Below are 72,089 nucleotides of genomic sequence, written 5' to 3'. Positions count from 1 at the left end.
TGCATATTATTGATAGAAAGGGAGCTGAGAACCCCATTGCAGACAACTTGTCTAGGTTAGAGAATGTTCTTGATGACCCACTACCTATTGATGATAGCTTACCCGATGAACAATTAGCTGTCATAAATGCTTCTCATACTGCTCCATGGTATGCAGATTATGCCAATGACATTGTTGCTAAATTTATACCACCTAGTTTCACATACCAACAGAAGAAAAAGTTTTTCTATGATTTAAGACATTACTTCTGGGATGACCCACACCTTTATAAAGAAGGAGTAGATGGTGTTATTAGGCATTCTGTACCTGAGCATGAACAGGAACAGATCCTACGCAAGTGTCACTCCGAGGCTTATGGAGGACACCATGCTGGAGATAGAACTGCGCATAAGGTATTGCAATCCGGTTTTATTAGCCTACTATTTTTAAGGATGCCCGTTAGTTTGTTTTGTCTTGTGATGAACGTCAAAGAATTGGTAATATTAGTAGACGTCAAGAAATGCATATGAACTATTCACTTCTTATTGAACCATTTGATGTTTGGGGCTTTAATTATATGGGACCGTTTCCTTCCTCTAATGGGTATACACATATTTTAGTTGCTGTTGATTACGTTACTAAGTGGTTAGAAGCTATTCCAACTAGTAGTCCTGATCATAACACCTCTATTAAGATGCTCAAAGAAGTTGTTTTTCCGAGGTTTGGAGTCCCAAGATACTTAATGACTGATGGTGGTTCACATTTTATTCATGGTGCCTTTTGTAAAATGCTTGCTAAGTATGATGTTAGTCATAGAATTGCATCTCCTTACCATCCACAATCTAGTGGTCAAGTAGAACTAAGTAATAGGGAGATTAAATTAATTTTGCAAAAGACTGTTAATAGATCTAGAAAGAATTGGTCCAAAAAACTTGATGATGCATTATGGGCCTATAGAACTGCATATAAAAATACTATGGGTATGTCTCCGTATAAAATGGTTTATGAAAAAGCATGTCACTTACCTCTCGAACTAGAACATAAGGCATATTGTGCCATTAAAGAGCTCAATTATGATTTCAAACTAGCTAGTGAGAAGAGACTATTTGACAGCTCATTTCATGAATGGAGAACCCAGGCCTATGAGAATGCCAAACTGTTTAAAGAAAAAGTTAAAAGATGGCATGACAAAAGGATACAAAAGCGTGAGTTTAATGTAGGTGATTATGCTCTGTTATAAAACTCTCGTTTAAGATTTTTTTGCAGGAAAACTTCTCTCTAAATGGGATGGCCCTTACGTTATCGAGGAGGTCTATCGTTCCGGTGCCATAAAAATCAACAACTTCGAAGGCACCAATCCAAAGATGGTGAACGGACAAAGAATCAAACATTAAATCTCAGGTAATCCCATAAATGTTGAAACTAATGTTATTGAAACGTAACCTCAGAGGAATACATAAGGGACGCTTTCCAGAACGTCTCAGACTCCGAAAAGGAATAGGTATGTGGTACGGTAAGTAAACCGACTCCAAAACAGTTCTAATAGCAATTTTTCTCTATTTTGGAATATTTAAGAAAATAGGAAAATAAGAAGTAGTCTGAAAGGGACACGAGGCATCCACGAGGGTGGAGGGCTCCCCCTACCCCCCTGGGCGCGCCCCCTACCTCATGGGCACCTCATGTGTCCTCCGGACTCCATTTTCTTGCACGATACTTTCTTTTGGTCGGTAAAAATTCATTATATAATCTCCCAAAGGTTTTGACCACCGTACCATGACACAATCCTCTGTTTTTGTTTTGAGCTGTTTCTGCAGCAGATCTAGAGCAAGATGTCTTCTCAAGACTCCGACGGAGAGAGCCATGTGTCACATCTCATTGCTGACCCAAAGACCTATGGGGACCTATCTCTTTATGGTCGAACTACGAATGATGAGGAGGATGCTCATTTGATGAGGATCGATGATTCAAGTTCGGAGGAGAAGGATGTTCCTCTACCTCAACTTGGGGATATGCACGTGAAGTTCAAGAAGTAGTCTCCCTAAGAGGGCTAACCTGTCTAATAACCGATCTATTCCTTCTTTTCTTCGGCAGAAAAGCAAAGGATATTTATGTGACAAAATCTTGAAGCTGGAGTTGGAGGTCGACCATTTTAAGGACGAAATTTCTCTTCTCCACTACAATATGAAAAAGCTGAAGGCACAATTGTCATCACCACCACCATCTTCTTCACCACCAAAGGAGAACTGAGTATCGGGTATGGGCACTCCCCTTGGCAATAGCCAAGCTTGGGGGAGGTGACTCGGTATCGTATCACCATCACACTTCTATCTTTACCATTTTTCGTAGTTCGATCCTTTTGGTAATATCTTGATCTAGTAGAATAAAGTTATAGTATGATCTAGTTTTGAGTTTTGCTTTATGATCCTTATCCATGTAATCGAGTCCGTGAGCTATATATAATAAAGATTAGTCTTGAGTCGAAGTCTTGGTTATATATCTTGCTATGATCTTGAGGGAATAATAAAGGAAAAAACAAAAAAGAAAAAGAAATAAAGAGATCTTATGGAGAGTAATGACTTCACAAATAAAGAGTATGATGAATAAAAGTTGTTGAGAGTTGACAAACATAGTTTTAGTCATTGGTGCAATTAATAGGAAGTAATAAAGAAAGTGAGGTTTTCGCATATAAATATACTATCTTGGACATCTTTTATGATTGTGAGCACTCATCAAAATATGACATGCTAAAAAGTTGATGTTGGACAAGGAAGACAACGTAATGGGTTATGTTTTCTTACATCCGAAATAAATTATATTGTCATGGATCATCCAACATGTTGAGCTTGTCTTTCCCCCTCATGCTAGCCAAATTCTTTGCACCAAGTAGAGATACTACTTGTGCTTCGAAATATCCTTAAACCCGGTTTTACCATGAGAGTCCACCATATCTACCTAGGGATTGGGTAAGATCCTTCAAGTAAGTTGTCATTGTTGCGAGCAATAAAAATTGTTCTCTAAATATGTATGATCTATTAATGTGGATAAAATAAGCTTTATACGAGCTTGTGATGTGGAAGAAATAAAAGCGATGGACTGCATAATAAAGGTGCCTATCACAAGTGGCAATATAAAGTGGCGTTCTTTTGCATTAAGATTTTGTGCATCCAACCATAAAAGCACATAACAACCTCTACTTCCCTCTGCGAAGGGCCTATCTTTTATTCTTGTCTTATACTTTATACAAGAGTCATGGTGATCTTCACCTTTACTTTTTACACTTTATCCTTTGGCAAGCACTATATATGAAGAGGGAGAATGCCGCCAGCTGGAATTCTAGGCTGGAAAAGGAGCAAATATTAGAGACCTATTCTGCACAACTCCAAAAGTACTGAAACTCCACGAAAGTCGGTTTTGGAATATATTAAAAATATCAGGCGAAGAAAGCACCAGAGGGGGCCACCCACCGTCCATGAGGGTGGATGGCGCGCCCCCCTGCCTTGTGGGCCACCCGGCAGCCCCCTGATGCCCATCTTCTGGTATAAGGTGTCTTTTGCCCTGGAAAAAATCATAAGGAAGCTTTCGGGATGAAGGGCCGCCGTCTCGAGGCGGAACCTGGCGAAACCAATCTAGGGCTCCGGCGGAGCTGTTCTGCCGGGGAAACATCCCTCTAGGAGGGGGAAATCGTCACCATCGTCATCACCATTGATCCTCTCATCGGGAGGGGGTAAATCTCCATCAACATCTTCACCAGCACCATCTCCTCTCAAACCCTAGTTCATCTCTTGTATCCGATCTTTGTCTCAAAACCTCAGATTGGTACCTGTGCGATGCTAGTAGTGTTGATTACTCCTTGTAGTTGATGCTAGTTGGTTTATTCGGTGGAAGATTATATGTTCAGATCCTTTATGCATACTAATACCCCTCTGATTTTGAACATGAATATGATTTGTGAGTAGTTACATTTGTTCCTGAGGACATGGGAGAAGTCTTGCTATTAGTAGTCATGTGAATTGGGTATTCGTTCGATATTTTGATGAGCTGTATGTTGTCTTTCCTCTAGTGGTGTTATGTGAACATCGACTACATGACACTTCACCATTTTTTGGGCCTAGAGGAAGGCATTCGGAAGTAATAAGTAGAGGATGGGTTGCTAGAGTGACAGAAGCTTAAACCCTAGTTTATGCATTGCTTCGTAAGGGGCTAATTTGGATCCATATGTTTCATGCTATGGTTAGGTTTACCTTAATTCTTCTTTCGTAGTTGTGGATGCTTGCGAGAGGGGTTAATCATAAGTGGGATGCTTGTCCAAGGAAGGGAAGTACCCCAAGCACCGGTCCACCCACATATCAAATTATCGAAGTAATGAACGCGAATCATATGAGCACGATGAAAACTAGCATGACGATAATTCCCATGTGTCCTTGGGAGCGCTTTCCTTTATATAAGAGTTTGTCCAGACTTGTCCTTTGCTACAAAAAGGATTGGGCCACTGTCGGTGTCAAAACCGGCGGATCTCGGGTAGGGGGGCCTGAACTGTGCGTCTAGGCCGAATGGTAACAGGAGGCAAGGAACACGATGTTTTACCCTGGTTCGGGCCCTCTTAATGGAGGTAAAACCCTACATCCTGCTTGATTAATATTGATGATATGGGTAGTACAAGAGTAGATCTACCACGAGATCAAGGAGGCTAAACCCTAGAAGCTAGCCTATGGTATGATTGTTGTATGATGAAGTTGTCCTACGGACTAAAACCCTCCGGTTTATATAGACACCGGAGAGGGTTAGGGTTACACAAAGTCGGTTACAATGGTAGGAGATCTTGAATATCCGCATCGCCAAGCTTGCCTTCCACGCCAAGGAAAGTCCCATCCGGACACGGGACGAAGTCTTCAATCTTGTATCTTCATAGTCCTGGAGTCCGGCTGAAGGTATAGTCCGGCTACCCGAACACCCCCTAATCCAGGACTCCCTCAGTAGCCCCTGAACCAGGCTTCAATGACGACGAGTCCGGCGCGTAGATTGTCTTCGGCATTGCAAGGCGGGTTCCTCCACCAAATCCTTCATAAAAGTTTGTAAACACCAAGAGTAGTGTCCGGCTCTGCAAAATAAGTTTCCACGTATTGCCACAGAGAGAATAATATTAACACAAATCTAATCTGCTGACGTATTCCGCAGCATGACATCACACTACGGCCAAGCCTTTATTCGAATCGTTTTCACTTTTCCACCTCAGCGTGTTTTGCGAGGCGGTTTCCTTGGCACGTATTGTCAAAGCAGAGATCGTGTCCCCTTTATTTACGGGATTCTCATCAATACGGACGTGGGTAACCCAATCGTGCCCGTTAGCATGTCTTCTCGATTAAAGGCGAGTCCCAAACGGTTACGGGGAGTGTCGTGGTTCTAAGTCTGACAGTAGAGTAGGGGGTGTGTATGGAGAGGCTAGATCTTAGCTATTGGGAAGTTGTAAGCACACAAGGTTTACGAGTTCAGGCCCTTCTCGGAGGAAGTAACAGCCCTACGTCTCGGTGCCCGGAGGCGGTTGATTGGATTATGCGTATGAAGATAACAGGGGTGCGAACCCTTCATACTGAGGAGGGGGGTGGCTTATATAGAGTTCGCCGGCCCCCTCCTGCCCTCAGTAATGCAGGGTTTTAGGTACATTTAAGGTTGGGCGTTACTGGTAACGCCCCTAATCAAGTGCTATAATGACCATAAAGACTACTTAATAGCCGACCGTTTGCCTGCGGAGTGACTTTAGATCTTCTGGCAGTCGAGTGGTTGGCTTCATGGTCGAGTGATAGCTTCTTGGTCGAGTGTCTTGAACCCGTCGAGTGGGATACCTTCAAGTCGATTGAAAGGTGACTTCTTCTAGGGATGTCCCCGGGTAGGGCTCTTTAGGACAGGTCCATGCCCCTACCTTAGGTTCATGGCTTCATCATTAGCCCCCGAATGGATCGAGGTTAGAGTGGGAAAGAGTTGGTGATCTTTCCGACTGGTTCTTTGGACTACATGAGTGCCTCGTTCTGGGTCGACCGTCACGGATGACGTCATCAACCTCTTCCAGTCGCCTTGATCCATTCCAGGCCTTTCGTCGAGTGGATTTCTTTACCTGTGACATACCAAGCGCCGGTGCGCGTGGGGTCTTCTGTTTTGACAAGTTGTTCTGCAGCCAGCGGATGTCACGGGATTCGGATTTTTGGGAAGCGCGCGGGACGGGGGCGGCCGCAGTAATCGGAAGTGACAAAGCAGAGGCTCCTCAATCTGCGCGTTGCCTTTTTCGCCACGTACTGCGCGCGCGCGCCTGCTGCGGGATTTGACTGGATAGCCTGGGCCTACCGGTCAGCCACTCAGGAGCGGCCCCTTATAAGTTGCCGGCTAGGAGTTTCCCATCAGTGCGCGTACTTCTCCTTCTTTCTTCTTCCTCTCTCCCTTCGCAACTTCTTCGGCCACCTCCGCTCTCGCCCTAGCGCCGCAAACCCGTTCGAGATTTCGCCGGCGACGATGGTGAAGGGCAAGACGACTGCTCTGGAGCGCGTGAAGAAGGCGGCGGCGGGGAAAGGGAAGAGGTCTGCACATGGCGGATCTTCCTCCAGGACCGCCCTGCCCAAAGGTTGGATCCAGGGCGACTGGATGCCGTCGGTGCTCCGGCAAGAGGATCTCGACGACATGGTTGAGGGGGGAGCCATTCCCCACGAAGCCGCGCGTCTTCCGGGGGAGAGATCGAACCTCAACCCCGTGACGGTGAGTGCGTGCTCCTAGCCACTCACATCGACCGAGGGTTTTCTCTGCCGCCCCATCCTTTCTTCCGGAATTTCTTGAACTTCTTTGGACCGCAGCTCCATCACTTTACTCCAAATTCCATTGTCTACCTCGCTGCTTTCATTTCCATGTGTGAGGCATTCTTGGGTTGCCGCCCACATTGGAGGCTTTTCAAGCACATTTTTACTTGTCGCTCTCAGTCGGTCAAGAAGGCCAGGTCGAGTGATGAGAGGACGCAAGTGATCCAGTTGTGCGGGGGCTTGGCAATCCAAACGAGGGGAAAGAGCTGTTTTCCATCCATCACTTTCCGGAGTCGGTCCGAGGTTGGCAGGCAACTTGGTTCTACTGCCAGGACCAGGCGACCCCAGGGTAGTCGACTGGTCTCCCGTCTTTCTCTCTCGACCGAGCCGAAAAACCTGCTTCTCTAAAGGTGACGCCGGAAGAAAAGGCCCAGGTCAAGGTGCTGGCGGGTCGAGTGGTTGAGCTTGTCCGTGAGGGTGTGACTGGAATGGATCTGCTGGAAGTCTTCCTCAAGAGGCGAATCCAACCGCTCCAGGCTCGTGACCACCCGATGTGGCTGTACTCAGGCCTCGAGGACACCACTCGGATCCACCCGGAGGAGGTCACCGACGAGATGCTGGAGGGGTGGCTGTCGAGCATCACGGGGAACAAAGACAACCCCCGAGGAGCCAGGAGGGTCATTCCACTCGACAATTCGTACGAAGTGGACCAGGTATGTCTTTATGCTCCCGACTGAAATCTTGTTTTCTGCGTTGGTCTTCTTTGAGTAGGTCGATTGACTTTCGTCTTGTCTGCTGTTTTCCAGGCGACCACCGAGATGTACTCGACGCCCAACGGGGCACAGGGGTCGACTGAGGAAGGGGAGGCGAGCGGAGGCGAGAGCGGGGATGACCAAGGAGAGTGGGAGTCTGTGTTGGAAATATGCCCTAGAGGCAATAATAAATTAGTTATTATTATATTTCCTTGTTCATGATAATCGTTTATTATCCATGCTATAATTGTATTGATAGGAAACTCAGATACTTGTGTGGATACATAGACAACACCATGTCCCTAGTAAGCCTCTAGTTGACTAGCTCGTTGATCAATAGATGGTTACGGTTTCCTGACCATGGACATTGGATGTCGTTGATAATGGGATCACATCATTAGGATAATGATGTGATGGACAAGACCCAATCCTAAGCTTAGCTCAAAGATCGTGTAGTTCGTATGCTAAAGCTTTTCTAATGTCAAGTATCATTTCCTTAGACCATGAGATTGTGCAACTCCCGGATACCGTAGGAATGCTTTGGGTGTACCAAACGTCACAACGTAACTGGGTGACTATAAAGGTGCACTACAGGTATCTCCGAAAGTGCCTGTTGGGTTGGCACGAATCGAGACTGGGATTTGTCACTTCGTGTGACGGAGAGGTATCTCTGGGCCCACTCGGTAGGACATCATCATAATGTGCACAGTGTGATCAAGGAGTTGATCACGGGATGATGTGTTACGGAACGAGTAAAAGAGACTTGCCGGTAACGAGATTGAACAAGGTATCGGGATACCGACGATCGAATCTCGGGCAAGTACAATACCGCTAGACAAAGGGAATTGTATACGGGATTGATTAAGTCCTTGACATCGTGGTTCATCCGATGAGATCATCGTGGAACATGTGGGAGCCAACATGGGTATCCAGATCTCGCTGTTGGTTATTGATCGGAGAGTCATCTCGGTCATGTCTGCATGTCTCCCGAACCCATAGGGTCTACACACTTAAGGTTCGGTGACGCTAGGGTTATAGAGATATTAGTATGCGGTAACCCGAATGTTGTTCGGAGTCCCGGATGAGATCCCGGACGTCACGAGGAGTTCCGGAATGGTCCAGATGTAAAGAATTATATATAGGAAGTCCTGTTTCGGCCATCGGGACAAGTTTCGGGGTCATCGGTATTGTACCGGGACCACCGGAAGGGTCCCGGGGGCCCACCGGGTGGGGCCACCTTCCCCGGGGGGGCACATGGGCTGTAGGGGGTGTGCCTTGGCCTATATGGGCCAAGGGCACCAGCCCCTAGAGGCCCATGCGCCAAAGGGACAAGAGGAGGGGAGAGTCCTAAAGGGGGAAGGCACCTCCGAGGTGCCTTGGGGAGGATGGACTCCTCCCCCCCTTGGCCGCACCCTTCCTTGGAGGAAGGGGCAAGGGCTGCGCCTCCCCCTCTCCCTTGGCCCTATATATAGTGGGGAAAAGGAGGAGCAAACATACCTAAGGCCTGGCGCCTCCCTCTCCCTCCCGTGACACATCTCCCTCCTCCCGCAGCGCTTAGCGAAGCCCTGTTGGAATCCCGCTACTTCCACCATGCCGTCGTGCTGTTGGATCTCCATCAACCTCTCCTTCCCCCTTGCTGGATCAAGAAGGAGGAGACGTCGCTGCTCTGTACGTGTGTTGAACGCGGAGGTGCCGTCCGTTCGGCGCTAGGATCATCGGTGATTTGGATCACGACGAGTACGACTCCATCAACCCCGTTCTCTTGAACGCTTCCGCGCGTGATCTACAAGGGTATGTAGATCCACTCCTCCCTCGTTGCTAGATGACTCCATAGATAGATCTTGGTGACACGTAGGAAAATTTTGAATTTCTGCTACGCTCCCCAACAGTGGCATCATGAGCTAGGTCTATTGCGTAGTTACTATGCACGAGTAGAACAAAAAGTAGTTGTGGGCGTTGATTTTGTTCAATATGCTTGCCGTTACTAGTCTTATCTTGATTCGGCGGCATCGTGGGATGAAGCGGCCCGGACCGACCTTACACGTACTCTTACGTGAGACTGGTTCCACCGACTGACATGCACTAGTTGCATAAGGTGGCTAGCGGGTGTCTGTCTCTCCTACTTTAGTCGGATCGGATTCGATGAAAAGGGTCCTTATGAAGGGTAAATAGCAATTGGCATATCACGTTGTGGTCTTTGCATAGGTAAGAAACGTTCTTGCTAGAAACCCATAGCAGCCACGTAAAACATGCAAACAACAATTAGAGGACGTCTAACTTGTTTTTGCAGGGTATGCTATGTGATGTGATATGGCCAAAAGGATGTGATGAATGATATATGTGATGTATGAGATTGATCATGTTCTTGTAATAGGAATCACGACTTGCATGTCGATGAGTATGACAACCGGCAGGAGCCATAGGAGTTGTCTTAATTTATTTATGACCTGCGTGTCAACATAAACGTCATGTAATTACTTTACTTTATTGCTAACCGTTAGCTGTAGTAGTAGAAGTAATAGATGACGTGACAACTTCAAGAAGACACAATGATGGAGATCATGATGATGGAGATCATGGTGTCATGCCGGTGACGATGATGATCATGGAGCCCCGAAGATGGAGATCAAAAGGAGCAAAGTGATGGTGGCCATATCATGTCACTATTTGATTGCATGTGATTTTTATCATGTTTATACATCTTATTTGCTTAGAACGACGGTAGTAAATAAGATGATCCCTCATTAAAATTTCAAGAAAGTGTTCCCCCTAACTGTGCACCGTTGCGACAGTTCGTGTTTCGAAGCACCACGTGATGATCGGGTGTTAGATTCTAACGTTCACATACAACGGGTGTAAGACAGATTTACACATGCAAACACTTAGGGTTAACTTGACGAGCCTAGCATGTACAGACATGGCCTCGGAACACAGAAGACCGAAAGGTCGAGCATGAGTCGTATGGTAGATACGATCAACATGAAGATGTTCATCGATGATGACTAGTCCGTCTCACGTGATGATCGGACACGGCCTAGTTGACTCGGATCATGTAATCACTTAGATGACTAGAGGGATGTCTATCTGAGTGGGAGTTCATAAGATGAACTTAATTATCCTGAACATAGTCAAAAGGTCTTCGCAAATTATGTCGTAGCTCGCGCTTCAGTTCTACTGTTTAGATATGTTCCTAGAGAAAATTTAGTTGAAAGTTGATAGTAGCAATTATGCGGACTAGGTCCGTAAACTGAGGATTGTCCTCATTGCTTCTTAGAAGGCTTATGTCCTTAATGCACCGCTCAGTGTGCTGAACCTTGAACGTTTGTCTGTGGATGTTGCGAACATCTACATACACGTTTTGATAACTACATGATAGTTCAGTTAAACGGTTGAGGCACCAAAGACGGTTTTGAAACGTCGCGAAACATATGAGATGTTTTGAGGGCTGAAATTGGGATTTCAGGCTCGTGCCCACGTCAAGAGGTATAAGACCTCCGACGATTTTCTTAGCCTACAAACTAAGGGAGAAAAGCTCAATTGTTGAGCTTGTGCTCAGATTGTCTGAGTACAACAATCATTTGAATCGAGTGGGAGTTGATCTTCCAGATGAGATAGTGATGTTTCTCCGAAGTCATTACCACCAAGCTGCTAGAGCTTCGTGATGAACTATAATATATCAGGGACATATATGATGATCCTTGAGATATTCGCGATGTTTGACACCACAAAAGTAGAAATCAAGAAGGAGCATCAATTGTTGATGGTTGGTGAAACCACTAGTTTCAAGAAGGGCAAGGGCAAGAAGGGATACTTCATGAAACTGCAAATCAGATGCTGCTCTAGTGAAGAAACCCAAGGTTGAACCCAAACCCGAGACTAAGTGCTTCTGTAATAAGGGGAACAGCCACTGGAGCAGAATTACCCTAGATACTTGGTAGATTAGAAGGCTGGCAAGGTCGATAGAAGTATATTGGATATACATTGTGTTGATGTGTAATTTACTAGTACTCCTAGTAGCACCAGGGTATTAGATACCGGTTCGGTTGCTAAGTGTTAGTAACTCGAAATAACGGCTACGGAATAAACGGAGACTAGCTAAAGGTGAGCTGACGATATATGTTGGAAGTGTTTCCAATGTTGATATGATCAAAAGATCGCACGCTCCCTCTACCATCGAGATTGGTGTTTGCGTTGAGCATAGACATGATTGGATTATGTCTATCGCAATACGGTTATTCATTTAAGGAGAATAATCGTTACTCTGTTTATTTGAATAATACCTTCAAATGGTCTTACACCTGAAATGAATGGTTTATTGAATCTCGATCGTAGTGATACACATGTTCATGCCAAACGATAGTAATGATAGTACCACCTACTTGTGGCACTGCTACTTAAGTCATATCGGTATAAAACGCATGAAGAAGCTCCATGTTGATGGATCTTTGGACTCACTCATTTTTGAAAGGATTGAGACATGCAAACCATGTTTGTTGGTAGATATGCATGAAGAAACTATATACAGATGGATCGTTTGGACTCACTTGATTTTGAATCACTTGAGACATGCAAATCATACCACATGGGCAAGATGACTGAAAGCCTCGTTTTCAGTAAAATGGAACTAGAAAGCAACTTGTTGGAAGTAATACATTTTGATGTGTGTAGTCCAATGAGTGCTGAGGTGTGTAGTGGATATCGTTATGTTCTTGCTTCACAGATGATTTGAGTAGATGTTGAGTATATTTACTTGATGAATCACGAGTCTGAATTATTGAAAGGTTCAAGTAATTTCAGTGTGAAGTTGAAAGATCGTCATGACAAGAGGATAAAAGATCTATGATATGATCATAGAGATGAATATCTGAGTTATGAGTTTGGCACAGAATTAAGACATTGTGGAAATTGTTTCAACTAATACAGCCTGGAACACCATAGTGTGATGGTGTGTCCGAACATCATAACTGCACCCTATTGGATATGATGCATACCATGATGTCTCTTATCGAATTACCACAATAGCTTATGGGTTAGGCATTAGAGACAACCACATTCACTTTAAATAGGGCACCACGTAATTCCGATGAGATGACACCATATGAACTATGGTTTAGAGAAACCTAAGCTGTCATTTCTTAAAAGTTTGGGGCTGCGACGCTTATGTGAAAAAGTTTCAGGTTGATAAGCTCGAACCCAAAGCGGATAAATGCATCTTCATAGGACACCCAAAACAGTTGGGTATACCTCCTGTCTCAGATCCGAAAGCAATAAGGGATTGTTTCTAGAATCGGGTCCTTTCTCGAGGAAAAGTTTCTCTCGAAAGAATTGAGTGGGAGGATGGTGGAGACTTGATGAGGTTATTGAACCATCTCTTCAACTAGTGTGTGACAGGGCACAGGGAGTTGTTCCTGTGGCACCTACACCAATTGAAGTGGAAGCTTATGATAGTGATCATGAAACTTCGGATCAAGTCACTACCAAACCTCGTGGGATGACAAGGATGCGTACTACTTCAGAGTGGTACGTAATCCTGTCTTGGAAGCCATGTTGCCAGACAACAATGAACCTACGAGCCATGGAGAAGCGATGGTGGGCCCAGATTCTGATAAATGGCTCGAGGCCATAAAATCCGAGAGAGGATCCATGTATGAAAACAAAGTGTAGACTTTGGCAGAACGGCTCGATGGTCGTAAGGCTATTGAGTGCAGATGGATTTTGAAAGGACGACGGACAATGATGGTAAGTATCACCATTAAGAAAGCTCGACTTGTCGTTAAGATGTTTTCCGACAAGTTCAAGGAGTTGACTACGATGAGACTTTCTCACTCGTAGCGATGCTAAGAGTCTGTTGGAATTATATTAGTGATTACTGCATTATTTATGAAATCTTGCAGATAGGATGTCAAAAACATTGTTTCCTCGACGATTTTCTTGAGGAAAGGTTGTATGTGATACAACCGGAAGGTTTTGTCAATCCTGAAAGATGCTAATAAGTATGCAAAGCTCCAGCAATCCTTCTAGGGACTGGAGTAAGCATCTCGGAGTTGGAATGTATGCTTTGATGAGATGATCAAAGATTTTGGTGTATACAAAGTTTATGAGAAACTTGTATTTCCAAAGAAGTGAGTGGGAGCACTATAGAATTTCTGATGAGTATATGTTGTTAACATATTGTTGATCGGAAATGACGTAGAATTTCTGGAAAGAATATAGGGTTATTTGGAAAGTATTTTTCAATGGAAAGCCTGGATTAAGCTACTTGAACATTGAGCATCAAGATCTATAAGGATAGATCAAAACGCTTAATGGTACTTTCAAATGAGCACATACCTTGACATGATCTTGAAGGTGCTCAAGATGGATCAGTCAAAGAAGGAGTTCTTGCCTGAGTTGTAAGGTATGAAGTTAAGACTTAAAGCTCGACCACGGCAGAATAGAGAGAAAGGATGAAGGTCGTCCCCTATGCTTAAGACATAGGCTCTACAGTATGCTATGGTGTGTACCGCACCTGAAGTGTGCCTTGCCATGAGTCAGTCAAGGGGTACAAGAGTGATCCAAGAATGGATCACAGGACAGCGGTCAAAGTTGTCCTTAGTAACTAGTGGACTAAGGAATTTTCTCGATTATGGAGGTGGTAAAAGAGTTCGTCGTAAAGGGTTACGTCGATGCAAGCTTAACACCTATTCGGATAGCTCTGAGTAGAGATACAGGATACGTATAATGGAGCAGCAATTTAGAAATAGCTCCAAGTAGAACAGTTATTTGGAATAGCTCCAAATAGAACGTGGTAGCTGCATCTACAAGATGACATAGAGATTTGCGAAGTACATACAGATCTGAAAGATTCAGACCCGTTGACTAAAACCTCTCTCACAAACAACATGATCAAACCTAGAACTCATTGAGTGTTAATCACATAGTGATGTGAGCTAGACTACTGACTCTAGTAAACTCTTGGGTGTTAGTCACATGGCGATATGACCTGTGAGTGTTAATCACATGGCGATGTGAACTAGATTATTGACTCTAGTGCAAGTGGGAGACTGTTGGAAATATGCCCTAGAGGCAATAATAAATTAGTTATTATTATATTTCCTTGTTCATGATAATCGTTTATTATCCATGCTATAATTGTATTGATAGGAAACTCAGATACTTGTGTGGATACATAGACAACACCATGTCCCTAGTAAGCCTCTAGTTGACTAGCTCATTGATCAATAGATGGTTACGGTTTCCTGACCATGGACATTGGATGTCGTTGATAACGGGATCACATCATTAGGAGAATGATGTGATGGACAAGACCCAATCCTAAGCTTAGCTCAAAGATCGTGTAGTTCGTATGCTAAAGCTTTTCTAATGTCAAGTATCATTTCCTTAGACCATGAGATTGTGCAACTCCCGGATACCGTAGGAATGCTTTGGGTGTACCAAACGTCACAACGTAACTCGGTGACTATAAAGGTGCACTACAGGTATCTCCGAAAGTGTCTGTTGGGTTGGCACGAATCGAGACTGGGATTTGTCACTCCGTGTGACGGAGAGGTATCTCTGGGCCCACTCGGTAGGACATCATCATAATGTGCACAGTGTGATCAAGGAGTTGATCATGGGATGATGTGTTACGGAACGAGTAAAAGAGACTTGCCGGTAACGAGATTGAACAAGGTATCGGGATACCGACGATCGAATCTCGGGCAAGTACAATACCGCTAGACAAAGGGAATTGTATACGGGATTGATTAAGTCCTTGACATCGTGGTTCATCCGATGAGATCATCGTGGAACATGTGGGAGCCAACATGGGTATCCAGATCCTGCTGTTGGTTATTGACCGGAGAGTCATCTCGGTCATGTCTGCATGTCTCCCGAACCCGTAGGGTCTACACACTTAAGGTTCGGTGACGCTAGGGTTATAGAGATATTAGTATGCGGTAACCCGAATGTTGTTCGGAGTCCCGGATGAGATCCCGGACGTCACGAGGAGTTCCGGAATGGTCCGGAGGTAAAGAATTATATATAGGAAGTCCTGTTTCGGCCATCGGGACAAGTTTCGGGGTCATCGGTATTGTACCGGGACCACCGGAAGGGTCCCGGGGGCCCACCGGGTGGGGCCACCTGCCCCGGGGGGCCACATGGGCTGTAGGGGGTGCTCCTTGGCCTATATGGGCCAAGGGCACCAGCCCCTAGAGGCCCATGCGCCAAAGGGACAAGAGGAGGGGAGAGTCCTAAAGGGGGAAGGCACCTCCGAGGTGCCTTGGGGAGGATGGACTCCTCCCCCCCTTGGCCGCACCCTTCCTTGGAGGAAGGGGCAAGGGCTGCGCCTCCCCCTCTCCCTTGGCCCTATATATAGTGGGGAAAAGGAGGAGCAAACATACCTAAGGCCTGGCGCCTCCCTCTCCCTCCCGTGACACATCTCCCTCCTCCCGCAGCGCTTAGCGAAGCCCTGTTGGAATCCCGCTACTTCCACCACGCCGTCGTGCTGTTGGATATCCATCAACCTCTGCTTCCCCCTTGCTGGATCAAGAAGGAGGAGACGTCGCTGCTCCGTACGTGTGTTGAACGCGGAGGTGCCATCCGTTCGGCGCTAGGATCATCGGTGATTTGGATCACGACGAGTACGACTCCATCAACCCCGTTCTCTTGAACGCTTCCGCGCGCGATCTACAAGGGTATGTAGATCCACTCCTCCCTCGTTGCTAGATGACTCCATAGATAGATCTTGGTGACACGTAGGAAAATTTTGAATTTCTGCTACGTTCCCCAACAGTCTGATGGTGAAGGAGAGGGAGGCAACGACGTCTCCTCCAGCGAGGAGGAGGAGGAGGAGGTTGAACCTCCCCGCCCGGAGGGGCGATCCAAACTCACGCATGATCCAGCGCGGGGACGTGGCAAGGCGACTGCTCCTGTTGGGCAGTCGTCGAAACGCCCTCGGACCTCTCCTCCTCCACCGAGTGGGAAGGCTCCCAAGCACCCACAAGCGACGCCATCCAAGCCGCCCAAGGCTCTGCCCAAGATGAAGATGGCTGTTCCTACCATTTCCGGGTAATGATAAAACTTGCTTTCCTTTGTCGACCGTGGACGGATCCTTGGTCGATTCACTGAGCCAGCTGACTGACTTTCGAGATTTGCAGCGGTGCTACTTCTGAGGTTTCCGCCAAGGGCGACGACCAAGAGATGGGGGACGCTGTTACCTCCAACCCTGGTATGATCGCTGACGTCCCACTTTTGAGTCGACTGAACCTTTATTGCAACTCTGATCGATTGAATGTTTTCCTTGTAGCTCCTCCTCATGTTATCGACCTCCCGGATGACGATGACAACGAACCGCTGAGAGTGAAGAGGAAGAAGAAAACATTGGCTGGCAAGACCCCACAATCCACTCCGGCGCCTGAGGCCGTAGCTCGGGACGATGGCGAACCCACTCGGGCTTTTGTGACTTTCGCCAACCCTCTGTCGAGTGTGTGGCCTTCGGCGTCGACTGCGGATCCATCTTCGCTTTTTGCTGCGTACCCCGTCCCTGAGGACCAAGCGGTTGCTGCAAAGGAGGCTATACGCCAGGCGGGGGTCATGATGGAGCAAGTGAAGATGGCTCGGGAGGCCAGCCAAGCAGCCTATGACGCGAGTTCGGCTCTTCAGAGCAACGTCCAGGTCAGTCGACTCGTCACTTGATCTGTTTTGGTATGCCGTTTGAAGAGTCTCTCTTTTTTTGAAGATCTTTTGTGTCTGTATCTGTACACCCACTGGGTGTGTTTGCCAATTCTTGGACGAGTGGGGGCACGCTAAGTGCACCCACTGGGTGTAGTCCCCGAGACTACGGTGGACTGCTGGCAGTCGACTGTAGTCTTTACATTGTGTTGCCGTATCTGTATTTCTTCACTCGGTTTGGTCAGGCCAGGTCGAGTGGGACTGTATCCGGTCGACTGCGGGCAGTTGATTTTTTTTGGTCGAACCAGTGGGGGCATGCTGAGTGCACCCACTGGGTGTAGTCCCCGAGACTACTGTCGAATGTTTTTGATTCGGCTGTGGTCTTAGAAACGTCACCATTGTCTTGGACGTCTGTCGACTGATTTTTCTTTTTACAGAAATCCTGCGAACTTGCATCTCGCTATACTGAGTTGGAGAAGCAGCGGATTCAACTGAACCTTGATCTGGAGCTGGCCAGAACAGAGCTGCAGAAGGTCAGAGACGGCGCCGCTGGTAAGATGACTTTGTCGACTGGTTTTGTTTTTAGGCTTGAGTACCCTTCTGCTGTTTCCGAACCAATCATCATTTCTTTTGCAGGAGAACTAAGCGAGGCTCTGGCGAAGAAGGATCAGGACTTGGCTGCTGCTCGCAAGGAGGCTGACGACAAGATCGCTCTGGCTGAACAGAAGTTGGCTTCGGCCGGCCAATTAGAAGAAGAGAATACCAAGCTGAAGACCGCTCTGAATGAAGCCAACAGGGAGTGCACACGTTGGAAGAAGGAGAACCTCGCCCTGAACGAGAAGATGGAAGGCGTCGCCCGCAGGAGGGACGACCTGGAGAGCTACTTGAGGAGCCTCGACAAGAAGTTGTGCATCAAGCTTGAAGGTGCACATTTAATTCCGACTGGTTTTCTTTTTGTGTCGACTCAGTCTATGAAAATTGACTTATCCTTGGATCGTGTATGCAGAGCTTTGCCAGAACTTTGAGGAGGAGACTGGGCGGATTGAAACAGGTTTGGATCCAATCAACTCTCCGGTGAATGATGAAGCTGCCATGAATCTGCTCCGACTGGAATCTCGCATTGACGGCGTCGTGGATTACTTGGCTCGGCTGAAGGTTGCCATGTCGCGGATCGACCCGACACTTTGGCCAGAGTCTACGCTCCAGAACGATCTCGAGTCTCTGATGGCTCGACTTAACGGAATCCCTGACCGAGTGCAGGAGTGGAAGAAGTCTTCTACTCGGTGCGGCGCTGATGTGGCTCTGTCTCTAGTCCGCGTCCATTGCAAGGAGGCGCGAGAAGAGAAGCTGGCCGCCATCCAAGTCGCCAATACCAAGAGGCATAGCTTTCAAGACTTCATGGAGACCTTTATTGCTGCTTCCACCCGTATTGCAGACGGGATCGACTTGGATGAGTTCGTCGCCCCTGCCAGTCCTCCGCCTGAGGAATGAAAAACTTTTATGCTTCTCCTTAAATTTGCCTCGGAATGCCGAGTGGATTTGTAACCGTTAAACTCTGCCGAGCCGAGGGCTCGAGTACTTTGATCTGAGGTCTGGGACCTTTTAGGCTTTATCCGAACTTGATTTTTTGTTGAATATCTTCGCGGTTTGATCTGTCGAGTGGAACTTGATCTTCACTCGGAATACCCTTTGTATTTGTGGCATAACTTCTTGCGGATTGGGTCGAGTCCTGTACTTAGGCGAGCACTGGGCTGCTGCTAAGCCTCTGAGCGGGAGGTTTGCTCTTCACTCGGTAGGATTTTTCAAACTTAGGCGAGTGTCTGACTGCAGCTAAGTCTCTTAGCGGGAGAGCTTAGGCGAGTACGGGACTGCAGCTAAGCCCCCGAGTGGGAGGGCTGCTCTCCACTCGGTAGGATTTTTTAAACTTAGGCGAGTGTCTGACTGCAGCTAAGTCTCTTCGTTGGAGAACTTAGGCGAGTGCTGGACTGCAGCTAAGCCCCCGAGTGGGAGGTTTGCTCTCCACTCGGTAGGATTTCTTAAACACTTAGGCGAGTGCTGACTGCAGCTAAGTCTCTTTGTGGGAGAACTTAGGCGAGTGCTGGACTGCAGCTAAGCCCCCGAGTGGGAGGTTTGCTCTCCACTCGGTAGGATTTTTCAGACTTAGGCGAGTGCTGGACTGCAGCTAAGTCTCGAAGTGGGAGAACTTAGGCGAGTACTGGACTGCAGCTAAGCCCCCGAGTGGGAGGTTTACTCTCCACTCGGTAGGATTTTTCAGACTTAGGCGAGTGCCTGACTGCAGCTAAGTCTCAGAGTGGGAGAACTTAGGCGAGTACTGGACTGCAGCTAAGCCCCCGAGTCGGAGGATTGCTCTCCACTCGGTAGGATTTTTCAAACTTAGGCGAGTGCCTGACTGCAGCTAAGTCTCAGAGTGGGAGAACTTAGGCGAGTACAGGACTGCAGCTAAGCCCCCGAGTGGGAGGATTGCTCTCCACTCGGTAGGATTTTTTCAAACTTAGGCGAGTGCCTGACTGCAGCTAAGTCTCGGAGTGGGAGAACTTAGGCGAGTACTGGACTGCAACTAAGCCCCCGAGTGGGAGGATTGCTCCCCACTCGGTAGGATTTTTTCAAACTTAGGCGAGTGCTGGACTGCAGCTAAGCCTCCGAGTGGGAGAACTTAGGCGAGTACTAGACTGCAGCTAAGCCCCCGAGTGGGAGGATTGCTCTCCACTCGGTAGGATTTTTTCAAACTTAGGCGAAACGGATTCGCAGCCAAGTCACCCACTGGGGATTTTGTATGCAAACAAAAGTGACAGAAATTATTGGAACACTCTTGTCTTTGATAAAAATGAACTACAGAAAATTTTTTCTTATTACATCTCGTCTAAGGGAGAACTCAAGTGTAAAAGGGGCGGAGCAGTTCCGCGTTCCAAGCTCGTGGCTCGTCGATCTGGCGATCAACATTGTAGAGGTGATATGCTCCGTTGTGGAGGACTTTGGTGACGATGAAGGGGCTTTCCCAGGTAGGAGCAAGCTTGTGTGGTTTCTGCTGATCCACTCGAAGGACCAAATCTCCTTCTTGGAAGGCTCGACTCTTCACATTCCGGGCGTGGAACCGATGCAAGTCTTGCTGATAAATGGTCGATCTGATCATGGCCATCTCCCTCTCTTCTTCTAGGAGGTCGACTGCGTCTTGCCAGGCCTGTTCTGCTTCCTCTTCGGTGTAAAGCTCGACTCGGGGCGCGTTGTGAAGAAGATCACTTGGCAGAACTGCTTCGGCTCCATAAACCAGAAAGAATGGAGCTCTTCTAGTCGACCGGTTAGGGGTGGTCCTTAATCCCCACAGAACTGACGGAAGCTCGTCGACCCAAGCACCTGCCGCGTGCTTGAGATCATGCATCAGTCGAGGCTTTAGTCCTTTGAGGATCAGACCATTTGCTCTTTCAGCTTGTCCATTCGACTGGTGATGGGCGACCGATGCGTAGTCGACTCGAGTGCCTTGAGAGGCGCAAAAAGCTCTGAACTTGTCCGAATCGAAGTTTGACCCATTGTCAGTGATGATGCTATGCGGGACTCCATATCTGAATGTTAACCCTCTGACGAAACTGATAGCAGTGCAGGCATCAAGGTTCTTGATAGGCTTAGCTTCAATCCATTTGGTAAACTTGTCGACTGCCACAAGCACATGCGTGAAGCCGCTCCTGCCTGTCCTCAGTGGACCAACCATGTCCAGACCCCAGACAGCAAAGGGCCAGATGAGTGTAATGGTCTTCAGGGCTGATGCAGGCTTGTGTGACATGTTGGAGTAGAACTGGCACCCTCCACACTTGTCGACTATCTCTTTTGCCATCTCATTTGCTCTTGGCCAGTAAAAACCCGCTCGGTATGCTTTAGCCACAATGGTCCTTGAGGACGCATGGTGACCACAGGTCCCCGAGTGGATATCATTAAGGATTATCTGACCCTCCTCTGGTGTTATGCATTTCTGACCGATTCCAGTCGCGCTCTCTCTATACAGCTGTCCCTTTATGACTGTGAAGGCCTTGGATCGACGGACGATCTGTCGAGCCTCTTCCTCGTCCTCCGGGAGTTCTTTCCTTAGGATATACATGATGTACGGTATCGTCCAGTCGGGAGTGATTGCCAGGACCTCCATGATTAGGTCGACCACAGCAGGAACTTCGACTTCAGTCGGATCTGTGGCACTTTTTGGCTGCTGGGCTTCTTCTGTAAAAGGATCCTCTTGGACTGACGGCGAGTGAATGTGTTCCAGGAACACGTTGCTGGGAATGGCCTCTCTCTTGGAGCCTATCTTTGCCAAATCATCAGCTGCCTGATTTTTCAGTCGGGGGACATGATGAAGCTCTAACCCCTCTAATTTCTTTTCTAGCTTTCGCACTGCATTGCAATAACCAGTCATTGCCGGACTTCTGATGTCCCACTCCTTCATCACTTGATTAACCACCAAATCTGAGTCGCCATAGACCATGAGGCGACGGACGCCAAGTGAAATGGCCATGCGCAACCCATACAAAAGTGCTTCATATTCTGCTTCATTATTGGAGGAATCGAAGTGAATCTGGAGAACATATCTCAGCTTATCTCCTCGGGGGGAGACTAGGACTACCCCAGCACCGGAACCATTTAGCATCTTAGACCCATCGAAGAACATGGTCCAGTGCTCCGAGTGAACTTGAGTCGGAAGTTGCTGTTCAATCCACTCAGCGATGAAATCTGCGATTGCTTGGGACTTGATAGCCTTCTTTGCTTCAAACTTGATATCTAAGGGAAGGAGTTCAATCACCCACTTGGCCACTCGACCAGTTGCGTCTCTGTTATGCAGAATCTCTGATAGTGGGGCATCGCTGACGACTGTAATGGAGTGGTCAGAGAAGTAATGTGCAACTTTCTTTGTGGTCATATAAATCCCTTATACAAGCTTCTGGTAGTGAGGGTATCTTTGTTTTGAAGGGGTCAAAACTTCAGACACATAATATACTGGGCGTTGAACTTTGAAGGCCTTTCCTTCCTCTTCCCGCTCGACCGTAAGCATTGTGCTGACAACTTGTCCTGTGGCTGCAATGTAAAGCAGCAGAGGCTCTTTGCTGAATGGGGCAGCAAGCACCGGCTGGGTGGAGAGCAGAGCTTTGAGGTCTGCGAACGCTGCATCAGCTTCTGGAGTCCACTCGAATTTGTCAGACTTCTTCATCAGTCGGTAAAGAGGCAACGCCTTTTCACCGAGACGAGAAATGAATCGACTTAAAGCGGCCAAGCAGCCTGTAAGCTTTTGGACATCGTGCACGCATACAGGACGCTTCATCCGGAGTATGGTGCCAATTTTTTCAGGATTGGTGTCGATCCCCCGTTTGGAAACGAGAAAACCGAGTAACTTTCCACCTGGAACTCCGAATGTGCACTTTGATGGATTGAGCTTGATATCATACCTCCTGAGGTTGGCAAAGGTTTCAGCAAGGTCAGCCCGCAGGTCGGAACCTTTTCGGGACTTGACCACAATATCATCCATGTATGCCTCCACATTCCGACTGATTTGAGTGAGTAAACACTTCTGAATCATTCTCATGAACGTGGCTCCGGCGTTCTTGAGGCCGAACGGCATGGTGACGTAACAGAAGCATCCGAATGGAGTGATGAAAGCTGTTTTGATCTCGTCGGGCCCATACAGACGGATCTTATGGTACCCGGAATAGGCATCTAGAAAAGACAATCTCTCGCACCCCGCAGTCGAGTCGACTATTTGATTGATGCGAGGGAGAGGAAAATGATCTTTCGGGCAGGCCCGATTGATGTGTTTGAAATCGATGCACATGCGAAGTGACTTGTCCTTCTTGGGGATCATGACGACATTGGCGAGCCACTCGGAGTGGTAAATCTCTCGGATGAACTCCGCTGCTAAGAGCCGAGCCACCTCCTCGCCAATGGCTTGCTTCTTCTGGACGGCGGACCGTCGAAGATGTTCCTTCACAGGCTTGAATTTTGGTTCGACTCGTAGACGGTGCTCAGCCAGCCCTCTGGGAACTCCAGGCATGTCAGAGGGTTTCCATGCGAAGATGTCCCAGTTCTCACGGAGGAGCTGGATGAGCGCTTCTTCCTATTTGGAGTCGAGCGTCGTCGAGATGTGAGTCGGAGCAGCGTCGGAGTCGGTCGGGTGAATGTGGACTGTCTTTGTTTCACCAGACGACTGAAAACCTGATTCTGAAGCAGGCTTCTTAGCTCGCAGCAATTCACTCGGATCGGCAGTCTTTTGGTACTCTTTCAGCTCGACCACTGCCATCTGAGCATCAGCGATCTTTGATCCCTTCTGAAAACACTCTTCTGCTTTCTTTCGGTTGCCTGTAACAGTGATCACACCTTTGGGGCCAGGCATCTTCAGTTTGAGATACACGTAACATGGTCGAGCCATGAAGCGTGCGTAAGCTGGCCTGCCCAAAATGGCATGATAAGCACTCTGGAAGTCCACGACCTCAAATGTCAACTTTTCCTTGCGGTAATTCTTTGAATCACCAAAACCACATCAAGAGCAATCTGGCCGAGTGACTCGGCTTTCTTCCCAGGAATGACTCCGTGGAAGCTCATGTTACTGGTACTGAGTCTGGACATCGGAATGCCCATTCCTTTCAAAGTTTCAGCGTACAGTATGTTCAAGCCGCTGCCACCATCCATCAGGACTTTGGTCAGTCAAGTGCCCTCGACAACTGCGTCGACCACCAAAGCTTGCCTCCCAGGGGTGGCAATGTGCGTAGGGTGGTCGGACTGGTCGAATGTTATGGCCGTCTGGGACCACTTCAGATAACTGGGTGTTGCCGGAGCGACCATGTTCACCTCACGGTTAATGACTTTCAGTCGGCTTTTGCTTTCGACATCAGCAAAAATCATCAGGGTGGAATTGACTTGGGGGTATCCATCGTCACTGTCTTCCTTGTCCTCGACTCTTTCTGACTCTTTTTCCTTGTCGTTGGACTGCTTGCCTTGAAACTACTGGATTAGGAGCCGGCACTGTCGAGTGGTGTGTTTTGGGTAAATAAAATTACCCTCTTCGTCTTTCTTGGTGTGGATGTGACATGGCAGGTCCAAAACATCATTTCCATCCTGGTCCTTGACTTTCTTGGGCTTCCAGGGCCCCTTGGGTTTTCCCTTGAATTTTCCTTGGGTTACGGTCAGGGCTTCCCCAGGGGCGGCTGGCTCGGCCTTCCGCTTCTGTTTCCGACTGGAGTTTCCTCCGGTTTCTTGGGCGACTGCCTTGTGCTTGCCACTCCGGAGTCGATCTTCGTCTTCACCATTAGCGTACTTGGTGGCGATCTCCATCATCCGATTCAGAGACATCTCCCCAGTTCGACCGAACTTCAGATTTAATTCCCTGTACTTGACGCCTTCCTTGAAGGCACAAACTGCTAGGTGGTCTGGCACATTCTCAACTGTGTGATGCAATGTGATCCACCTTTGGATGTAATCCCTCAGGGTTTCATTCGGTTTCTGCACGCAAGATCGCAACTCTGTAAGGCCTGCAGGTCGCTTGCATGTTCCCTCAAAGGTTGTGACGAACACTCGGGAGAGGTCCTCCCAAGTGTAAATGCTGCTGGGTGCCAACTGATTTAACCACGCTCTGGCTGAGCCCTCTAACATGAGAGGCAAATGCTTCATGGCCACCTCATCATCGCCGCCGCCAATCTATACAGCCACTCGGTAATCTTCGAGCCAAGTGTCAGGCTTGGATTCACCGGTGAACTTGCTGACTCCAGTCGCCAGCCTGAAGTTGGGAGGAATCACTGTGGCCCTGATGGCTCGACTGAAACATTCTGGCCCCGAAGCATGTACCCTGCTGCCGGCGGGCGCATCTCTGTTGTGGCCCTCTCGATGAGCCCTGTTCCTGTCAACCAAGCCTTGAACGAGGATGGATCTCGCGTCAAAGCCTGGGTCCCTGGGGTCGACTGGAATCCTATGCCCAACATTATGGGGGCGCCTGTCATCTCGATGTCGAGGCGCATACGACCCACTCCTCGGGGGAGGGGTTAGCACTCGACGTCGATCATCACGGTCGGGTCGGTGATCATACTGCTCATTTCTTCTGTACTGATCGTGCCAGTCTCCACGCCCCTCACGCCTCGGGGGCGATCTCAGGCTATGAGCCGACTGGACTGTTTCCGTTGCGACGGATCGACTGTGGATCTTGTTCCGCGACTGAGAAACGGCGGAATTCTGGTTTCCAGCCGCTCGGAGCAACGCTCTAATCTGCAACAAGCTCCTGCCAGCCTCCGACTGGGAGGGCTGAATTGACTCCGCTATACGGGCTGCGGCGGCCAAATTCTGAACTGGGGTTCGGTATACCTGTGGCTGTGGGAAGAGCTGACGTCGACTGGACTCGGGAGCTTGCTGTCGTCGACTGGACTCGGGAGCTCGCTGACGCGCTTGCTCGTCGAGTATTCGCTGTAGATTCTCCAGTCGAGTGCGCTCGGCCATGTTAGCCAAGCGCGCGTCCTCCAAGGCCCGGGCCTCAGGGGTTTCCCCAACAATAGGAGTGTGGAGCGCATCCATGTTCCGGCGGCGGAGCTCCTCTCGCTGCAACGACGTGAGAGGCTCGGGGAGGTACTCGGCGTGGGGACGCGACGGGTCGCCCCCACCCGCGCCTCCATCAGCGCGAGGAATCCGGGAGGACTGTGTGTCCCCTCGACCGCCAGAACCTCAGCCAAAGGGTCGCTGCTGTCGCACTCGGATGCGGTCTCCGTGGAGCCAGTCGAACAGGCCGCAGAGGGATTCGTCGGGCTCGATTGCCGCGACTTGTGGGGCCGCCGACTGGCGGGCCACGGCGTGCCTCACCCACCGCTGGGGTCTCGACCGACCTGAGCGCTTGCGCTGGTGGGAGACGGGGCGGGGAGACGACACGGGGGCCGACCAATATTGGGTCGACGGCTGCTGCAGGAGGACGCCACGAATGCACGCGCGAAAGTGCATCGCACCGCGGACGGGGAGCGCGTCGATGTCGAGCGGCGCCTCCTGAAGCCAGGCGGAGTCGTCGGTGATGAAGGTGAGCGCGCCGAGACGGATCTCGCGACCCTCTACCAAAACTCTGCAGGAAACCATGATCAAATGGATCGAAAAAATAGCAACTTCTCCAATTAGGCGCTAAGACTCCTGCCCCACGGTGGGCGCCAACTGTCGTGGTTCTAAGTCTGACAGTAGAGTAGGGGGGTGTGTATGGAGAGTCTAGATCTTAACTGTTGGGAAGTTGTAAGCACACAAGGTTTACGAGTTCAGGCCCTTCTCGGAGGAAGTAACAGCCCTACGTCTCGGTGCCCGGAGGCGGTCGATTGGATTATGCGTATGAAGATAACAGGGGTGCGAACCCTTCATACTGAGGAGGGGGGTGGCTTATATAGAGTTCGCCGGCCCCCTCCTGCCCTCAGTAATGCAGGGTTTTAGGTACATTTAAGGTTGGGCATTACTGGTAACGCCCCTAATCAAGTGCTATAATGACCATAAAGACTACTTAATAGCCGACCGTTTGCCTGCGGAGTGACTTTAGGTCTTCTGGCAGTCGAGCGGTTGGCTTCATGGTCGAGTGATAGCTTCTTGGTCGAGTGTCTTGAACCCGCCGAGTGGGATACCTTCAAGTAAATTGAAAGGTGACTTCTTCTAGGGATGTCCTCGGGTAGGGCTCTTTAGGACAGGTCCGTGCCCCTACCTTAGGTTCATGGCTTCATCAGGGAGGGCTCCTGGTATTCAACCTCTTATAAAGAGACCAGGGCCTTACTCCTTTTCTCCAATCTCAAAACAAGTTTGCCCGTCGCCTCGAGTCCCAACACCCTAGGCTCCAGATTCCAGGCGCCTCGGACCTTCGACAATGTCCGGTTCCGACCTTCAAGGCCGATGGATGCCCTCCTCCGTCACGAAGGAGGACGTGCTAAAGTTGAGAGAGGCTAAGTTCTTGACCGCCGAAATTTCGCATAGGTTGCCTGCTCAAAGGCAGGCTATTCCCAGTCCCCAGCCCGGTGAGAGCATAGTGTTCATGTCTCACTTCCTTCAGGGGTTAGGCTTCCCGATGGATCCCTTCGTGAGGGGGCTGATGTTTTATTATGGGCTGGAATTTCATGACTTAGCTCCGGAGTCCATCCTCCACATTTCCTCATTCATCGTTGTGTGCGAAGCCTTCCTCCGTGTTACTCCTCACTTAGGATTATGGCTCAAGACTTTTGGAGTGGAGCCGAAGATGATCGAGGGACGGCACGCAGAGTGCGGAGGCGCTGTCATAAGTAAGAATGCTGATGCTCCATGGCCCGAGGGCTCCTTTCAAGAGGAGCTCGGCTTGTGGCAACGAGAGTGGTTCTATATCACCGCTCCCAGGAGCACCAAGTGGGTGGCGCCTCCTGCCTTTCGCTCGGGTCCCCCACCACGGCTAGCGTCATGGGTCAACAAAGGATTAGATTGGGGGTTATTCAAAGACGTGCCCTTGTTGCAGGGCCGCATTAGGGATCTCTTAGAAAGAGACCTCAACCTGGTCAAGGTGACGCAGGTCATGCTGATTCGCCGAACACTGCCCGGCAAACGTCGCTCCCTTCGTCTGTGGGAGTTTAATCCGGAGGGACCACGAGCTCTCCAGCATTTTATGGGCGCAACGCCCGTGGGGATGTATAAAATGTTCTTCGGATCACAAGCAATGTGTCCGGATTTGACCGAGGACGCAGGTTTAAGCCGCAATCGCCCGGATACTCAAGTAAGTAACCTTGTGCCCGGACTCGCTATCCGTAAAATTGTCATAAATTCTCCCCTAAAAGAGCTGTCCTTTTAAACAGGAGTGGATAGCGAAGGCAAAGCTGATCAGGTGTCCGGCTCCCCTTCCTGAGACCAGGCCGGATCCCGTGCTAGTCAGGATGTTGAAGATCGTGCCTTTGGAGGGAAGTGAGGGGGAGGACAAGGAAACTATGGCCTCCTCAAAGGAGGCTGCTCTGAAGGAAGGAACCGACAATTCCTCTCCTAAGGGGAAGAAGAGGGCCACCTCTGACGACCCGGAGACCATGGCCTCAAAGCGGGGGGGAAAGTCCTTGTTAGAGGGTCCGACACCGGGGAGATCCTCGGCCGAACTACGCCCTCAAAGGGATCAGCCCTCCAGCGAGCCGTAAGTAGAGAAAGATTTTCCTTTAGAGGGATGAGAGAAATCCTTGCTTTTTATCTGAGAAGATTAACCGAAATCTTACTTTGTAGCTTGGACCTCAGCCCTTCTCAGCAGAGCTCGTCTTCGGGGGATCTTCTTCCGGAGATGATGGAGAGTGGAACGCCTCCCCCTGCCGTACCACCTGGCGAGGCGGGCGACCCTGAGGTGTCGTCGCGTAGGGTTTCTCCGAATCCGGCAGGGGTGGAAGGTAGCCATATGCCCCCCGAACGTTCTCCGCGTCCAGCCTTCGATGGAGGTCATAGGACGAGTCCGGCACCGTCCGATGCACGGTCGGAGGAGCTGATGATTCTGCTGGGCGAGCTTCTATCTCAGAGGAGCACCGTGCATTGATGGGTACAGTGATTGGAAGGATTTCGTCCGCGGAAAGAAAATTGCATGAGGCCGTCAGAAGTTTGCTGACGGGTTTTGAGGTACGTTTGATAATGTACTTCTTTGTCAGTTGCGCATAAACAAGATGCGCCCTGTGTAGATAGTAGCCCCTGAGACTCTGTGCGTTGTCAAAATTGACGGCGCGCAGAGGATCATAATCCCAGGTCTAAAATGTCGCCTTTGTATACAGGTGGCGAAGTGTCCGAAATCGAGCCGAACTGATGATTTTGCCGAACTAAAGTGGCAACTTGACATGGCAGATGCCGACATCACGCTCGTCAACGAGCGGCTTGATGAGGCTCAAGGTATGCAATTCCTCGGGCGGCATCTGGTAAGAGGAGCTTTATGCCAGTATCTTACAATGTGTGTGCTTGACGCAGATGGTGCGGCCGCTGTGGAGAGTCTTCGGGTGGAACTTGCCCGAGCTAAGGAACAAGCCAGGAAAAGTGATGCGGCTGCTGAGAAGGCCCTTGAAGAGCTGAGAGCCGAACAGGCTGCTCACTGCCGAAGCAAGAAGGAGACGGCCGAGATGGTCGTGAAGTTAAAAAGTGTTGCTGACCATTGCAAGTTTCTTGAGAAAGAAGACCGGGCGAGACAGACGGACTTAGAGAAGGCCGTTGCTGATGCCAAGGACGCTCGCTCTGCGATGAGAGCTGCGTCAGGCCGGATAGATTGCGGCTGGAAAGCCCTTTATGCTGCGGAGGAAGTTTTGCGAACCGAAGTTTTCTCCGTTGGACTGGAGGTGGAGTGCGGAGGACACCTATCTGGATTTGGCAGCGAGTGCTCCTGATGCAACCGAATACTTTCCAGATCAAGAAGATCGCGAAGTGGAAAGGCTTTTCTGGTCGCAGTTCCAGAATCCAGAGCGTCCACTGGCAGTGGACGATCGTCTAGCTCAATGGGCCGAACTGAATAGATTGTCCGGACTCGCCATGAAGTACGTCATGGGTCATCTGTGGCCGGGGAGATCGGAGCCGAAAAGTTATTTCAGCTTGGTGCAGCAATTCCTTGACGCGGTGCCATGTATCAATGTGATGAAGAGGTCAGCATGCATAGAGGGCGCACGGATGGCTCTTGCCCATGTCAAGACATACTGGGCAGAGATGGAGACCACCGTTGTTGCATCCCGAGATTCGGACAAAAGCTGAGTACCCTCCGAGCACTATTTTCAGGAAGTCCTTGAAGGTGCTCGTGTAATAGAGACGCAGTGCTCGAAGGATGCTATGTTCTGATAGCATATGTAATTATAAAGCAATATTTTGATGAATTGTAGTAGCCTTTTATACTTGTGCCTTCAAGTATTTGGAACACCTCCTGTGCGGCCGTTTTAAGATATATATAAAAAATCTGAAAGATTGCAGTCATTGGCTTCAGCCCCCACGCACATAGTGCGGGGGTGCTCGCAGAAGGCGCATTTTCACACTTAATCCAACGTCTTGGTCTTACAAAGGAGGTGATAGCGCAGCGAGCTAGGCAACCGGACTATAATGCTTTAACACTTTTACTTAGCCATAGGAGCTTGACAATGGGACTATTTAGGTAGCCCCTGGTGGCGACTGCGCTCGCCCGAATTCGGGGCGCGTATGTGCCTGGCCGGGAAACGGCCCTTCGTTAATGCGGAGGAATCCTACAGATTCTGGAGAGTCATCGAGTGGCTGACCAGTCTCACGCCATATCATGACAGTCAGTTTTCGGCTTTCTCTACTGAGGTGCTCGCCTGGCCGAACCAAGGCACAATCGCAGTAGTTCTCCTGGTGCCGCCTTAGCCGATAGAGCGGAACGTAAGGCGGCCGAACACAGGAGCCGGGCAACCCAACATTTGACCAAAATCATGACTCGGAGCTGATGCATATAAGGCCAAACTCGCGACGCCGAACACTCCCTAAGGTATTCAGTCTTTATGAGAGCGGGCGAGGTAACGCTCTGAGGTATAAGCCCCTAGTGTCCAGGTACGTGCAAGAATTCTGACGTGGCCACATGCCAAGACGCCAGCCTCCTCCTTGGTCATAGAACCAGGGGATGTGTATCAACAAGAGATAGTTAAAAAGGTTTACGCGGGGTCTTAATCTGAAAAGAATCCTTGGAACGGGTCCCTACTGCACATCTGCGCCTGTGTCTCCGTTGTGCCGTATCCTGGACGGGCGCAGCACGACGTTCATCTGTAAAAAGAGAGCAACTAAGTTGAAAAAGGGGCGTGCCGAACAAAAGTTATATGAAATAAACAAAGTGTAAAGTAAAATATGAAAAATTGAGCTTTATTGTCTCTTATTTTATACGTGTGAAGCCCCTAGTGTAGGGGTATATGGCCACTAAGCCTTTATCAATGATACTTTTGTGCCGGACTTGTCTATCCGTGTCCGTGGTCTTAATGACCTGTTCCGATGTTCTGGCTGGTGAAGCCATTGTATTGTGGGGCTGTTAAAGCGGCCACACAATCCTCCACTTGGGGGAGGTGTTCTCACTGCTTCCCCTTTAAGGAGATGATGACGCGTGGACCGGGCATCTTAAGCGTAAGAGATGCATAATGCGGTATTGCGTTAAGGCGGGCGAAAGCTTCGCGTCCCAGTAGTGCTTGGTAGCGACTTGAGAATGGGACGATGTGGAAAGTCAACTTTTCGCGACGGAAGTTATCGGCAGAGCCGAAAATAACCTCGAGCCGGAGAAAACCCATGCAATGGGTGTCCAGACCTGGCGTTACTCCTTGAAAGGAGGTTTTGCTGTGGCGAATTCTTTTTGGGTCGATCCCCATGTGGCGGATTGAGTCCTGATATATCAGGTTGAGTCCGCTGCCACCGTCCATTATTGGATCTTCCACGCCAAGGAAAGTCCCATCCGTACACGGGATGAAGTCTTCAATCTTGTATCTTCATAGTCCTGGAGTCCGGCTGAAGGTATAGTCCGGCTACCCGAACACCCCCTAATCCAGGACTCCCTCAGCCACCTTGTTGCACCTTGTTTACTTTTGTTACTTGTTACCCGTTACAAATTACCTTATCACAAATCTATCGGTTACTGATAATTTCAGTGCTTGCAGAGAATACCTTACTAAAAACTGCTTATCATTTCCTTCTGCTCCTCGTTGGGTTCGACACTCTTACTTATCGAAAGGACTAGGTAGATCCCCTATACTTGTGGGTCATCATTGCCTGGTATGCTTGGAATAACTAATGGTAGATGGGTGAGAACTAGATCTTCGCAGACTGTCGCGGCGGTGCGTTGCCGCCTGGGTTATATATGTAGCAAGTCGTTAGCTGGTGGAGGGAAACCGGTGAGGGAATAGGCGTGGATTTTACAATTCACCCATGTGGAGCGCGGGAAGACTAAGTGGAGCACACACACAACCCGAATACCCTATCCGGTGCCACGTGTTATTTATCACACAAGTGTTAACATAAGGAAATGCATGTGTAACTTACTAATCATCGCACACGAGTACTCGCAGACGCATCGTGTGCGGTAATCCTAGCCGCCGCAAGCAACTAGTTTGCATTTTTCAAAGTTTTTTGTACACACGGAATCACATACGAACTAACTGTATTAACCGTCTGTGTTGTAAATTCTCATCGCAAACAGTTCATCCGAGTCGGCTGTTTGCCACGTATCACACACATCTTGTTAAGTTGAACCATTTCTGTTGCGTTTGCTAATCGAAAGCAGTTCGTCCGAGTGAACCATATGCACTATATCTCACACACCTTGATCTGGCTAGCCGTTTATGTTGCACTCCCTAATAGCAAATGGTTCATCGGAGCGAACTGTATGCCGTATATCGCACACACATTGATATGGCTACTCGTTTCTGTTGTTCTGCCTCATCGCAAACAGTTTGAACAGGTTAACCGTGTGCCCTGAATCGCACACACAACTAAAATCTGAACCATGTTTGATGGCTCCGCCATCGCAAATGGTTTGCACCTTTTTTGATGGTTTTTTACATCCCCGTTTGTGATTAATGCATCACACACAGTTTCGTCAAAGGGTCTTTGATCATAGTGTCTTGTTAGCAGCATCCTGGAGTAGTGTTTGGTCCCGGTTGGTGGCACCAACCGAGACCAAAGGGGGGCACTGGTCCCGGTTGGTGCCACGAACCGGGACCATAGGCATCCTTTCGTCCCGGTTCAAGCCAAGAACCGGGACCAATGGCCTTGTACTGGAACTGGCGCGGTGCGGTGGGATGTTTAGTCCCACCTCGCTAGCCGAGAGGCTTCGACAGTGGTTTATAAGCACTGCTGCGTGATACGTCTCCAACGTATCTATAATTTATGAAGTATTCATGCTATTATATTATCCATCTTAGATGTTTTATATGCTATTTTATATGATTTTTGGGACTAACCTATTAACCTAGAGCCCAGTGCCAGTTTTTTTCCTTGTTTTTGAGTATTGCAGAAAAGGAATACCAAACGGAGTCCAATTGACCTGAAAATTCATGGAGATTGTTTTTGGACCAGAATAAGCCCACGGAGTACCAGAGATGGACCAGAAGGGTCCCGAGGCCACCACGAGAGTGGGGGGGCACGCCCTACCCCCCTGGGCGCCCCCCCCCCTACCTCGTGGCCGCCTCGGGGACCCCCCTGACTTGTTCCCGACGCCAAAACCTCTTTTATATACCCAAACTTCCAAAGCATAACCTAGATTGGGAGTTCCGCCGCCTCAAGCCTCTGTAGCCACCAAAAACCAATCGAGACCCTATTCCGGCACCCTGTCAGAGGGGGGATCCATCACCGGTGGCCATCTTCATCGTCCCGGCGCTCTCCATGACGAGGAGGGAGTAGTTCACCCTCGGGGCTGAGGGTATGTACCAGTAGCTATGTGTTTGATCTCTCTCTCTCTCTCTCTCGTGTTCTTGATTTGGCACGATCTTGATGTATCGCGAGCTTTGCTATTATAGTTTGATCTTATGATGTTTCTTCCCCCTCTATCTCTTGTACTGGATTGAGTTTTTCCTTTGAAGTTATCTTATCGGATTGAGTCTTTAAGGATTTGAGAACACTTGATGTATGTCTTGCATGTGCTTATCTGTGGTGACAATGGGATATTCACGTGATCTACTTGATGTATGTTTTGGTGATCAACTTGCGGGTTCAGTGACCTTGTGAACTTATGCATAGGGGTTGGCACACGTTTTTGTCTTGACTCTCCGGTAGAAACTTTGGGGCACTCTTTGAAGTTCTTTATGTTGGTTGAATAAATGAATCTGAGATTGTGTGATGCATATCGTATAATCATACCCGCGTATACTTGAGGTGACATTGGAGTATCTAGGTGACATTAGGGTTTTGGTTGATTTGTGTCTTAAGGTGTTATTCTAGTATGAACTCTAGGATAGATCGAACGGAAACAATAACTTCGTGTTATTTTACTACGGACTCTTGAATAGATCAATCAGAAAGAATAACTTTGAGGTGGTTTCGTACCCTACAATAATCTCTTTGTTTGTTCTCCGCTATTAGTGACTTTAGAGTGACTCTTTGTTGCATGTTGAGGGATAGTTATATGATCCAATTATGTTATTATTGTTGAGATAACTTGCATTAGTGAAAGTATGAACCCTAGTCCTTGTTTCCTAGCATTACAATACCGTTTACTTTGACTTTTATCATTAGTTACCTTTCTGTTTTTATATTTTCAAATTACAAAAACCTATATCTACCATCCATATTGCACTTGTATCACCATCTCTTCACCGAACTAGTGCACCTATACAATTTACCATTGTATTGGGTGTGTTGGGGACACAAGAGACTCTTTGTTATTTGGTTGCAGGGTTGTTTGAGAGAGACCATCTTCATCCTACGCCTCCCACGGATTGATAAACCTTAGGTCATCCACTTAAGGGAAACTTGCTACTGTCCTACAAACCTCTGCACTTGGAGGCCCAACAACATCTACAAGAAGAAGGTTGTGTAGTAGACATCACTGCGCTGACCACTTCGAGCTCCTCTCAAATGCAGGCTTATGAGCCTAAAGTCACTTTATCTGCATGTGGGCCTTCTGCGGGCCTGAATCCTGGCCAATGGGTGGGTTTCTAGTTGTATTCAGGACGTGGTGGCCTAGTAGGTGGCATTTTTTTAATATTTTCCAGTTTTTTTGTTTTCTTTGTTGCTTTATTTATTTTGTTTTGTTTCTACTTACAACAAAATATTTACTGTTTTTTAGTGATTCTTTTTGCTTTTAGGTAATAAAAAATATAAATTTTCTATTAGTGCCATTAGTTTTCCAATTTGAATAGTTTAAATTTGAATTCTTTGAAATTTGTGTGAATCACTAGTTTTTGATTAACTTTACTATAGAAATAGATTTTTGAGTGATTCTTTTTCCTACTATTTAATATTATTGTGTTTTATCATTATATTCAAAACAGTTTTTGTTATTTTAGTTTCTAACAAAAAAATGGACGATCTCTTTTGAAGTATCAGGGTTTCAGACGAAAACTCATCTGTTACAAAGGAATTTCATTTTTTTGAACTTATTTGAACTCTAGACTTTTTGTCTATTCAAAATGAACCATTCAAAGCCACATCATCAATTTTCAACCCTTTCTGACTTCATCTGTTATTTTTCATGTATTTATTGATTTTTTTGAGCTAAATGACCCTGAAATTGAAAATCACTTAAAATGAACTCTCAAGAGGTTGAAAATTGGCATGATATCATCATTTCACCCACATAGCATGTGCTAAAAAGTTGAGAGGATTACGACAAAAATTGGATACACTTTGTGTACAAAATGGATAATCTCTTTCGAAGTATGAGGGTTTCGGACGAAATCTCATCTGTTCCAAAGGGATTTCATTTTTTTGAACTTATTTGAACTCCAGACTTTTTTGTCTGTTCAAAATGAACCATTCAAATCCACATCATCAATTTTCAACCCTTTATGACTTCATCTATTATTTTTCGTGCATTTACTGATTTTTTTAGCTAAATGACCCTGAAATTGAAAAGCACTTCAAATGAACTATGAAGAGGTTGAAAATTGGCATGATATCATCATTTCACCCACATAGCATGTGCTAAAAAATTGAGAGGGTTACGGAAAAAACTAGATGCACTTCGTGTACAAAATGGACAATCTCTTTTGAAGTAGCAGGGTTTCGGACGAAAACTCATCTGCTACAAACGGATTTCATTTTTTTGAACTTATTTGAACTCCAGACTTTGTGTGTGTTCAAAATGAACCATTCAAAGCCACATCATCAATTTTTCAACCCTTTCTGACTTCATCTGTCCTCACTTTTTCTCTGCATGTGTCCTTTGCTTATTGCGCCATAACCATGGATATTCTTCATCGCTTAACAAGGTGCTTGGGTCTGCCTTGACTTTGAAGGGAGGAATTTCATGAAACTTTTCATAATCTTCAGACATGTCTGTCTTGCCCTCCTCCCACGATGTCTCTTTTTTCTGAAAGTACTATGTGGCACTTTGGCTCATCGTATGATGTATTCGCTTCCTTATCTTTTCTTTTTCTCGGTTTCGTAGACATGTCCTTCACATAGAAAACCTGCGCCACATCATTGGCTAGGACGAATGATTCGTCTATGTACCCAAGATTGTTCAGATCCACTGTTGTCATTTCGTAGTGTGGGTCTACCTGTACCCCGCCTCCTGACATATTGACCCATTTGTACTTAAACAAAGGGACCTTAAAATCATGTTCGTAGTCAAGTTCCCATATGTCCACTATGTAACCATAATATGTGTCCTTTCCCCTCTTGGTTGCTACATCAAAGCGGACACCACTGTTTTGGTTGGTGCTCTTTTGATCTTGGGAAATCGTGTAAAATGTATTCCCATCTATCTCGTATCCTTTGTAAGTCAATACAGTCGAAGATGGTCCCCTGGACAACGAGTACAACTCATCAGAAACAGTGTTGTCACCTTTGAGACGTGTTTCCAACCAACTGCCGAAAGTCCTGATGTGTTCACATGTAATCCAGTCGTCACACTGCTCCGGGTGTTTGGAGCGCAGAATGTTCTTGTGTTCATCGACATACGGGGTCGCCAAGGTAGAGTTCTGTAGAACTGTGTAGTGTGCTTGAGACCAATAATGCACGTCCCTACATATTATTGAGTCCCCTCCTAGCATGCCTTTTCCAGTCAGTCTCCCCTCATACCGCGACTGAGGGAGACCAATCTTCTTCAGGCCAGGAATGAAGTCAACACAAAACCCAATGACATCCTCTGTTTGATGGCCCATGGAGATGCTTCCTTCTGGCCAAGCGCGGTTACGGACATATTTCTTTAGGACTCCCATGAACCTCTCAAAGGGGAACATATTGTGTAGAAATACAGGGCCCAAAATGACAATCTCGTCGACTAGATGAACTAGGACGTGTGTCATGATATTGAAGAAGGATGGTGGGAACACCAGCTCGAAACTGACAAGACATTGCACCACATCACTCCTTAGCCTTGGTAGGATTTCTGGATCGATCACCTTTTGAGAGATTGCATTGAGGAATGCACATAGCTTCACAATGGCTAATCAAACGTTTTCTGGTAGAAGCCCCCTCAATGCAGCCGGAAGCAGTGCATCATAATCACGTGTCAGTCATGAGACTTTAGGTTCTGGAACTTTTTCTCTGCCATATTTATTATTCCCTTTATATTCGACGAGAAGCCATACGGGACCTTCATACTGAGCAGGCATTCAAAGAAGATTTCCTTCACTTCTTTGGTAAGAGCGTAGCTGGCAGGACCTCATACTGCTTTGGAGGCATGCCGTCTTTTTCATGCAAACATTGCAGGTCCTCCCGTGCCTCCGTTGTATCTTTTGTCTTTCCATACACGCCCAAGAAGCCTAGCAGGTTCGTGCAAAGGTTCTTCGTCACGTGCATCACGTCGATTGAAGAGCGGACCTCTAGGTCTTTCCAGTTGGGTAGGTCCCAAAATATAGATTTCTTCTTCCACATGGGTGCGCGTCCCTCAACGTCATTTGGAACAGATAGTCCACCGGGACCCTTTCCAAAGATTATGTGTAAATCATTGACCACAGCAAGTACGTGATCACCGGTACGCATGGCGAGCTTCTTCCGGTGATCCGCCTCACCTTTGAAATTCTTGTCTTTCTTTCGACATTGATGGTTGGTCGGAAGAAATCGACGATGCCTCAGGTACACATTCTTCCTACATTTGTCCAGGTATATACTTTCGGTGTCAGCTAAATAGTGCGTGCATGTGTGGTATCCCTTGTTTTTTTTGTCCTGAAAGGTTACTAAGGGCAGGCCAATCATTGATGGTTACAAACAGCAACGCATGCAAGTCAAATTCCTCCTGTCTGTGCTCATCCCACACACGTACACCCTTTCCATTCCACAGTTGTAAAAGTTCTTCAACTAATGGCCTTAGGTACACATCAATGTCGTTGCCAGGTTGCTTAGGGCCTTGGATGAGAACTGTCATCATAATAAACTTTCGCTTCATGCACATCCAAGGAGGAAGGTTATAGATACATAGAGTCATGGGCCAGGTGTTGTGATTGCTGCTCTGCTCCCCGAAAGGATTAATGCCATCCGCGCTTAAACCAAACCATACGTTCCCTGCATCACCTGCAAACTCCTCCTGATACTTTCTCTTGATTTTTCTCCACTGCGATCCGTCAGCGGGTGCTCTCAACTTCTCGTCTTTCTTACGGTCCTCTCTGTGCCTTCGCATCAACTTGGCATGCTCTTTGTTTCTGAACAGACGTTTCAACCGTGGTATTATAGGAGCATACCACATCACTTCGCAGGAACCCTCTTCCTGGGGGGCTCGCCATCAACATCACCAGGGTCATCTCGTCTAATCTTATACCGCAATGCACCGCATACCGGGCATGCGTTCAAATCCTCGTAAGCATCGCGGTAGAGGATGCAGTCATTAGCACATGCATGTATCTTCTGCACCTCCAATCCTAGAGGGCATACGACCTTCTTTGCTGCGTACGTACTATCGGGCAATTCCTTATCCTTTGGAAGCTTCTTTTTCAATATTTTCAGTAGCTTCTCAAATCCTTTGTCAGGCACACCATTCTCTGCCTTCCACTGCAGCAATTCCAATACAGTTCCGAGCTTTGTGTTGCCATCTTCGCAATTGGGGTATAGCCCTTTTTTGTGATCCTCTAACATGCGATCAAACTTCAGCTTCTCCTTTATACTTTCGCATTGTCTCTTTGCATCAACAATGACCCGGCGAAGATCATCATCGGGCACATCATCTGGTTCATCTTGATCTTCAGCTTCCCCCGTTGCAGCATCACCGTATTTAGGGGGTACATAGTTGTCATCATCCTCTTCTTCTTTGTTGTCTTCCATCGTAATCCCTATTTCTCCGTGCTTGGTCCAAACATTATAGTGTGGCATGAAACCCTTATCAAGCAGGTGGGGTGAAGGATTTTCCAGTCAGAGTAAGACTTCGTATTCCCACATATAGGGCATGGACAACATATAAAACCATTATGCTTGTTTGCCTCAGCCACTTCGAGAAAATTATGCACGCCCTTAATGTACTCGGAGGTGTGTCTGTCACCGTACATCCATTGTCGGTTCATCTATATGCATTATATATAATTAAGTGTGTCAAAAATCATTACAGAACATCATGAATAGATAAGTGACCAAATTAATAGAAGTTCATCATCACATTGAAACCAAAGTACATACATAGTTCTCATTGAACAACATATAGCTCTCCAGAGCATCTAATTAAATCATACATTGAAACTATGTAAAACATTTCAATGCAACAACAAATGCAATCATAATCGCAACCAAGGTAACAATTGATCCAACGACATAATGATACCAAGCCTCGGTATAAATGACATATTTTCTAATCTTCAAGTGCATTGCATCCATCTTGATCTTGTGATCATCGACAACATACGCAACATGCAACTCCAATATCATCTTCTCCCGCTCAATTTTTTTATTTTTTCCTTCAAGTAATTGGTGTATTCTTCAACTAAATTTAACTTCTCGACAATAGGGTCGGTTGGAATTTCCGGTTCACATACCTCCTAGATAAATAAAATCTATGTCACGTTGGTCGGCATAATTGTCATAAACAATAAATGAACCAAATTGTTATAAAAGATAATATATACCACATCCGAATCATATACAAGACGAGGGCCGATGGGGGCAGATACCAAAACCATCGCACTATATAATGACAAAATATAATAAAAGTAAGAAAATTAGACAAATATCTATCTAATCATTCAAGTACGAATATCTTTTTTTAGAAAGAAGATAGGAACAAGAGGCTCACCACGGCGGTGCCGGCGACGAGATCGGCGCGGGCGATCAACGGCGGTGAAGACGGGGACAGGACTTGACGGACCGCTAAACCTAGACAAATCTTGAGGAAAGTTTGGAGAAAGCTTAAATAGTGTGGCTCGGGCATTTCATCGAACACCTCATGTGCATAGGAGATGAGCTAGAGCACCACAAAGCTCTCCCCTCGCCGGCCAGAAAAATAGAGCAGTGGAGTGCTTTGCTCGCGGGTAAGGGGTATATATAGCCACCTCATTAGTCGCGGTTCGTGGCTAGAACCGGGACTAAAGGCCACCATTTGGTCCCGGTTCAAGCCACGAACCGGGACCAGGGCCGGTCCTGAGATTTCAGGGGCCCGGGGCGAAACTAAAACTCGGGGCCCTTAATACAAACACCATAACAATAACAATCATTATATATATAGGATGCGGATATTTGAAACATAGGGCAAATGCACCTGAATTGGAAAAAAATATTAAAAAACTAAAGGAGTCAAAAAAATTAAAATTGTTTTGTAACTAACATGGTCTAGTGTAATACTCATGTGAAAAGTTTCGGGCAGAAATGACTCTCATGGTATTCTCAGAAAAAATAATTGCAAGCCCAAAAAATGTGAATGGTAGAATTTATATAGTACTGTCAATTTTGTTTTTTTTGTACACGATACCATAGTAGTCATTCCTTCGTGAAACTTTTCATGCATTTATATAGTACTACGCAAAGTCATCTTTGTTAAAATAAAAGTTTGCTTTTTTACTCTTCTCATTACTTTTAAAATAAAAAATCAGTTGGGATGCAATGGGACCAAAGGCACATTGGCTATTTCTGTTACATATGGGACTGTTACAAATTAACACTTGAATGCATCTAAAAGTAATATTTATGTCACATAAGTTGTACATATTACCTTAATATAATTCTACATTCCTCGATGCAACGCAACATATGATGCAAAGTTAACCTAAAATTAACCGGCGGACTGTGCCGTGCATCCAATGTGTTAAGTTTGTTCTCAGGGTCACTTACATTCGTATTTTTCTCCCTGTATTCCAATAGCTGCCCCATCCGTAGCTACTGTCGCAAACTCTATATTCGTCCAAGCGTCGGTGGTATTCTCAAAAAAAATATCAATGGCTCCTCTTTATGATTTTATCAACTCATACACAAATCCTTTCCATAGTTCTGAAATCCAAAACATGCAGAAGATCCACAAACCAATTATAATGAAATATCTTAATATAATTGACCTATATAGATAACGAATTAGCGATTGATGGTATTACCTGTGTATGTACAAAGGTTCCGGCCGGCAAGACAAGAAGTGGTTAACTGTTGATCGATTGATGCCCTGGTTGGATCCAAGGAGACCCCTAGAGCCCTAGGCGATCAGATCAGATCACAACACAAAGAGGCGCCAAGCAGGAGCACTAGAGTAACAATCTCTCGGTTGGACGACAATCTCCGATCTCTGCATCGTAGCCGCCGCCGATTGCCGCTTTCGTCGCGTTCAGGTAAATCGTAGTCACGTAGTTACATCGATAGGCCACGAGCGAAGGCAGATCTTAGGAAACGAGCAAAAGAAGTTGACAGGACGACCGTAGATTGCTCCCGGGCTCCCGTAACGTGTGCCCTTTGACTATGCGATTTCCTTACAGGCTGACAATCGCACGTTACAGCAGCGAAAAATTAGGCCATGGGCTACCGGCTGAATGCATGCATACTAGGCGTGGGGGCCCCTGTAAGGTGGGGGCCCGGGGCGGCCGCCCCTCCTGCCCCCCCCCCCCCCTTCAGGGCCGGCCCTGATCGGGACCAATGAATGTGGGCCAGGAGCGAGGCCCACTGGTCCCAATTCGTGTCTGGAACCGGGACCAAAGGGTTCAGACGAACCGGGACCAATGCCCCACGAGGCTCGGCCGGCTTCCTGAGCTCACAAACCGGGACGTATGCCACATTGGTTTCAGTTCGTGACTGAACCGGGACTAATGAACTAGTTAGGTCTGGACCAAAGCCCTGTTTTCTACTAGTGAGTGGGTTCCTCCAACACTTGAATATTTTTGAGACGGAAAGAACCATCAATTTTGGAGGATTACATTAATGCATCATTTAGATGTTTGTGGAATTTGATGGTTGTATGCGCGCATTCTTGGTTAGGGCACACATACCGAAAGAGGTGATGCAGAATATCTACAGCCCGCCCCGCTTACATCCTTACATAATTCCCGTCCGTGTTTCTATTCCATGGCAATGGCCCGGTTGTTTATGTTTGTATAAAAAGATTGGTATATCTAGTAGTACTTCCCCATCATCACAAATAAGTGCGCTTCTGATATCAACATGTTTTGTCTTTTTTCAAAACATAATACAACAAACGTTAATGTACACACAAAGACGCCCATCCATATGAATGTACGAACTCACACCAGTACCATGTTAAGCACATTTGGGACACTAGGCGGGTGTCTCGACGACATGGCCAACTGAGACACTACCCTACACTATTCCTCAGTTCATGTGGTCCCTTGAGCTCACAAGTTGTAGAGTTCTATTCTTAATAACACCGAGGAAGTATAGCCTTCGGTCTGTATAGCAACTAAAGAATAACGTGTGCACGCCGCAAATAGCAGCATACGCTAATTTTTGAAGGGATCCTCCTACTGCTGGAGGGCTCTTTAAAAAAAAACTAATGATGCATATCTCTAAGTTGTAGATCTAGCCCTCTAAACTTTCTAAGTGTGCCATCTTATATATGTCTAAAATAGCCATGACACTGTTCCGCTGCCGGCATGACAACATGTTAGGGCATCTCCAGCCGTTGGCCCCCCAGGGGGCGTCTAAAAGCGCCGCCTGGGGGTGAGCCGGCGCAAAAAATGGCCCTGGGGGCGAGTCGGTCCCCAGCCGTCGGCCCCCAGGGCCGTCCCCAGGCGCGTATTAAAATAATAAAAAAAGAACCGTTCGGCGAAGTTATGATAAAAACTAGTTAAATTTCGGCCAAACATGGCAAATTTCGGCGAAATTCGCGCATTTTCATTACATTAACCTAATCTAAAAAAGAAAGGGGCTGAAGTCGTTGCCGCCATCGTCGTCGTCGGCCTTCTCCTCCTTGAAGCGGACGCCCCTGCTGGACCCCTGCCCGGCGTCGCCATGGCGGACTGGTGGCGGCGCATCGTCGTCGTCGTCGTCGCTGTTGCAGATGACGACGACTCCACCTTCGTCGCGGTCGCGTCGACGTTCCGCGAAGCGAAGCAGGGCGGCGCGCTGGCGCTCCTTCGCCTTCTCCAGGCGCTCATTCTCCATCGCTATGGAGTCCCTGTGCGCCCATTCCAGGGCCACTTCGTCGTTGTCGAGCTCCGTCGTCACCGGCGCGGCCGGCTCCTTCTTCACCGGCGCAAGCCCCGGCTCCGTCTTCACCGATGCGAGCCCCGGCTCCGTCTTTGGCTTGACGAAGCGCGGAGGAGGAGCCGACGAGGAGGCGCGCCAGCCGCCCTCGTTGATGACGATGCCAGCGCTGCGGGTGTGCCTGCCGAGCGGCGTCTCCGCCGCGGGCTCGGCCTTGACGCCGAGCAGGGCCGGAGTGCCGGAGGAGTGCGATGAAGATCGGGAGGAGGAAGAAGAGGAGGAGGACCCGAACCTCCTTGGCGCCCATGGCCCGGCGCGTAGGTGCTGCGCCGGGGCGGCCGCCCTCGCTGGGTATGCCAACGGCGGGTCGTTGCCGCCCTCGAGGTACGTCAGCACGCCCTCGAGTGTGCGGCCGTGGACGCCCCACCACAGGTGGCGCCCCTCGATGTTCTGTCGGCCGCCAACCACCGGCGCGCCGTTGATGGACGCCAAACGCTGCTACTGGCGGCGCTCGAAATACGCCGCCCAAGCCGCGTGGTTGTCGGCGGCGTACTGGGGGAGGGAGAGTTGGGCGTCGGTGAGGGAGGCGCGCACGACCTCGACTTCCTCGGCGAAGTACGTCGGCTTCGCCACGGCGTCGGGCAACGGGGGAATCGGCACTCCCCCGGCGCTGAGCCTCCACCCTGTCGGCTCGGCGCGCATGTCCGGCGGCGCCGGGATGTTCGCCTGGAACAGGAGCCAAGACTCCTGTTCACGGAGCGAACGGTGGCCGAAGCCGTTGGCCGCCGCCTCGTCTCCGGGGTAGCGTTCCGCCATGGGGACGGGCTCGAGAGAGGTAGAGAGATAGAGGAAGGGGCTGGGCGGCGGCGCTCGGGAGAGGTAGGGAGAGGGAGGAGCTGGGCGGCGGCGAGGGGCGGGGCTGGTGTGGGCACAGGCGAGTGCAGGCCACCGGCTATATAGCCGCGCCGCCCCCGTGTGTACGCGTGCAAGGGAGGGGAGGCGTCGGCGCGCCGTCCCGTGACGCGCCGCCCGTGAGGAATCAATGGCAAGGCTGACCGGCGGCAGCCTTGGCATTGATTCCCCGCGGGAACCGAGGCCGTTGGGGGAAGACGAGGCGCCGTGTCGCTGACGCGGCGGGCCCGCGGCTGTTTCGCGCCAAAACAGTTCGCCCCAGCGCCCCCGGGCGCCCCCCCCCCCCAGCGCGCCGGGTTCGGCCTGGGTCCGCCGGCGCTGTTTTCGGCCCAGGCCGGCGAAAATCGGGCTCTTGGAGGTGCGACTGGGCCGTTTTTTGGCGTCGGCGCGAAAAAATCGCCTGAGGAGGCCTTCCTGAAGGCGCGGCTGGAGATGCCCTTAGCTCCGTGGAGAGAGGATTCTTTGATTCGATTTCATCTTGGTCATTTTCCCCAAAACTTGGCATGAGTCCTTTTTGCTTTTCCTTTCTTCCTTGTGAAGATCAATGTATGGTTGATTCACAGTGACCACTTTTCCTTTCTCCTTTGTTCAAAGAGCTTACAATGATGATATATGTAAGATGTTTACTTTATGCAATAAAGAAGGAAGCCAGGTTGGTCAAAGAAATTATTATCCTGCTTGTTGGATGTTTACTTACTCGCTAGAGCAGTAATATTTATTAGTCTATTAAAACAGCCCAAAAATAAGGTATGATGGTCCAACTGAAAAGAGAAAAATCCCACAAATATAACATGTGAACGCAGTAGTATATAATTTGTTGAAAGCACATGTCAAAGAGGTCTTGGAAGTGTATTAAAATTCACTATCAAGTATAAAATTTGCATAAAAGAGCCATCACACCTTATTTGTCCCGCACCTTATTTGCTGCGAAACACCCTCTCATAGCAATGGAAATCTCGATCATATAATTTTTCTTCATTCTGAAGAAATCTTATCTTGCTTCATGTGAATGAAATCATCCAACAGACCATCAATTTTCAATTGCATGGACCCAAAATCAATCAGTACACCTACAAGCATACAAGCGCTTGCCTCATCCTCCTCAGTTGGGGGAGGCTGCCAGGTGCCACTAGCGTTTCTTCCACGCCGCTAGCTCTTGCCTCAGCTGCTCCCCCTTCCTTCGAGCAACGCCGTGCACCCCCAACCCCTTCCAGCAGCCTTCACTTGGTGCATGCTGCAGTCTGCCATCGCCACTGTCACCGTTGCACGCTCGTTACTGAGCTCTCCAGCCGTTGCAAAAGTGCTTACCAACAGACTAAAACCAATAATACCACTGCTTGTCCATGGCAACCAAACTGGTTTCATTCCAGGGCGTAGCATAGCTGAAAACTTTATCTTCGCTGCAGACTTCATAGGTGCATGCCATACCAGAAAAGCCCCAACCATGGTCATTAAATTGGACTTTAGCAAAGCCTTCGACTCCCTCTCTTGGGACTCTCTTGCTTCCATCTTACGCTGTCGCGGCTTCCCGCCAAAATTCTCATCATGGGTTCATGACCTCCTAGCAACCGGGAAAACTGCCGTCATGTTGAATGGGATCCCCGGAAAATGGATAAATTGCAAAAATGGGCTCAGACAGGGTGACCCTATCTCGCCCTACCTCTTCATCATCGTTGCTGATCTCCTACAACAAATGATCCAGCAAGACTGCGACCTAGCTCACCTCAGTCACCCCCTGTTCTCACATCTCCCGCCAACCGTCTTACAATATGCTGACGACACCCTCATCATCGCCAAGGCATCCAATGCCGCTGCTCAGCAGTTAAAAAACATCCTTCACGATTTCGCCATGGCCACTGGCCTCACTATCAACTTCACAAAAACAACATTCATACTCATGCACGTTAGCACTGCCATGAGAGACTCCATTGCCTCCACCTTGCAATGCCCAACCTCAACCTTTCCGCAGATCTACCTAGGCCTTCCCCTAACACCCACACGACTACCTACAAATGTCTTCCTACCGATCATCGAACGTTGCCGTAAATTCTTGACGGGTTGGCGCGCAAAAATCCTCTCCAAAGGGGATAGGCTCATCCTATTATCGGCTGTCCTCGACTCCCTTCTAGTCTACTTCATGTCAGTCTTCCCCATTCCCAAGAGTGTTCTAAAAACCCTAGACTCTATTCGACAAGCCTTCTTTTGGGCTGCGGAAGAAACTTGCACTGGTGCTCAATGCTTAGTTGCCTGGAAAAATGTGTGTAAACCAAAGAACTGTGGTGGTCTAGGCCTAAAAAATCTTCATCAGCAAAACAAATGCCTACTTATGAAATTTGCTGTAAAAGCTCTCTTACCAGACACAACACTTTGGTTAGACTGAATCGCCTTACAACACCCAAATGCCCTCATTGCTCCACAAAATAGCCACTCCTTTATTTGTCGAACAATAAATCAACAGCTGCCAGCACTCCATGCCATCTCTTCTGTACTCACAAACTCTGGCACTGATACGTACTTCTGGCTTGATACTTGTGTTGGGGAACGTAGTAATTTTAAAAAATTTCCTATGCACACGCAAGATCATGGTGATGCATAGCAACGAGAGGGGAGAGTATGATCTACGTACCCTTCTAGATCAACAGTGGAAGCGTTGACGCAACGTAGAGGAAGTAGTCGTACGTCTTCCCGATCCGACCAATCCAAGCATCGTTACTCCGGCACCTCCGAGTTCTTAGCACACGTACAGCTCGATGACGCTCCCCGGGCTCCGATCTAGCAAAGCTTCGGGGATGAGTTCCGTCAGCACAACGGTGTGGTGACGATGATGATGTTCTACCGACGCAGGGCTTCGCCTAAGCACTACAACGATATGATCGAGGTGGAATATGGTGGCAGGGGGCACCGCACACGGCTAAGGAACAATCACGAGGATCAACTTGTGTGTTCTAGGGTGCCCCCTTGCCTCCGTATATAAAGGATCCAAGGGGGGGTGCGGCCGGCCCTATGGAGGCGCGCAGGAGGAGTCCTACTCCTATCGGGAGTAGGACTTCCCCCCCCCCTTTCCTTGTCCAAGTAGGAGAGGTGGAGGGAGAGGAGGAAAGAGGGGGCGCCGCCCCTCCCTCCTTGTCCAATTCGGACTAGGGGGAGAGGGGGCGCGCGGCCTGCCCTGGCAGCCCCTTCCTCTTCTCCACTTTAGGCCCATGAGGCCCATTAACCCCCCGGGGGGTTCCGGTAACCCCCCGGTGCTCCGGTTTTATCCGAAACTTCCCCGGAACGCTTCCGGTGTCCGAATATAGTCATCCAATATATCAATCTTTATGTATCGACCATTTCGAGACTCCTCGTCATATCCGTGATCACATCCGGGACTCCGAACTAACTTCGGTACATCAAAATGCATAAACTCATAATAACTGTCATTGTAACGTTAAGCGTGCGGACTCTACGGTTCGAGAATAATGTAGACATGACTGAGACATATCTCCGGTCAATAACCAATAGCGGGACCTGGATGCCCATATTGGCTCCTACATATTCTATGAAGATCTTTATCGGTCAGAGCGCATAACAACATACGTTGTTCCCTTTGTCATCGGTATGTTACTTGCCCGAGATTCGATCGTCGGTATCCAATACCTAGTTCAATCTCGTTACTGGCAAGTCTCTTTACTCGTTCCGTAATACATCATCTCTCAACTAACTCATTAGTTGCAATGCTTGCAAGGCTTATGTGATGTGCATTACCGAGAGGGCCCAGAGATACCTCTCCGACAATCGGAGTGACAAATCCTAATCTCGAAATACGCCAACCCAACATGTACCTTTGGAGACACCTGTAGAGCACCTTTATAATCACCCAGTTACGTTGTGATGTTTGGTAGCACACAAAGTGTTCCTCCGGCAAACGGGAGTTGCATAATCTCATAGTCATAGGAACATGTATAAGTCATGAAGAAAGCAATAGCAACAAACTAAACGATCGGGTGCTAAGCTAATGGAATGGGTCATGTCAATCAGATCATTCAACTAATGATGTGATCCCGTTAATCAAATAACAACTCTTTGTTTATGGTTAGGAAACATAACCATCTTTGATTAACGAGCTAGTCAAGTAGAGGCATACTAGTGACACTCTGTTTGTCTATGTATTCACACATGTATTATGTTTCCGGTTAATACAATTCTAGCATGAGTAATAAACATTTATCATGATATAAGGAAATAAATAATAACTTTATTATTGCCTCTAGGGCATATTTCCTTTCAGTCTCCCACTTGCACTAGAGTCAATAATCTAGATTACACAGTAATGATTCTAACACCCATGGAGCCTTGGTGCTGATCATGTTTTGCTCGTGGAAGAGGCTTAGTCAACGGGTCTGCTACATTCAGATTCGTATGTATCTTGCAAATCTCTATGTCTCCCACCTAGACTAGATCCCGGATGGAATTGAAGCGTCTCTTGATGTGTTTGGTTCTCTTGTGAAATCTGGATTCCTTTGCCAAGGCAATTGCACCAGTATTGTCACAAAAGATTTTCATTGGACCCGATGCACTAGGTATGACACCTAGATCGGATATGAACTCCTTCATCCAGACTCCTTCATTTGCTGCTTCCGAAGCAGCTATGTATTCCGCTTCACACGTAGATCCCGCCACGACGCTTTGTTTAGAACTGCACCAACTGACAGCTCCACCGTTTAATGTAAACACGTATCCGGTTTGCGATTTAGAATCGTCCGGATCAGTGTCAAAGCTTGCATCAACGTAACCATTTACGATGAGCTCTTTGTCACCTCCATAAATGAGAAACATATCCTTAGTCCTTTTCAGGTATTTCAGGATGTTCTTGACCGCTGTCCAGTGATCCACTCCTGGATTACTTTGGTACCTCCCTGCTAAGCTTATAGCAAGGCACACATCAGGTCTGGTACACAGCATTGCATACATGATAGAGCCTATGGCTGAAGCATAGGGAACATCTTTCATTTTCTCTCTATCTTCTGCAGTGGTCGGGCATTGAGTCTGACTCAACTTCACACCTTGTAACATAGGCAAGAACCCTTTCTTTGCTTGATCCATTTTGAACTTTTTCAAAATCTTGTCAAGGTATGTGCTTTGTGAAAGTACAATTAGGCGTCTTGATCTATCTCTATAGATCTTTATGCCTAGTATGTAAGCAGCTTCACCGAGGTCTTTCATTGAAAAACTCTTATTCAAGTATCCCTTTATGCTATCCAGAAATTCTATATCATTTCCAATCAGCAATATGTCATCCACATCTAATATTAGAAATGCTATAGAGCTCCCACTCACTTTCTTGTAAATACAGGCTTCTCCGAAAGTCTGTATAAAACCAAATGCTTTGATCACACTATCAAAGCATTTATTCCAACTCCGAGAGGCTTGCACCAGTCCATAAATGGATCGCTGGAGCTTGCACACTTTGTTAGCTCCCTTTGGATCGACAAAACCTTCCGGTTGCATCATATACAACTCTTCTTCCAGAAATCCATTCAGGAATGCAGTTTTGACATCCATCTGCCAAATTTCATAATCATAAAATGCGGCAATTGCTAACATGATTCGGACAGACTTGAGCATCACTACGGGTGAGAAGGTCTCATCGTAGTCAACCCCTTGAACTTGTCGAAAACCTTTTGCGACAAGTCGAGCTTTGTAGACAGTAATATTACCGTCAGCGTCAGTCTTCTTCTTGAAGATCCATTTATTCTCAATTGCTTGCCGATCATCGGGCAAGTCAACCAAAGTCCATACTTTGTTCTCATACATGGATCCCATCTCAGATTTCATGGCTTCAAGCCATTTTGCGGAATCTGGGCTCACCATCGCTTCTTCATAGTTCGTAGGTTCATCATGATCTAGTAGCATGACTTCCAGAACTGGATTACCGTACCATTCTGGTGCGGATCTCACTATGGTTGATCTACGAGGTTCAGTAGTATCTTGTCCTAAAGTTTCATGATCATTATCATTAACTTTCTCACTTATTGGTGTAGGTGTCGCAGAAACAGTTTTCTGTGATGTACTACTTTCCAATAAGGGAGCAGGTACAGTTACCTCGTCAAGTTCTACTTTCCTCCCACTCACTTCTTTCGAGAGAAACTCCTCCAGAAAGTTTCTGAATTTAGCAACAAAAGTCTTGCCTTCGGATCTGTGATAGAAGGTGTATCCAATAGTTTTTTTGGATATCCTATGAAGACACATTTCTCCGATTTAGGTTCGAGCTTATCAGGTTGAAGCTTTTTCACATAAGCATCGCAGCCCCAAACTTTCAGAAACGACAACTTTGGTTTCTTGCCAAACCACAGTTCATAAGGCGTCGTCTCAACGGATTTTGATGGTGCCCTATTTAACGTGAATACGGCCGTCTCTAGAGCGTATCCCCAAAACGATAGCGGTAAATCAGTAAGAGACATCATAGAACGCACCATATCTAGTAAAATACGATTATGACGTTCGGACACACCATTACGCTGTGGTGTTCCGGGTGGCGTCAGTTGCGAAACTATTCCATAATTTTTCAAATGTACACCAAACTCGTAACTCAAATATTCTCCTCCACGATTAGATCGTAGAAACTTTATTTTCTTGTTACGATGATTTTCAACTTCACTCTGAAATTCGAACTTTTCAAATGTTTCAGACTTATGTTTCATTAAGTAGATATACCCATATCTGCTTAAGCCATCTGTGAAGGTGAGAAAATAACGATATCCGCCACGAGCCTCAATATTCATCAGACCACATACATCTGTATGTATGATTTCCAACAAATCTGTTGCTCTCTCCATAGTACCGGAGAACGGTGTTTTAGTCATCTTGCCCATGAGGCACGATTCGCAAGTACCAAGTGATTCATAATCAAGTGGTTCCAAAAGTCCATCAGTATGGAGTTTCTTCATGCGCTTTACACCGATATGACCTAAACAGCAGTGCCACAAATAAGTTGCACTATCATTATCAACTCTGCATCTTTTGGTTTCAACATTATGAATATGTGTATCACTACTATCGAGATTCAACAAGAATAGATCACTCTTCAAGGGTGCATGACCATAAAAGATATTACTCATATAAATAGAACAACCATTATTCTCTGATTTAAATGAATAACCGTCTCGCATTAAACAAGATCCAGATATAATGTTCATGCTCAACGCTGGCACCAAATAACAATTATTTAGATCTAATACTAATCCCGAAGGTAGATGTCGAGGTAGCGTGCCGACCGCGATCACATCGACTTTGGAACCGTTTCTCACGCGCATCGTCACCTCGTCCTTGGCCAATCTTCGCTTAATCCGTAGTCCCTGTTTCAAGTTGCAAATATTAGCAACAGAACCAGTATCAAATACCCAGGTGCTACTGTGAGCATTAGTAAGGTACACATCAATAACATGTACATCACATATACCTTTGTTCACCTTGCCATCCTTCTTATCCGCCAAATACTTGGGGCAGTTCCGCTTCCAGTGACCAGTCTGCTTGCAGTAGAAGCACTCAGTTTCAGGCTTAGGTCCAGACTTGGGTTTCTTCTCTTGAGCAGCAACTTGTTTGCCGTTCTTCTTGAAGTTCCCCTTCTTCTTCCCTTTGCCCTTTTTCTTGAAACTAGTGGTCTTGTTGACCATCAACACTTGATGCTCCTTTTGATTTCTACCTCCGCAGCTTTCAGCATTGCGAAGAGCTCGGGAATAGTCTTGTTCATCCCTTGCATATTATAGTTCATCACGAAGCTCTTGTAGCTTGGTGGCGGTGATTGGAGAATTTTGTCAATGACGCAATCATCTGGAAGATTAACTCCCATCTGAATCAAGTGATTATTATACCCAGACATTTTGAGTATATGCTCACTAACAGAACTGTTCTCCTCCATCTTGCAGCTATAGAACTTATTGGAGACTTCATATCTCTCAATTCGGGCATTTGCTTGAAATATTAACTTCAACTCCTGGAACATCTCATATGCTCCATGACATTCAAAACGTCGTTGAAGTCCCGATTCTAAGCCGTAAAGCATGGCACACTGAACTATCGAGTAGTCATCAGCTTTGCTCTGCCAGACGTTCATAACATCTGATGTTGCTCCAGCAGCAGGCCTGGCACCCAGCGGTGCTTCCAGGACGTAATTCTTCTGTGCAGCAATGAGGATAATCCTCAAGTTACGGACCCGGTCCGTGTAATTGCTACCATCATCTTTCAACTTTGCTTTCTCAAGGAACGCATTAAAATTCAACGGAACAACAGCACGAGCCATCTATCTACAATCAAACATAAACAAGCAAGATACTATCAGGTACTAAGTTCATGATAAATTTAAGTTCAATTAATCAAATTACTTAAGAACTCCCACTTAGATAGACATCCCTCTAATCCTCTAAGTGATCACGTGATCCAAATCAACTAAACTATGTCCGATCATCACGTGAGATGGAGTAGTTTCATTGGTGAACATCACTATGTTGATCATATCTACTATATGATTCACGCTCGACCCTTCGGTCTCCATATTCCGAGGCCATATCTGTATATGCTTGGCTCGTCAAGTATAACCTGAGTATTCCGCGTGTGCAACTGTTTTGCATCCGTTGTATTTGAACGTAGAGCCTATCACACCCGATCATCACGTGGTGTCTCAGCACGAAGAACTTTTGCAACGCTGCATACTCAGGGAGAACACTTCTTGATAATTAGTGAGAGATCATCTTATAATGCTACCGTCAATCAAAGCAAGATAAGATGCATAAAAGATAAACATCACATGCAATCAATATAAGTGATATGATATGGCCATCATCATCTTGTGCCTGTGATCTCCATCTCCGAAGCACCGTCATGATCACCATCGTCACCGGCGCGACACCTTGATCTCCATCGTAGCATCGTTGTCGTCTCGCCAATCTTATGCTTCCACGACTATCGCTACCGCTTAGTGATAAAGTAAAGCATTACATTGCGATTGCATTGCATACAATAAAGCGACAACCATATGGCTCCTGCCAGTTGCCGATAACTTGGTTACAAAACATGATCATCTCATACAATAAAATTTAGCATCATGTCTTGACCATATCACATCACAACATGCCCTCCAAAAACAAGTTAGACGTCCTCTACTTTATTGTTGCATGTTTTACGTGGCTGCTACGGGCTTAAGCAAGAACCAATCTCACCTACGCATCAAAACCACAACGATAGTTTGTCAACTTGGTGCTGTTTTAACCTTCGCAAGGACCGGGCATAGCCACACTCAGTTCAACTAAAGTTGGAGAAACTGTCACCCGCAAGCCACCTATGTGCAAAGCACGTCGGGAGAACCGGTCTCGCGTAAGCGTACGCGTAATGTCGGTCCGGGCCGCTTCGTCCAACAATACCGCCGAACCAAAGTATGACATGCTGGTAAGCAGTATGGCTTATATCGCCCACAACTCACTTGTGTTCTACTCGTGCATATAACATCAACATATAAAACCTAGGCTCGGATGCCACTGTTGGGGAACGTAGTAATTTCAAAAAATTTCCTACGCACACGCAAGATCATGGTGATGCATAGCAACGAGAGGGGAGAGTATGATCTACGTACCCTTGTAGATCAACAGCGGAAGCGTTGACGCAATGTAGAGGAAGTAGTCGTACGTCTTCCCGATCCGATCGATCCAAGCACCGTTACTCCGGCACCTCCGAGTTCTTAGCACACGTACAGCTCGATGACGCTCCCCGGGCTCCGATCCAGCAAAGCTTCGGGGATGAGTTCCATCAGCACAACGGCGTGGTGACGATGATGATGTTCTACCGACGCAGGGCTTCGCCTAAGCACTACAACGATATGATCGAGGTGGAATATGGTGGCAGGGGGCACCGCACACGGCTAAGGAACAATCACGAGGATCAACTTGTGTGTTCTAGGGTGCCCCCTTGCCTCCGTATATAAAGGATCCAAGGGGGGGTGCGGCCGGCCCTATGGAGGCGCGCAGGAGGAGTCCTACTCCTACCGGGAGTAGGACTCCTCCCCCTTTCCTTGTCCAAGTAGGAGAGGTGGAGGGAGAGGAGGAAAGAGGGGGCGCCGCCCCTTCCTCCTTGTCCAATTCGGACTAGGGGGAGAGGGGGCGCGCGGCCTGCCCTGGCAGCCCCTTCCTCTTCTCCACTTTAGGCCCATGAGGCCCATTAACCCCCCGGGGGGTTCCCGTAAGCCCCCGGTGCTCCGGTTTTATCCGAAACTTCCCCGGAACGCTTCCGGTGTCCGAATATAGTCATCCAATATATCAATCTTTATGTCTCGACCATCTCGAGACTCCTCGTCATGTCCGTGATCACATCCGGGACTCCGAACTAACTTCGGTACATCAAAATGCATAAACTCATAATAACTGTCATCGTAACGTTAAGCGTGCGGACCCTACGGTTCGAGAATAATGTAGACATGACTGAGACATATCTCCGGTCAATAACCAATAGCGGGACCTGGATGCCCATATTGGCTCCTACATATTCTACGAAGATCTTTATCGGTCAGAGCGCATAACAACATACGTTGTTCCCTTTGTCATCGGTATGTTACTTGCCCGAGATTCGATCGTCGGTATCCAATACCTAGTTCAATCTCGTTACTGGCAAGTCTCTTTACTCGTTCCGTAATACATCATCTCGCAACTAACTCATTAGTTGCAATGCTTGCAAGGCTTATGTGATGTGCATTACCGAGAGGGCCCAGAGATACCTCTCCGACAATCGGAGTGACAAATCCTATTCTCGAAATACGCCAACCCAACATCTACCTTTGGAGACACCTGTAGAGCTCCTTTATAATCACCCAGTTACGTTGTGACGTTTGGTAGCACACAAAGTGTTCCTCCGGCAAACGGGAGTTGCATAATCTCAGTCATAGGAACATGTATAAGTCATGAAGAAAGCAATAGCAACATACTAAAACGATCGGGTGCTAAGCTAATGGAATGGGTCTTGTCAATCAGATCATTCACCTAATGATGTGATCCCGTTAATCAAATAACAACTCTTTGTTCATGGTTAGGAAACATAATCATCTTTGATTAACGAGCTAGTCAAGTAGAGGCATACTAGTGACACTAAGTTTGTCTATGTATTCAGACATGTATTATGTTTCCGGTTAATACAATTCTAACATGAATAATAAACATTTATCATGATATAAGGAAATAAATAATAACTTTATTATTGCCTCTAGGGCATATTTCCTTCAACTTGGATACACAACCAACCCCTTGCTACTTTATTCCCCTGCCTATATTCACACACCACTATACCACTAGCTCGTGTGGCTGCTGTCCTGAATCACGGTTTGGAAACAATCCTATGGAACCGCCTAACATCCGATGCTGCTACCGAGTTGTGCGCTTTGTTGTCTCTCTTGCAGGATTTTCGGTTGTCGACAGGACCGGACGAGCGCTACCTCAATGGTGGCATGTGCTTCTCCACGAGGGCAGCCTACGCGCTAACCATGGGCTCCCATGATGATGATGACGACGTGCATGTCGTTGCCATCTGGTCTTCACACGTTCCAAATCACGTGAAGATCTTTGCATGGCTCCTGTTTCGGGATCGACTCAACTCAAAAAGCAACCTTCAGCGCAAGCATATCGTCACCGACTCACTATGCCCGCGCTGCGGACATGATGGTGAAACCAGCTCACACATAGCTCACACATATTCCTAGACTGTCCTCTTTCACAACGTATTTGGCAACGGATCGGCCTCTCTCCTTCAAGTACCATTGATGGACTCTGGGACTGCCGCCTACCTACACAGGTGGATGCGGTAATCTGGCACTCCGTCCTCCTCATCATCCTATGGAAGATTTGGGATTCCAGAAACGCTATGACCTTCAAGCAACAAAATCACCACAGTATTCTCACCCTCAGGCGCATCGTGGATGATCTCATGCTCTGGACGCACCGGATGAAGAAACCGGTGCACAAGCAGGCCACCTCCTCCTGGCGTTCCTACCTCTTATCACGACTTCACGTGCTTATGTAATTCCTCTTTGTAATCAGTCTGACGATGGGTTACAAACTTGAGATATATATTCAGGTGGGGAGCTCCCCCCCCCCCCCCTTGATTTTTCAAAAAAAAATCTTACTCATAATCATTACATAGATAATACTTGAGAACCAAGATCTAAAAATATACAAAGTAACTGTATGACTAAGAAATACAGTAATATATTTTGGAGACTTTTGCTCCGTGAATCAATCTCTGCAAGACGGAAAACTCCCAAGACTTAAGTAAAGAGACTTCAATTGGATTGGGGTAATGATACTGCTCCATTCACCCGCACAAATATAATTACCAATAAAGATTTCTGAAAGTTGGTTGTGTCGTCCATCTAAACAGATGGGAAGCCTTAGCGATAAACTTACTTCGACCGAAGAAGACCCCCTAGAAGTGTAGGCCGTCGAATTACAAGATCTTCACCATATCGGCGAGGAAAAATTCCAACTCCACAAAGAACCAAATCAACAAATAACGGGATGACAGAATAGCATAAACCCATCAGATTCGAACAGTCGGACCTGCAAAGACACAAACATCTCTATCTCCATGACACCAATGATAAAGAAACTGTAGTATCTTTATTCGCAAAAACACCATAACCACATAAATACTGGCGACAAGCATGTAACTTCTAAAGATCCAAGGCACCTCATCTCTCAGTGCTAAGATGGCAGCTGGAGACTAGGGGGCCGAAGGGAGAGTATCAGGTGATACCGGGGCTTAAATGCTCCCACTTCCAACGGCTCCTGGGAGGTTTTCAACATTCTGCAAAAAAGACCTTTTGAAGTCAACAAATTGCAAACAAGTACGGCAGCCTTTCAGATTCTCCAGGAGCCGTTGGATCTGAGATCCAACGGGTCAGAAACTTGTATCATGGTATTACCTAAGGCATGGTATCACCTGATATTTTCCCGGGGGCTGAAAGTATGTCCGACGGCGGCAACTTAAAAAAGATCCTAGCGCGGCCGCATACACAAGCTTTGCAAGTTCGTATCTACACTCACTCGCTCGGGAACAACGGAAGAGCCCACGAGGTCGGCTGATAGATAGTGTGAGTTGTTTTTCTAGTGATGCAGTTATTGTATTGGTGCACTACGACATATACACCTACGTCTACACGGTTCAACTCGAATCAATGTAGTTTAAGAAACTCGCTGAATATTTTTTTGAAAATCCATATTGCCAATTCATGAAATTTTGTACATAATATACAATACATGAGGTGGCACAAACACATGGCAACTCCGAACAATTTTTATGACAAATTTAGAGACGCAATGATAAGAACTTTAGTTGTCAAGCATGGCAACTTCTTTTCGGATGGCAAGTTTTAATATTTTTTTGTTTTCTTTTCAGATGGCAACTTCAGTTGTAAAAAACGTCAGGGCGAAATTGCGTCGTGCCGCACATGTGGTACTTATCATTTGCCTTGAAAAAGGAAAAACCTAAAGAAAACCGATGAAGAAATGCAGAAAACCAAAGAAAAAACGACGAAACGCACCATAGAAACAAACTGAAAACCGAAAAAGCAAACTGGAAGGAAAGCTAGAGGAAAACCCCCCCAAAAAAAAACTTGAAAAACCTAGAAGAAAACTGCACGACTGGGCCAGGCCACTAAGGGAGCGCTATCTTCCACGTCGCAGCCCAAAAGCCCATCACGAAAGATAAACACGAGAATCCGTCCGCTAAGGCCAATCTGCGGTAATTCTGCCCCAACCCAACCCAACCCCGACAGGCCGGATGCTGCCCTCCCCACCACTTTCTGTCGCCCGCCGCGCCGCCACGGCCGCCGCCCGCCACCTCCTCCCCTCCATCAGCTCGCTCATCCTCGACCCGCCCGCCCCCAGCCCTGCCGTCCCCCGCCGCCGCGTTCGCCTAATGCCGCTGAGGAACAGCGCCCCGCTCGTCTCCCCGCCGCCGCACGGGAGGAGCTTCGCGGTGGCCGCGGGGGATGGGGGCGCAGAAGGCGAGGCTCCGGCGCTGGTGGTGGTCTCCTTCTACCGGTTCGCGGACTTCCCCGACCATGCCGACCTGCGGCAACCGCTCAAGGAGCTCTGCGAGGAGCTGGTGAGCGCGCACAGATATGTTTTTTTTTTGTCACTATGTATCGATGGCCATCGCTTGTGTGACCTAACGAGATAGTAGAATTGAAGTGGTGTGCGATGTTCCAAAACCTCGAGCTATCCTGCCAGGGAAGACTAGAAAAATGGCACGGATAGGTCAGGGGCGAAATAAGCATTTTAAGGATATTGTGGTAGCAACATTCCGCGGATCTGCCTATACTGCACATGTTTCCCTTATAGGTTGCATTTGTTATAGTGAGGTGTTATCATCTGGCGAGTGATGTATTGTGCCAGCTTTTGTGCTATGTTACATTCCTCTTTTGTTGCTTGTGCTCTACTAAATGTTTGATGCATTCATGTCATGAACTTTGTATATTAAGATCAATTGATCATGGAGCTTAGAAAGTTCTTTCCTTGAATTGGAAAATAGCAAGTTTTTAGATACGCAAAGGATTGTATAGTGCATATGTATGACCATTCTGAGCTAGATACTGCATTGTATTATTTTTGTAAACCCATTGCGAAATGCGCATAGATCTGGCATACCAAATGCGAGGAATACCAATGTGAAAAGTTACCCAAAATCGTAACAAAGAAACCACATTATATTATTGAGAGATTTGTCTCCCGTGGAGTTGTCATTTAAGTACATTTTATAATTCTTACGACTTCAGCTCATTTCTAGTTCTTGATGCGTGTTACACCAAGACGTTCATTTTTGAGCTTCTATTGTTATATTTAGGTTTTTAAATTCTCTGGTACTTGTTACTGTTTTGTTACATTAAGATGTTCAGTTCTGTTACTTCATTTATTTAATGTATAAGATGAATCTTGCTAACTAGAACAGTAGTGATATGATATGGGATAATTATTACCCAATTTATGGTCGACCTGATAAATTTGGTTATTTTCTTATGTAAAGTTAAAAAGTATGTGTGGTCTAATGGTTGTATCCTGTGTTATACTCTTTTACAACTTCGAAATATTAAGTGGCTAATGACAGTAACGTTAACTTGGTGTTCATATTGTGTATAAATTGCCCATATATGCTACCCCCTCCATTCCAAAAAAAGTGTCATGGCTTTAGTTCAGCTTTAGTTCAAATTTGAACTAAAGCCACGACAATTTTTTGGATCGGAGTGAGTAGTATTTATTTATTAATGTTTCTGTGAAACCGGGCACTCACATGGTTGGTTGGCTGATTCTGTTCAGCGTGTTTCAGGTGGCATTATTCTTGCACCAGAGGGAATCAATGGTAGTTTATGTGGAACACCAGAAGCTGTGGAGAAAGTTTTGAACTTTATTCAAACAGACAATCGCTTAAAAGGATTGAGGGTGATCCAGACACCTGTTACTCCAGAGGACGAGGCTATCCATCATGGACATACCAGCCATTCTCCTGTAGGTCCTGGAGAAGATGCACCATTCCGATGGGATCATGTCCGTGTGAAATTGAAAAAGGAGGTTGGTTAGTGTGCTTGCATAATAATAATATTAATGGTTGTTTGATTGAATACCTGAGTATTTAGTGATGCAGATTATTATGCTTTATTGACTATTTCTCAGATTGTGAGTTTTGGAGACCCTGGTGTGATGCCAACTAAAAGGGTTGGCAAGTATATAAAGCCAAAAGATTGGAATTCGTTGATAAGTGATCCAGACACCGTGAGTCTTTCATTCATCTCAGTTTTCTTTTGTCTAGTTCGCTGCTATCTGCGTGATGCATTCACACAATTCATGTGGCAGGTTGTCATTGATGTGCGTAACATGTATGAGATACGCATAGGAAAATTTAAGAGGGCTGTTGATCCATGCACAGAATCATTTAGAGAATTCCCATCTTGGGTTGATAATCAGTTCCAGTTGGCTGAATCTGATAGTCACCAGTCATCAGTAAATGGTAACACTGTAACTGAGGGAGCAGAAGATCTGAATTCCAGTGGACCCAAAGAGCTACCACGAGTTGCTATGTATTGCACTGGTGGTATTAGATGTGAGAAGGCATCGAGCTTTCTCCTTGACAAGGGATTTAAAGAGGTATGCCAGGAGGGCTTTCTCTTCTTATTCCTCCGTTGACTTTCCTCATGAAGCATTTCCTCTTGATTAAAAATAAATTGTATACAAATTGACTACATATTACTTTTTTATACCACTGAAATGAATTTGTCCTTAGGTTGAATATTGCATCTTGTGTACAGTTAACCTGATCATGTGCTGTACCATCAATAGCACTAGGTTATGTAGTGAACCTAGTGGATAAGTTCTGTTATAAAACCAATTAGTGCATGAAAGATTTTTATGCTATCAACTTCTATATAGTACAGTAACATATCTTATAGTTGTGACCCTAATGAGAGGTTTCATACCTGTGCCAGGTTTACCATCTGGAGGGTGGAATATTAAAGTACCTAGAGGAAATCCCGGAAGCTGAAAGCTTGTGGGAAGGTGAATGTTTCGTGTTTGATAAGCGTGTTTCAGTGGAGCATGGGTTAGCTCAGGGAACCCACAAACTCTGCTATGGATGTAAACAACCAGTTAGTGACGAAGACATGGAATCTCCTAAATGGGAGTATGGTGTATCATGTCCATACTGCTTTTCCACGAGATCTGAGGAGGAGAAGGAAAGGGCAAGGGCTCGGCACCGGCAGTTTAAGACATGGGGAGTTATTGGCGGTCCTGATAAAGGCAGGAGTCCAAAAAGGCTCGAAGCTAGCGATGGAGTTAAGGAGGACAAACAGCCGCGCAATTCAGTATAACTTAAACTGGTGATTTTGTTCTATTACTTCTGGATTGTTGAAATGCCCTCGACAAAAGTGAGACTATCGATCTGTAGTGCTTTTGTCTGGCTACTTTGATCAGGTTTCACGAGTTACTTCTTGGTCTCTGATCTAGACTGCAGGTACATCACTATCACTAGTGTCTTACTCGAGCTTAGAAGTTTGTTTACAGGGGGCTGATTTTTGTACTCCATCTATCCGTAAATTGTAACATTGGTTACTCGTATGAGCTTATGAAGCATCTCGCAGTCTGTTTATGTATAATGATGGGGTCAGTACCCAAATGGCACCATTCCTGTTTGAACGAGAGGTTTTTTGGTTGGAGTTCGGTGCAGATTTATACTGCTGGTTGTTCTGAACGTTGTTTGTTTCTAGGCTGTCTGAAACTGCTATTTGCATTTGATTTGCTATTTTCATTTCCTGGAGAGGCGTGGTGTGTTTATTTGGTTGATCTATACATATATGGAGTAGATTTGTGCCGGTGGGTCAAAAACTCAAAATGATGTTGATACATGTGCATATGAACTGCATCGTACTTGCACAGTTCAGTGAAACTACAAACGTTTGTTGTCGGGTAGAGAATTAGCTCCCAGGGTCCTTAGGGCTCATTCGGTTTACAGGAATTTCAAATCGAAGTAGTAATAATAGGAAAAGGAAAGTATTTGTCTGCCCTGTTCACTTCAATCCTTATAGTTTTTTCACGAGTTCAAATACCGATGTAGATAGATGTTAGCTTCTTGTATGATGTCACCTTTTAGGATGGATGCAATTTTTCATAGCTCGTCACATGATGTTAATCCTTCCAGTGACTAGCACACTGTTGCTTCATCTTTTCTTCTATTTTCGTTTTTCCATCGTCTGCTGATGCACGTCTGTTCAAGGAGTGTTAATATTGTTTCAGGAGTTCGAAATGTTCACACAAAAGATCACTGAAAATGTGTTGGATGCAACAAAGAAATTTCAGAAATTATTTACAGATAAGAAAAAAAAATTGATGGGTCTGTTACAGCCCTTGGATTAGCAGCGGAGACTACGAAAATGCTCTTTAGAGCTCGGGCTCCTGAGTTTGACTTGATCAACATTCAAATTTTCACGTTTCAAATTCTTTTGAAAAAACTTACACACATACTTAGAGACATAAAGCATATGTGTGTAAATTTCAGGACGAAACACCTTAAAATGAGTGCTACACAAAAAGAACAAATCTAACGCTTTTTAGTAGATGCACTATTGATCCTCAAAGTCCATGAATTTATCTTTTTTGCACAGATCGCATTTTAGGGTATTTCATCCTCAAATTTTACATATATACACATAACATCCTTGTTTATTTGTATGGTTTTTTTAGATTTTTTTGAAATTAAAAAGTGCGAATTTTGAATTTTTCAAAAAATCCGGCCTCCATGGAGGCCGAGCTTCAAAACGCCCTACTCCGGAGACTACCATGTCCAAGGTATAGATATTGATACAAACGAAACCAAATGAGGAACTGCACACCGAGGAACCAACCGACCAAGGCCATAATGAGTGCTCGAGCCCCCATTTAGGCTGGTCACAATGGGCAAGAATATAAGCTAGTAACTTACACACTTCCCTAGACTGTATTACTACCTCCATAGTGGGTAGGAACATCTATGTAGTGTCATGCAACGATGTATTTATTAGGTTATAGACTCATTGTTTCTTGGAGTGTGTGATGTTCCGGTAACTTAGCTAGTTACCATAAGCACCTCTCTCTTCATTAAATATGTGCCACATAAGCAAAGTTGTATTGGAGTGTGTGATGTTACTCCTAAGTTCCTCCCCATTGTGACCAGCCTTATCAACCCTAGCCCGATCAGCGGCATGACCAAGTCGTTGTTGAACATGAACAGTCAACAACGGCAAGAAGCCGTGGAGAGAAGAAAACCCTAATAGTATACTAGTGCTCGAGCGCCAAAATGTGCAATCCACACACATGGCTTTATGTATGCCAAGGAAGATTTCTAGATGAAAGGTGCATTCATCCTGCTTTATGTAAAGACCAAAATGGTCAATGGAGCATACTACTAACAGAATACAAGTCCACCACCCTGCTATGCAAAGGACCACCACAGCAAAAGCTTTAAACTTGAGCATGTCGGTCTAAACACAGCATGCAAGGATTTAATCACCATTTGGATTTTGGAGCCGCATCCACCAATATCTTGTCCCTTCCTTTCACCGACAACATCACAAGTTATAAAGAGAGAGCATGTCTGTAGAGAGGTTCAACTGAAGGTTCTGGAGTAATCATTTCTTTAGATAGCTTAATAGGAATTTATAGATAATTGTAATAATAAATGAATGCACCATAGAAAAAGATAATTGAACCATAAGCAAGTGATTACAAAACCAACAATCTCATGGAAGTTCATAGCTCTAGATTACATAATTGATAATTGATCTATTGTTCATCTTCAAAAATGAGCACATACAATCTAGCAACAACTTGTAAAAAATGATCATAAATATTTAGAACTAGTCCAAAAATGTCTGAAGCAAATTATATGTGTCTTGTCGGATGCATGTATTCAAGAGATCCAGAAAACACAGTGTAGTCAGCTACGGTGGACACTAAATCTTGGCTGAGACAAGAGGCGGTCCAACTGCAAGTTGCAAAGAGCAATTCTGCCCATGGTTCTATCTAGTTTGCATAGCGACGTGCATGCCTTAGTGTGAAGATTGTAGGCTCGAATTTCCTGTCTTTCTGCATAAAAGGTATTGCAGAAAATCAATTCACCACCATCACGTGTTACCCTCAAAGGCCTACAATAATCCGTGGACGCGTCCATCGGAATGGAATACGCCTTAATCCATGTACCCATATCCAGATCGGCTAAGATCCATACGTTGGCACGCCGATTACTTGTCATGGGTGTGTGGTACTCTCTCTCCGTTTGGACCATGCACAAAGCGCCGTTGAGCTCGGCCATGAGCACAGCCAGGCACACATCAGGGCCCATGGGTTTGTGTGAGCCACTGATCGTCTTCCTCCACGTTTCGCTCTCGATGTCAAAGCAATGTAAGATGTAACCGCGTCGACGATGTTGCGTCTCTAAGAAATACATGACACCATTCACAGCGACCGGGGAGTTTTCCATGTAGGAGATTTTGGTTTGGGGCGGCTTCGACACCCTCCAACGGGGGTCCTCTCCTAAAGTGAAAACCTTGCATGCCGAACCATCGTCGACCTTGACCACCTTGTAAGCGCGAGACGGCACGGCACGGCCGGAGCCGAAGAAGGTGCACACCATCCTGTTTTGTTGCTCCGGACAGTCCACGAGCATCTTCCCCGAGGCCGGGTCGATCACCTGGGCGCTAGCATAAGAATAAGAGTAATCTGCCACGCATATGAGGTCGTCTGAGCTCGTGGAGATCAAGGGAGAGCCGTCTATGCCCTTGAGCACCTTGACGACAGTACCATCCATGTCCATCAGCCGCAGGTCGCGGCACCAGCTCTTGGCTTCGTCCTCGGCGCAGCTGGCCACCATGAGCGGCTCGGCATGGCGAGATTTATGCGCGGCGACGAAGGCTGGATCGGAGATCAGGGCGTACCACTCCTTGGACACGCACAGGAACCGGCACACGGACCTCACCGGCGTCCGGGAAAGGATCTCAAAGATGAGATCGGCTGGCATCGGGACAGCGCCTTCCGCCGGTGCAGGCGTGTTAATAAGGCGGCGGCGTTCAGGTGAGCCGTGCAGCGTCATGGCGATGCGTGGCGGCGTGGAGACGGCAGCGCGCAGGACGAGAGGAAGCACTGAAATTACACGGGAGGACACGGAGGAGCGGGGCCGAACAAGTGGGCTTGGGCCGGGCCACCAGGTCATCAATGGGCCAAAGAGGCAGCAGCCCAGGCCGAACACGGCAGGTCAATGCGTCTCCCAAAAAATAGGTCAATGCGCCGCTATGCTTTGCCCACCGTGCAGCAGGGTTGGAGCCATGCAACAACGATGAATTTCTTCTATATGATCCCATGGCATCGCCTCACTACTAGCGAGGAGCTCGCAGCAGTCCCCAGCTTGCATGTCTTCTCATCATGGACAGTATGCTGGGAGAAAAGGTTTTTTGTTCGACAAGGGGATGCTCTGCTGGAACTGTCGTCGTGATACGAGCAATGAATTGGTCTACACTCCGCGCTGTCTATTGGCGAGGAGCACTTTATGTGCATGCACATTATCCGCGTGACCAAGCCGACTTGATCATGAGGTAGGAGCATGCTGTATTTCAAAAATGCAAAATAGAGCTCGAGCACTATATATGGAGCTCTTTTTTCAAAAATGCCCCAGTCGCTATGTTTCATTATTAGAATTTAACTTCATCTCAGTTACTCTATGATTGATTCTCTAAATTCTAAACATCTTATTTGGTACTACATAATTTGTATTTTCAGAATATCCTTGTCTGATGATGACTAGCATGCAATTAAACCGCCAGTGGATAGCACACCCGGCCACGCTATGGAAACCCATACAACCCTTATCTCGATAAATCAGAAAAAGGAGTGTATCTTCTTTCAGTTGACTACAGGATTCGGATTTAGATCCTCGGTGAATCATGTGGTAAGATGGGCTGGACGATGAAGCATGACATTGAGCTTAAGCATGTGCTATCACATTTTTTTATTTGATCAACACGTTCATGGACCCTGGGTCTTGAAAGACATCAATGTTGAATTCTTTCGGTCCAGTCTTCCAAAATTCAAAAAGAAAGTTGGCCAGAACTTTGAATGGGCATCTGATGAAGATGATGCTATTGACGCGGGATAAGAGGCCGAGGAGTCTTACTGTGGTCCTGTCAACATACTAGGATTTCACCCATACAAAAAGATTTTGTTCTTGGGTGTATCCCAGAAGATAGGTCTAGCGTATCATTTGAATAGCTAGGTTGAAGTCATCGGCAATATGTACCCAGCTTGTTATGATGATTTCGCCTATATATCTAGTGCACATCCCATTGCAGATCGCGGGGGACGTGCTCGTTGTATCCCTCCGCTTCCCATGGCGGGTCAGGGCAACGCGGGAAAGAATGCGGCGGAGCCGGCCGGGTCGGCTCGGGCCGGAGTTGTGCCGCCGCCGGGCTCTGGTGGTGGTCGTGGCATGGTGGTGCCACAGCCGGCTCTGGGTACTGGTCGCGGCGCCGGCGCTCCTGGGGCGAACCGCGGCGTGCCGGCGGCGGGACGGGGCGTGGCACCAGTGGGTGCAAATACGTCGACCCTAGGCCGCGGAGCTGGAGTTCCTGGTGCCCGCCCACCGGCTCCGGCGCATGTTACTGCCGCGGGTAGGGGTGGTTCCTTCCGCCCGCTTGCGCCGGTGTCTCTGCCTGCCGTGGGTCGGGCCGGTGGTCATGGTGCCCGGCCGCCAATGCCGCGGCCGGCGGGGCTGTCCGGGACGATGCCGGCTGCCGGTCGAGGTGGACTGCGGCCTTCCGCGCCGGTCGTTGCTGTTGCGGGGAGCGGTGCACCTACTAGACCTCCGGTGCCAGCGGCCGTGGGGCGGGGTGTTGTGCCATCTGTGCCTCGTGCCGCGCCACCGCCTCACTATGTCGCGAGGCCGACGCAACAGCGTTCGGATCCACCGCAGGTACGGCCGGATGCAGGGGATGGTGGAGCCAATGGACCGCCCAAAGGACAATGGGGAGATGATGGTTATGATGTTCACGGAAAAGGCCAACACCGTGGTTCGTTGTCTACGGGAGGTGGACGCGGATACGCCTGGCAAAGTGATGGTTCGTATGAGAGACCATTCCTTGGCCCAGCGGGTGGTTTCGTCGAGGGGGCTTCGGGCCCGAACAACCGGCAGAGAGGTGGTTACCGTGGCCATCGTGGTGGCCGTGGTGGTGGACGGGGTGATGGTCGTGGTCGGTTTCGCAAGCCGCCCCCAACACCGGTCGTGGTTGACCAGGCCTCTTCGGATATGGTTATTGATCCTGTGCAGTCGACTGAGTTGCCTAGCCAGGCGATGGAGGTTGTGACGGCCTTGGCCAATGTGGAGGTTCCTACTACTGGAGGAGATGCCGAGGTAGGGGACAGGGCTGAGTCTGAGAGGGCGTCCAAATGGGCACGTGAGAAAGAAAAGATGTTGTGCTATCGATGTGGTGAGAAAGGCCACTTTATTGCAGAATGCATGGCGGAACTATGTAGCTTGTGTGGTAAGAATGCTCATGTTATGGGGACTGTCCGGTTATGCGTGATCAGGCTCCTGCGCTCGCGATGTATGGAGTATATTGTGCCGAGCTCACTTTCTTTGAGTCCCCGGCGGCGAGGGAGATTATTGTTGAGGCTCAGAGTATGACTACTGGCATTGTGAAAGCCACCTGAGAGGTGGTGTCTGAGGCTCAAATTGTGCAGAGACTTCAGGAACTAGCTCCCAGTGACTTTCAGTGGGAGCTTGTTCGGATCGAGGACAATGTCTTTAGGGTTGAGTTCCCAACGGTGGACAACTTGCACAAGCTGTTGAGTTTCGGGTTGTGCAGGGTGCCTGGTACTAAGTGCATCCTGGAGTTTCACGAGTGGAAAAAGGAGGAGCCTAAGGGCAAACCGCTGAGACAGGTGTGGCTGCGGTTTTCAGGGGCCCCATCTAAGGCTTTGACCGATGCTCGAGTAGTGGCGAGTTTGGGTATGCTGGTGGGCAAGACTGAGGAAGTAGACATGGCTTTCACCCGCGCACATGGGGTGGCCCGGCTCTTAGTGGGTGTTCTGGACATTGATTTTATCCCGGACATGGTTAACTGGTTTTATCGGGGAGAGGTGTTTCCTCTTGCGATAGAGTTTGAGGATGCCGAGCTGTTTGCCGATGCGGGTTCTGGGGCTGCTATGGACATGCACAAGGGGGATGGTGATGCCGGTGCTCGTGAGGACCCGACTGATGAGGCAGGACAGGAGAGGGCCAATGGGCCTAATCCGGCTGCTCAGTTGTCCGGTGATGGCTCTGGAGTAGAACATGCATCGGCCCCGACGGTACCGATGAGTACGTTGCGTTTTGGGTCCTTTGAGCCAGCATCGGCTCCTCCCCGGCTTTGGAGTGACAGGGTTGAGTCTGATGAGTGCTTTGAGTGTATGCTCCCGCCTCTGGAGTTTGATGTTGTGGCTGGTCCTGTGATGGTTACGGAGGTGGAGCCTCAGGTGGGTCCGCTTTCTCCTACCATGGTTTCAAGTTGGGATATGACGACAGGTTCGGAGGTGTTCTATGAGGAGGGGAGTCTAAGGCAGGTGGCCCTGGCCTATCCCTCTCGTAGTCTGGCGCAAGTCACACCGGTGAGGCCGGTGTTGCTCGGCAGTGGGGGAGGTAGCCTAGCCTTCTCTCCTACTGCGACGCCGGTACCGGTGGGCTTGGCCAGCGCCGGGGTAGTGAGCCCGAGGCAGGAAGCCTCGGTTCCTGCTTCTCCGGTTGGGGCGGTGGCACCCGCGCTGGCGGCTGTGCTGGGGGGGGAGTTGGGGCAGGTGGCCATGGCTCTCCCCTCTTCTCCGGTGGTCAGGCGGACCGCTTCTCCTACGCCGACGACAGTCTCCCCTGCGCCGGCAGGTGGGACGGGAGGAGGGCGCGGGCAGGCGGCCTCCGCCTCCCCCTTTCCGCGCGTACCCGTGGTCGTGGACCCCGATGTGGGCCTTGTATCTGAGGGGCTTGGGAGCCAGCAGCCACCTCTCCCCATAACCTCGGTTGATCCTTTGAGGGATTCAACGCGAGGCTTTACTAGGGAGGAAGTCGTTGCTTTTGGCAGGATCCCCGACCCTGCCTTGACGGGGACTCGGATGAGTGCCCGCCTTCACGAGCTCCCGGAGGTTGATCATATGCAGCAGCGGTGCGCTATGAGGGCGGCCAAGCTTCAGGATGCTGCAACTTCTACTGGTATGTCTGTAAACATATCTAATTCTTTATTGCATTTTTCTAATGAAGAGATTATAAATAATGCAAACCAATTAGGAGTGTCACTAGGAGCTACTAATAGTGAGATTACCAATTCGGTCAATGATCTATTAGATTTGGAGGCGGAGCGTGTTTTAGAGACTATTCGGAATCTCGCAGCGGTTAAACCGATGAATGATGTAGAGATTGATGCGTTAGGGGTTCGAGTGCTCCATAATCTGTGTGCGGATCTAGCACCCCCCATTCATGATTCTAAGGACGATGATATGCCCATAGAGAATGATGTTGGTATTACAGTTGAACCCGGTTATGAGGACCGGGCGTCAGAACCTAGTAAACCAAAACGCAAGTGGAAACGGAAGATCTATCCCGATTCCGCAGTCCGTAGGAGTGCTAGAATTCGTACTACTAAAAAATTTCATGATGAATTATGAAAGGAATCTTTTGGAATAGCAGAGGTCTAAAGGACTTGGCTAAAAGAAGGTTTCTTGCTGAGGCAGCTTTAGAGCAGCGTCTGGACTTTATTGCTCTATCGGAGACTGGTAGAGAAAACTTTGCGCCCCAATTCCTGTCTGCTCTTGTGGGTGGTATTGATTTCAATTGGCATTGCCTCCCCCCGCGAGGAAGATCGGGTGGTATCTTACTTGGTGTGAGATGCGATTCGCTTGAAGTCCGAAGTGTAGTGATGGGCGACTTCGCGGTGAAATTTCGAGTCAGGTCTAAAGTAGATGGTTTCAACTGGGCTTTGGTGGCAGTGTATGGTGCCGCACAGCCTGAGCTTAAACCAGAGTTTCTGGCGGACCTTGTTTGAATCTGTGGATCGGAACAGCTTCCACTTTTAGTTGGAGGTGATTTCAATATCATTAGGAGGAGAGAGGAGAAGAATAATGGTAACTTTGACGGCAGATGGTCGTTTATGTTCAATACCATTATTGAAAGCTTGGATCTGAGGGAGATAGAGCTTTCTGGTAGGAAGTTTACCTGGGCCAATGCTCTGCCAAACCCAACTTATGAAAAACTTGATCGAGTTCTCGCAAGCGTGGAGTGGGAACAAAAGTTCCCTCTGGTTACGGTGCAAACTCTCTCGAGGGGAATATCCGATCACACGCCCTTATTCGTGGATTCTGGGGAGCCGAACCACGTGGGTAACAAAAACACCTTCTCTTTTGAGATGTCTTGGTTCGAACGAGAGGGGTTTTTTGACCTGATTGCCAGGGAATGGGATAGAGGCGCAGGAGGTAAGACTGCGATCGAGCGTTGGCAGAATAAGATTCGGCACTTGAGAAGCTTTTTACGGGGTTGGGCTAAGCACCTCAGTGGTGTCTATAAGATTGAAAAGGATAGACTCCTTTCTCTTATACATGCCCTAGATATCAAGGCCGAATCTTCGATCTTGTTGCCAGCTGAGCTACAGGTTAAAACTGAGGAGGAGACGAGGTTGAAAGAACTGCTCCGCGAAGAAGAATTGAAGTGGGCTTTACGTGCTAAAGTCCGCAAAGTGGTCCAAGGGGACGCGAACACTCAATTCTTTCATCTAATAGCTAATGGAAAGCACCGAAAGAAACGTATTTTTCAACTTGAACAAGATGAGGGCACGATTTTAGGTCAGGATAACCTAAAAACATATATTACCGAGTATTACAAGCAGTTATTTGGACCACCGGAGGATAATTGTGTGTCCCTCGACGAGTCTAGGACTGAGGATGTGCCTCAGTTATCGGCTGCTGAAAATGATATTCTGGTTGCACCGTTCTCTGAGAAGGAGGTGTTTGATGCTATTGCACAGATGAAAAACAATAAGGCTTCCGGACCGGATGGATTCCCGGCTGAGTTCTATAAAAAGTGCTGGCATATTATTAAGGGGGATTTGCTACCTATGTTCAATGATCTGTTCTCGGGACAGCTTCACTTATTCCACTTGAATTTTGGAATTATCACATTGCTTCCTAAGAAAACGGATGCTATGAGGATCGAGCAATTCAGACCGATATGCCTCCTCAATGTTAGTTTCAAAATCTTCACCAAAGTCGGGACTAATAGGCTCACACAGATTGCGCACTCTGTGGTGCAAAAGTCCCAAACTGCTTTCACGCCGGACAGAAATATCCTTGAAGGGGTGGTAGTCCTGCATGAAACGCTCCATGAAATCCATTCCAAAAAATTAGATGGAGTAATTTTTAAAGTGGATTTCGAGAAAGCGTACGATAAGATCAAATGGCCATTTCTCCAACAGTCATTGCGTATGAAAGGTTTTGATGAAGCCTGGTGCAGACAGGTTGAATCATTTACGCAAAAAGGTAGTGTGGGAATTAAAGTGAATGACGATAGAGGTCATTATTTCCAGACACATAAAGGCCTACGACAAGGAGATCCGATGTCACCTATCCTGTTTAACATTGTGGTGGGTATGTTAGCAATTCTAATAGGAAGGGCTAAGGAAAATGGTCAAATAGATGGATTGGTACCTCATCTTGTTGATGGAGGTGTGTCCATACTTCAGTACGCTGATGATACAATCATCTTTATGGATCATGACTTGGCCAAGGCGAGAAACATGAAGTTGGTGTTATGCCTATTTGAACAATTGACCGGGTTAAAGATTAACTTTAATAAGAGCGGGCTGTTCTGTTTTGGTAGAGCCAAAGACGAACAGGAGGCGTATATGCAATTGTTCGGGTGTGAGTTGGGAGAATTACCTTTTTCTTACCTAGGTATTCCAATCCACCATCGTAGGTTAACAAACCGAGAATGGAAGTGCATCGAGGACCGATTTGAGAAGAAACTGAGTTGCTAGAAGGGTAAACTCATGTCATACGGAGGCCGATTAATCCTGATTAATTCGGTGCTCACGAGTATGCCTATGTTTCTCCTATCGTTTTTTGAGGTCCCAGTTGGTGTTCGGAAGAGACTGGACTTCTATCGATCGCGGTTCTTTTGGCAGAGTGATGAGCTTAAAAGAAAATACCGACTTGCTAAATGGGATATCATCTGTAGACCGAAAGACCAAGGGGGTCTTGGTATAGAGAACCTCGAAGTTAAAAACAGATGCCTTCTTAGCAAGTGGCTGTGGAAGCTCTCTTCGGAGAATGATGCC

The 72,089-nt window shown here is 47.4% G+C and overlaps 2 protein-coding genes across 2 annotated transcripts; one reads left to right on the top strand and one right to left on the bottom strand.

The window, feature by feature from the left end:
* Positions 1 to 57,979: 57,979 nt before the first annotated feature.
* Positions 57,980 to 61,416, top strand: LOC147963819 (Rhodanese/Cell cycle control phosphatase superfamily protein). The gene is made up of 5 exons (XM_087531222.1): positions 57,980 to 58,336; positions 59,545 to 59,796; positions 59,899 to 59,997; positions 60,079 to 60,369; positions 60,708 to 61,416. Exons 1-5 carry the CDS (start codon positions 58,010 to 58,012, stop codon positions 61,086 to 61,088), a joined length of 1,350 nt encoding a protein of 449 aa, XP_087387348.1. The 5' UTR covers positions 57,980 to 58,009; the 3' UTR covers positions 61,089 to 61,416.
* A 2,272-nt stretch (positions 61,417 to 63,688) lies between these two features.
* On the bottom strand, positions 63,689 to 64,840 carry LOC147963818 (F-box protein At5g65850-like). The gene has a single exon (XM_087529717.1). It carries the CDS (start codon positions 64,838 to 64,840, stop codon positions 63,689 to 63,691), a length of 1,152 nt encoding a protein of 383 aa, XP_087385843.1.
* Positions 64,841 to 72,089: the final 7,249 nt, after the last annotated feature.

The sequence above is a fragment of the Triticum urartu genome, chromosome 6A, assembly GCF_056163025.1.
Source record: "Triticum urartu cultivar PI428250 chromosome 6A, HENAU_Tu73, whole genome shotgun sequence".
In the NCBI taxonomy this organism is placed as follows: domain Eukaryota; kingdom Viridiplantae; phylum Streptophyta; class Magnoliopsida; order Poales; family Poaceae; genus Triticum; species Triticum urartu.
This window is presented reverse-complemented; position numbering and strand designations above follow the sequence as displayed.

What these genes read in the sequence shown, in the direction of transcription:
- LOC147963819 (XM_087531222.1), top strand. Translation starts at nt 58,010, where the DNA reads ATGCTGCCCTCCCCACCACTTTCTGTCGCCCGCCGCGCCGCCACGGCC. An exon ending in AGGAGCTCTGCGAGGAGCTG is followed by an intron (nt 58,337 to 59,544) that starts GTGAGCGCGCAC and finishes GATTCTGTTCAG; the next exon opens with CGTGTTTCAGGTGGCATTAT. An exon ending in GTGTGAAATTGAAAAAGGAG is followed by an intron (nt 59,797 to 59,898) that starts GTTGGTTAGTGT and finishes ACTATTTCTCAG; the next exon opens with ATTGTGAGTTTTGGAGACCC.
- LOC147963818 (XM_087529717.1), bottom strand. Translation starts at nt 64,840, where the DNA reads ATGACGCTGCACGGCTCACCTGAACGCCGCCGCCTTATTAACACGCCT.